The sequence below is a fragment of the Balaenoptera musculus genome, chromosome 20 (assembly GCF_009873245.2).
Source record: "Balaenoptera musculus isolate JJ_BM4_2016_0621 chromosome 20, mBalMus1.pri.v3, whole genome shotgun sequence".
In the NCBI taxonomy this organism is placed as follows: Eukaryota; Metazoa; Chordata; class Mammalia; order Artiodactyla; family Balaenopteridae; genus Balaenoptera; species Balaenoptera musculus.
The window spans coordinates 25,792,646-25,854,357 of NC_045804.1; the positions used below are offsets into that span (position 1 = coordinate 25,792,646).

Consider the following 61,712-nt stretch of genomic DNA (forward strand, 5'->3'; position numbering starts at 1 on the left):
GTGCTATGCGACTGCTTGCAGGCGGATTCTTAACCACTGCGCCACCAGGGAAGTCCCTATACACTTTAAAATGGTGAGTTTTATTATATATAAATTATACTTCCATAAAGCTGACAAAAAAAAAATACTGAAGGGCAAAAAAACCACATTCTGTGAATCTGAGTCTCCTATATCCAGACTAAATGACTTGTTATAAAAATAGTTTCAAAATTATACAAAATTAGTTTTTAATTAGCCCAATACACAACCTCAGGATCTTTGCACTAGCTGTCCTCTGCCAGGAACACTCTTGCCTTCCACGCTTCTCCTAGATAACTCTTCACCTGTCCTTCAGGTCTTAGTTTCAGTATCATGTCCTTATAGACAACTTCTCTGAACCACCCTTCCAAATTATGTTCCACCATTATTCTCTATCATAGCACCTGGTTCCTTCTTTCTTCAAGCACTTTATGTGACTCTGTAATTAAATGTTGGCTTCTGTGTTAATAAATTTATTTAACATCTATGTTCCCCCAGAATATAAGTTTCATGAGGTTAGGAACTGTGTCTATTTTTGTTCAATGAAACAAAAGGCCAGGGCTTCCCTGGTGGCTCAGTGGTTTAAGAATCCGCCTGCGAATGCAGGGGACATGGGTTCGAGCCCTGGTCCGGGAAGATCCCACATGCCGCAGAGTAACTAAGCCCGTGCGCCACGGCTGCTGAGCCTGCGCTCTAGAGTCTGCGAGCCACAGCTACTGAGCCCGCGTGCCACAACTACTGAAGCCCGCGTGCCTAGAGCCTGCGCTCCACAACAAGAGAAGCCACTGCAATGAGAAGCCCGTGCACTGCAACGAAGAGTAACCCCTGCTAGCTGCAACTAGAGAAAGCCTGCGTGCAGCAACCAAGACCCAATGAAGCCAAAAATAAATAAATAAATAAATAAAGTAAATGTTTAAAAAAAACCCAAAAGGCCATTGTCATCATGGTTGACAGATAAAAGGTTGAAGATTCATATTTACCCAAAACTAAGAGCTCTCTCTAAGTGACAATGAAAAGACCAGTGCTTAAAATGAGCTTAGGTTTGAAATAGGCAATTTACAGAACAGCCAATAATCATATGAAAAGATGATCAACAAACCTGTTAACAAACTTGTACTCTCACACCATATGTACAAATAAACCTCAGGTATATACATATGTATTTTTAAAAAATATTTATTTATTTGGCTGTGCCAGGTCTTAGTTGCGGCATGTGGGATCTTCGTTGTTGCATGTGGGATCTAGTTCCCTGACCAGGGATCGAACCTGGGCCCCCTGCATTGAGAGCGCAGAGTCTTAACCACTGGACCACCAGGGAAGTCCCAAATCTCAGGTATATTTAAAAAAATAAAGAAAAATAACATTTAGGTGTTGTGGTAGAAAGAATAGTGACCCCCCCCCCAACCCTGCACACAAAGATGTCCACACCCTAATTCCTGGAACCTGTAAATATGTTATCTCACACAGCAAAAGGACTTCATAGATATGATTAAGGACCTCGAGATAGGGAGATTATCCTGTATTATCCAGGGAGGACCAATCCAAACACAGATCTTTAAAACTGAAGAATCTTTCCTGGCTGAATCAGAGAAACAAACCAGAGAAGAAGGAAAAGAAATTTGAACATTAGAAGAACTTGACAGGCCACTGATGGCTTTGAAGATAGAGAAAGGAGAGAGGCAAGGAATGTGGGTGACCTCTAGAAGCTGGGAACAACCCTCTGTTGACAGCCAGCAAGGAAATAGGGTCCTGCGGTGCAAAAAACTAAATTCTGCTAACAACTCAAATGAGCAAGGAAACAGATTCTCCCCTAGAGCCTCCAGAAAGGAATGCAGCCCTCACAATGCCTTGTTTTCAGCCCAGTGAAACCTGTGTGTATGACTTCTGACCTACAAATTATAAGATGACAACTTTGTGATAGTTTTGTATGGTAGCAATAGAAAACTAATACAGGTGTCTATATGAACACCTCGTGGAGTGTGGAGAACTTTCTAAATAAAGCCAGACACCCCAATTTCTACTTCAAAAAGATAAGCATCTTTGATCTTATTTTTAAACACATGGAAAACATACCATAAACAAAATTGAAAATAAGTTGGGGAAGTATTTGCAATGCAGATAACTGACAAAAGGTTAGTAACTATAACACACAGGATATTTTGTAAATTTCTAAAACAGTAGAAAAAGGGGGAAAGTTTTCAGAAAGAAAATATTCAAAGAGCACATCTAAATCGTCAATAGATATAAGAAAAGATGGACAGCCTCTCCAATATCCGGTTTAGGCAAATGAAATAAAGAGGGATAACTTTTCTCTATCACACTGGCACATACGATAAAGGATAAAAACACTATTGGTGGAAATGAGAGTTATTGTAGTTATTAAAGAAAGTTGTCTGGTAACAGCTATTGAAATACCCATACCCTTTGACCAGCTCCTAAAAGCAAGCTGGCTGTAAAGTTATGTGCATATATATATATTTCTATCTCATTAAAAAGAGACAAATAAGCAACCAAAGAAAAATTCTGTGTGTATTGTGTGTTTATGTTTGTAAAAGCAAGAGAGAAAGGTATGGGAAAATACAACAATAATTTGTATTATTATAAATCCCAAAATTTATATAATTTTGGGGAAAAAGTGATGGATATTTAAAACACACATAAACTTAAAAAAGGCACAATGCTTGAGTCATAAAAATGTGTTGAAGAGTAAATATATTTTTTATTTTTTTAAAATTGAAGTATAGTTGATTTACAATGTTGTCTTAGTTTCATGTATACAGCAAAGTGATTCAATTCATTCTTTTCCAGATTCTTTTCCATTATAGGTTATTACAAGATATTGAATATAGTTCCATGTGCTATGCAGTAGGCCCTTGTTGTTTATCTATTTTATATTTAGTAGTGTGTATCTGTTAAGAGTAAATATATTTTAAATGAACAGAAGACTCCCCTCTCCTGCCCCCCACTCAGGTCAGGAGCCTCTGCAGGGTCCCTGGGCCTGTTTCCTGACAATTTGCAAGATGGCTTCTGGCCTCCTCTCTGTCTTCCCCTCTAGAATGTGTGCTCTCTGACTGCAGGACCTACCTAAGTCTTAGTCACCACTATCCCTCCCAATGCTTAGCAGTTAATGATTTCGGAATGAATTCTTTAATGAAAAAGACTCTCACAGAGGAGGATATCCAAACTGCCAATAAACATATGAAAAAGTGCTCAACCTCACTAATCTTCAAAGAAATGCACATTAAAATCACAATGAAATATCACCTCTTACCCATTAGGATGAAAGCTATTTAAAACAAAACAAAGCAAACCAGTAAATAACAAGTGTTGGTGAGGATGCGGAAAAATTAAAATCCCATGCACTGTTGGTGGGAATGTAAAATGGTGCAGCCACTATGGAAAACAGTATAGAGGGTCCTCAAAAAATTAAAAAGAACTATCCAGCAATCCCATTTCTGGGTATATACACAAAAGAATTGAAAAGCAGGATTTTAAAGAGATATTTGCACACCCATTTTCATTGCAGCATTAATCACAACAGTCAAGAGGTAAAAGAAACCCAAATGTCCATCAATAGATGAGTGAATAAAGAAAAGGTGGTATATACATACAATGGGATATTATTCAACTTTAAAACAATAAGGAAATCCTGTCACATTCTGCAACACGATGAACCTTGAGGATATTATCCTAAGTAAAATAAGGCAGTCACAAAAAGACAAATACTGTATGAGTCCATGTACATGAGATATTTAAAGTAGTTAAACTCATAGAAACAGAAAGTAGGATGGTGGAAGGGGGGGGAAGGGGGAGCTGTTGACCAGTGTATATTTTGTGTTATAAATTTTATGTTATAAATTTTTAGTTATTTGGTTTTACTACTTTTTAAAATGCATGCACACACATAGACACATTGCAACATCATTATAAACCCACCAGAATAACTAAAATGAACAAGAGAGATAATGCCAGGAATTGGAAGGGATATGGAGCAACTGGATCTCTCATACACTCCTGGTGGGAGTGTAAACTGGTCAACCACCTTGGAAAAGTGTCAGTATCTAGCAAAGATAAACATACCCCTACCCTATGACCCAGCATTTCTACTCATGAGTCTCTAAGTGCAGGTGTCCATCAAAAAACATGGGCACAAATGCTCATAGCAGTTTTTTTTTTATAGTACTGGAAACAACCAAAATGTCCACCAAGAGAAGAATGGATAAATATATTGGTATATATTCAACCAATGGAATATGACATTAAATGGAATAAGGCAATAAAAAATAATGAACTACTATAATACACAGCAACACGGATAAGTCCCACACACATAATATTGAGCAAATGAAGCCAAACACAAAAGAATACATATCATGACTTCGTATATATGAAGTTCAAGGACAGACAAACTTATTTATGGTGACAGAAGACAGAATTATGGTTATTTCTGGGGGCTATTGACTAGAAGGTTATAAGGGGAGGCTGGAAATATCTTGATTTAGGTACACATGTACATATGCAAAAATACATGGAGCCACACACTTAACACTAGCACCCTTTGCTGCATTATCAATAAAAAATGTAGAAAAATAGACTCATTCATGGGAGCAAATTTAAATTTTGTCATATTTCTATATTCATATTTCTACATTCTTATTTAAGTGGCTATAGAATAAAATCACCATTTGGATGCCTTTTTCTCTCAGCAGTGTAAGCTCACCAGAACCTGCGAACTAGTGGAGGATGCAGAGGCAAAACATAAATCATCCTGCCTGCTCCCCCATTTTACAGGGGAAACAAACTGAGTCCAGGGGTGGGTGGGTGGGGAGGGCTGAAGTTAGTGGCAGAACCAGGCCTAGAACTCACATCTGAGACACACCTTACACGCCTCCCCCCTCCCCAACCATTTGCAGGAAGGGGCTGGATTATGACTGGGTCCCCAACCCCATTCTGGCTGTGGAGGAAGGCTTCCAGCATGAGGCCAGGCAAGCAGGGCAGTTCCTGGGGACCAGCCAGCTGGGAGTCAGGAAGGCTAGAACTCAGACTGGGCAGTTTCACTGATAATAGGTTAAGCTGAAACCTCTATTTGGGTCTGAGAGAAAAATAACGAGAAGAGCCTGTGGTTTCAGGATGGTCCTCTAGTAACCTGAAGGAGCAAAACACAAAGAAGCCCTAAGGGCTGGGATGGAAAGTGAAACTTCCAGGCTCTTCCTTTGACCTTGGCCAAGGTCGTTCCCTCAGGGCTCACCTGTGCTGTTCATTCAATGGGGGAAGATCCCATTTACGGCCCAGGGAATAGAAGAAAGGTAGAAGCGCAGCTCTCAGCCTGGTGCCGAACCCCCAGGTGGCCCGAGTCCCAGGCAGGCGGAGCAGCAGGAGGGGTGCGCGGGAAGTCGCCCCAGGTGCTGCATCCAGCGGGAGAAGGGCTGCAACCTGGCAAGGGACTGGGTGGGGGTGAGGGGTCGGAGGAGAAGCCCTCTGCCTGGATCTGTGGCCTCCAGCCGAGAGTCAGGGCGCCCCCTCCTCTTCTCAGACTCCTCAGACCTCGCCCTTCTCTCTCACATTCCCAACTCCCAAAGACAACTTGTCGCTCACTTCAGAAGCCCGGGGCTTCATTCTGTCCCCCAGACTCTGCTTTCTCCCACTTCTTTTGTCTATTTCTCCATTTGACGGCTTCTCTGGGAAGCGTTCCTCGGATCCTCTTCCCTCTTGTCTGTTAACCGCCCCCCGCCAACCCCGCGCCTTTGCCTTTGCCTCCCCCCCCCTCCCTCTCTCTCTCTCTCACACACACACACACACACACACACACACACACACACACACACACACACACCCTCTCTTTTCTCTGCCGGCCATCTCGGCGTCTTTCCTCCGCGGCCCTGGCCTTCAAGAAGCGCGCAAGGCCCACTCTGGGAACCGCCGCGCGGCGATCCGACAGCGCCCCAGGGAGGGGCAGGTAAGACTGGCGGGATCCCCGCCCGGGCGAACGCGAAGGAAGGTGCCCGGGCCCTGTCCTCGCCCCCCAGCTCGCTGGCGCCAGGGGGACGAGGACGCCCGAGTCCCTTCGCGCCCCCCGCGCCGTCGGCGCCGCTGCCCCAGACCTAGACGCCTTGCCCAGGCCTCCCAGGGCGGGGGAGGGGGCGGCGGCCGGCAGCAGCCTAACCCCTGGCCCCAGCGCCGTCACCTCCGTCCCTAGGCTCTGTCGCGCCCAAAGCCCCGGGTTCCTGCAGCCTAGGAAGACGAGCGGAGGACGGCGCGGTCCGGAGAGGTAGGTAGACGCTCCCTGCCTCCCACCAGCCGCTGGGGGCAGCGACCACGCAGCTCAGGGCGGCGGCGCGGAAGACCCCTCTGGAGCTGGGCAGTCCCCCAGCCGCACTTTGAGCGCCGAGCGGCCACGGCGGGCGTGGGCCACCCGGGTCCACCAGCTCACCTTGAGCTCCTGACCGATCCAGCCTCCCGGGTGGGGCCTGGGGCGTACCCGCAACGCCTGCCCCCCAACCCCCACCGGCTCCCACCGGACTCTTGCTCTCCAAGCGAAGGTGTGTATAAGGGGGCAGAGGGGCGCCTCCCATCCTTCCCGCGCAACTCTGGCTCCTGGGAGCTGGGTGCTGAGGGCAGCCTTGGGTCCTCTCCGCCGGGTCTCCCGGCTCACAGCCCCGGATTCCAAGCGGATATAGCCAGAGAGCCAGGGGTCGGCGGCCCTCAGGGGCCTTGTGGGTGGGCGTCGCTTGGAAAGGGACAGTGGTTATTCTTTCTCCACAGAAATTAGAAATTGGCCTGGAACTCTGCGTACAGACGGGAACCCCCAGGCCCCCAAGGTGCAGAATCAGCTCTCTCTCTAGCGGCCTCCTGGAAGGAATGGAGGGAGAATGTTTGGGGAGAGTCTCTTGCTTTGGACGGCCTTTCCACGCAGTAAAAGGGACCTAGATTTCGTTGCCCTCCGGACTGCGCTGAGGCTTGTGTGGCCTTCTGCCTGGGAGAGCCTGTATCTGAATATGAAGGTGATGCCAGGCGCCGCCATCTTACTTGAAACTCACACTCACAAAATGATGCGTGTGCATTTTTGTAGAGGGGCTTGTTGTTTATGGGAGGGGGCAGAAGGCAGGGAAAGGATCTCTATCTGTATGGACTGGGCCAATACAAAATTACTCGCCTTTGAAAAGGCATGTAGAGAGAAGCAGGCATAAAGGGACTGCATGGTGGGTATTTCAAGGTCTCCTAGGAATTAGTAATCCTCAGGAGTCAGACAGCAATCCTGTATCAGGGCAGCTGTGCCTCTCAGAGTATTAAGCAATCGTGTAAAGGTTGAGGATTAAGAATTCGTGAAAACATGCAAAAGAGACAGGAAATTATGTTCTCCCAATTGTGCTCAGTAATAAATGTAGCAGATGGGAAATTAATATTATCACCTATTACTCTCCCCTTCCAAAGTAGAACAGCAGTACACAGTATATTTCACTTATTCCATGTATGGTAAATGTGGAAAACATACAGCACAGAATTGTACTTTCCAGTATCAGTAGAAGCACAAAGACCCATAATGGGGAGGAGGTGTTCCCTTAGAGAAAGTCCTGATCCTTGGAGGAAGAGAGTTTGGTGGAAGACAGACAGCTGGGGTCTTTTCCTGATATGATCTTCCCTCTAACTCCCCCTTTGGAGCTGCAGCTCCTCCCTTTCTCTAGACTCTGGAGCACTCGGCTCCAGGTCCAGAGAGGCCTCCTCACTCCCCCAGCCCAGAAAGGATGAAGCCTCCTTCTACTCCCAGTCACATTGCCCTGGGCTCCCCAGGAGGCAGTTGCCCACAGCCATCTGCCAGGGTTTAGAACCACCACCCGGACACACACATACACCACACACATGCACTCTGCCCCAGAGGAAATGCAAGGAAAAGCTTTACTAGTCCCAGGTTAGGCACTGTGGGAGACCTCAGAGGCCCTTAAGAAGAGCCCCTCACTCTTCCACACTGCAATTTGGGAGACCCAGACCCCCACCCTCACCCCCAGAGTATGGTTGGCAGTTCTGCCTTCTCACTGCCTCAGAAGCACTGACCCTGTGACTCAGGCAGCTGAGAACTTAGTCTCTCACCCACCCTGCCTCCAGCTTCTCTTCCGGGCCTGATTAAAACAATCGTCAGGCTTCAAATGCTGTTGGATTAGAAAGAGAGTCTGATTGTTTTAATCTGTTGGAATCCTCTCCCTCGTTTTCTCCTCTCTCATCACTCTCTTACTCTTGGGTTTTGTCTTCTCTTTCTCCCCAAACATAGAAAGACAGAAAATCCATGGCTCTTCTGGATTTGGAGGGAAGGGACAAAGAGAAAGGAGGGACTATCTGACCCATCTAGGCAGCACCCAGAACTGTGATCCGAAGCACCAAGTCATCATAGGAGACCCTGCCCTCCAGTGCTGAGAGGTTATTTGATTCCACAATCCCCCCTCACCCCAAGATCCAATGGCACCATTTTCTTTATGAGAAACTAAGGATTTGGGCCTTCTGCAGTTTTCAAAAAATAGGAAGAAGAAAAAAATGCTGTAGTTATTTGGGTGGCCAGATGTGGAGGAAGCAGGCCTGGGCTCACAGAGAAATGAGTCCTCAGAGCTGACAGGGTTGCAGGGCCAAGCCTGCCACGATTGAGACTTGGCGAGGGCAGGCTTGGCCCCTGACCCAGCCGGCAAGGGACCCTGGCCTTTTCACCAGGTGGAAGTGAGATCAGGGGGCTGAGGGTCCAGGTTCCTCTCCTGCCTGGCTGCCCTACGGGCTCCAGAGCCCCCAAATCAGGAATAACTGAAAGGAAAACATCCCTGAAAACATCCAGATTTGTAATCTACTTAGGCACCCAGACCCATCCTGAAAACAGTGGAGAAATCTGCCTCCTTGGCTGACTTTCAACTTTGCTCGCTCCATGTGGATGGGTCAGCTTGAGGTTTCAGATCTTGGGGTCCAGAGCTCACTGTCTAGGGAGCTAGACTGTGGGTTGGGGCCTCTCACCTCCTTTCCTCATGCCCCCCCTTGCTTCCTTCTCCTCCCAGAGCTTCTCAGAAGGTGACTTGGGCTTTCTTGTAGAGCCATGAAATCCCACAATTTCAGAGTCCTTGAATGTTGGGTTAAGAACTCCTATTTGGATTGATTAGAGGAGTTTGCGTGTGGAAAATGCTGAGACCAAATATGGTCTGTTAACATAGGTCTTCACTTTTTCCCACTCAGCTGATACCTTGGTGCTTACCAGGTCCACCTCCTGTGAAAGCACCCAGGCGGCTGTGTTCCTCTCTCACCACTGTCTGTAAAGAGAGGGGCAAAAGCCAGTGGGGCCTGAAAGCTGGGACAAATCCCAAGGAGTGGCTGTCCTCAGCCCACTTCCCATCCTTCCCCTGCCTTCTTCTGTCCCCTCCTCAGCTCCAGTTATAGGAATAACAGCCTTTACCTTGCGGGGGTAATTAAGGCCAAAGCACCCCCAGCCCATCCCATTTTGGGGCGGCTCTGAGTCGCCTCCTTCTCATCCCTCCGCTGTTGAAGTACTCGGGCTACTGTTCAAGGCTGAATCTCAGCTGGAGTGGAGGTGAGGGCTTAGTCCGAAGTTAACTGGATATTAAGTAACAATAATGAGAAACATAGCCATGACCTCCTGAACCTCCACCATCCAGAAAAGTTCCTCCTTAAACTATGGTCGAAGCCCCCGCCCCAGTCGGACTAGAAAGGACTGGTCAGAATGCCCGGAACTCTTACAGAGAGAGGAGTCAATATCCAGAGATCTTGTCCTTTAAAACAATAAAAAGGGAGAGGGTCCAAATTTCTACTCGTTAAACCTCTTACCTCTTCCTCAGTCCGTTAGCTCCTTGCCCCGGGTGAGCCGGGATCCTGGGCTCTGATGTGAACCGGAGGGAACAAGGCTCCTCTGGATGCTGAGCTGTCCCTGCCTGCCTTGTGCACTGCAGTGGGACCAAGACTCCTGGGGATTGGGTTGGTTGGAGAAGTCTTGGCGAGGAATTTGGAGCCGTTACGCCCCTCGGTCCCCGACTCCGGACGTGCTTGGGACTGCACGGAACACCGCAGGTCCTGCCTAGGGCTCCCTGGCGCTGGGCCAGCGCGGCAGCCCCCGACGGCGCGCACCCCGCGGTGCTCAGCTGGGGTCAGCACCTTCGCCTCCGGGCTGCGCGTGGAGTGAAGATCTCAGTGCAGGGCGCTGGCCTGGCCGTGGGCAGGAGGACTGGAAGGTCGCCAGGCAGGGAGGTGGCCGCCCCGGAGCCGCAGAGTCGGCGTCCGGAGGAGGCTCAGGGGCACCTCAGGACTCCGGGCACCTCAGGACTCCGAGCGCCTCCAGCCGCAGGTTGGCGCCGCAGGGGTGGGATCTGGAAGCCTGGGAGGGTCTAGCACCGAGCCCCGGCCCTCCGGAGGCTGGAGCCTGGCTGAGGGATTAGAAATGAGTCTTTCAAACCCGGCCGAGGTGTCGGGAAGCGGCATTTACGGAGCGAAGGGAGGTCGCAATTACAAGGTGACCCCCCTCCCCCCGGACGCCGCAACGCCAAGGGCCTGTAGACTCACAACCTCTGCGGTCTAAGGGGAGGAGATGGGGTGGGATGGGGGCTCCGTCCAGCCTCCAGCGCAGGGAGCACCTCGCCCCAAGCGGGATGTCGGTGAGCGGGGACCACCGGAGGCCAGGGCGGGGCGCCCTTTCCGAGGGAGAGTCTTCTTGCTCTCCTGCTCCGAGGGGGCGTGGGCCCTTATCTCTGGGTCTCGGCGCTCGGCAGCCCCTCAGGAACAGTCCATTTGCTCCCTCCAGGCCGCCCACGCCACTTGCCCCCATTTCCCCGCCCTGGATTTCCCCTCCCCGCGCCCTTCCTCCCCACAATTAACCAACTGGCGAAACCGGTCAGTTCCCGGCGGAGGGGCACCTCTCTCTTCCCGAACCAGCTGATTAATTAATCAGAGCCTTAAGGAGACCTAGGAGTTGTAAAAGGCAGTTTGGAACGAGGGGCCGCTGACTGGGTCAGTAACCTCCCGGTAAAGATGGGAGGGAGGCGCGCCTGGCCGCCTCCGCGCCTCCTCTAGGTCCTTCTCAGCACGCGGGTTTCGGCCGCTCCACCTGCCCGCCCCACTCCACCTCCCGCCTTCCTGTCCGGCTGTTTCACCTCGATCTTTGTCATTCTCCATCTTCTCTCTGGCCGCCTTAGAGGGCCCCTTTCTTTGTGTTTGCTTCTGTCTACCTGTCCAGCTGTCTCTCGCGCCCTTTTCCGCGCCCAACCTGGGCCAAGAGAACTTTAAGGTCATGGCGAGTGGCCCCGGCTGACGGTCTCGGCTCCCGGGTTTCAGACACTGCACTGTAGGCCTGGCTGGAGCTGAGGGAGCAGGAGATCCGGGGAAAACAGGTCCTCCCCCCACCCCATCCCCCCAAGAGCAGGGCATTCGTGAAGGGAAAACAGATCCTGAAACTTTCGGCTCGGACCAACTCAGGACAAGGCAGCAAATGGCTGAAGGCCCAGGCTCCAGTGGAGAAAAGCTCCATTTCATTTTCATTAGAGACACAGAGACCTTGCACATCCCTCTACGTGGGCAAGGGTGCATGAGGTGGGGATTGGGCGTTGTGGGCTGCTTGTCTCAGTCCTGGGGTCCTCAAAACCTGTGAGCAGGTGCCTCTTGTTCCGGAGAAGGCTAGGTGACAGTATCCATGTGACCTTGTGATACACACAATTGTTGTTCGGCTCCTTTAATTTATCTCGTCGGGTACCCAAGTCTGTTTCACTGCCTCCCTCAGCATCACATTTGTGGTATTTGTATGTGAATAGTGAATAAAAAGTTCTTAGCATTTTGGGGATCACTGGCTCATACTTTAAAATCTGACGAAACCTATTGAATTCCTCCTCCCCACGGGGAAAAATGCACTTATGTAGTACTCACCAAATCCCATAATTTCAGAGGATTTCAGACCCTTTGGAACCCAGGTTATGAACTCGTATTTGGATCAATTAAAGAAGTTGGTGTCTGGAAAATGCTGAGACCAATATGGTCAGTTAACTTAGGTCTTCACTTTTTTCCCTGTGGCTGGTATCTTGGTGTTTGCTAGGCCAGCTTTCACCTTTACGAATGCCCATGCAGCAGTGTTCCTCTCCCCACCACTACTGGTGGGGTCTGGGTTCCCAGTGAGAGTTGGTCTTTCCTCCCTCCCCGGGACCAGGAGGCTTGAGAAAATGGGAAGAGCTTTGTGTGGGGGGGAGGGGGGGAGCTGATCTTGGACCAGCCAAGAGTGGCACCAACTGCTAGAGGGAAATCAGGCTTGGGCAGCCTCCCAGGGAATAAAAAACATACCGGAACTCCTGGGAAGGGAAGGTTATTTGGCAACAACCTCCTAGATAATGCTGTCTGTGAGCCAAGCAAATGGGGATCAAGCAACAGAATGTTCTTTTGTGTCCCTTATTGATCTACCTATTTGGTTTCCTCAGATACCCCAACTCTTTGTGGGGCTGGAGACTTAGCCAAGGTTAGAAGCTGGGGGGATACTGAACTCTGGGCTAAAAGGGGAAGATGTTTGCTCCCAAACATTTTTGTAATCTTGTTAGTAGGAGCCAAACAGCAGGTGGCCCCTGACATGCCTGGGGGACCTCCTAGTTTCACCCAGACTCAATGCTGTGGCTTGTTTAGACTTAATTCTTTCTCCACAGCCTAGTAAAAGCTTCCTGGCCTTCTCTCCACTCCTTTAAGTTGACCAAGTTAGACCTCCCAGAATAAAAGTCAGGTTTCTTTGGGGTCTGAGAAGTGAAGAAACTTTCTTCTTCTTGGACTATGTTCAGACAAATTAGGGCAATTGGAACTTATCTGGCTTTATTGCACCCTCCTCCTACACACACACACTCCAAGCCCCCTCAATTGCCTACACATTTCAAGCAAATGTGACTGGGGGCAGGAAAGACCCCAACCCATTCCTGGTTGCCCCTCTCTGAGCCTGGCACAACCAACACCTACCAGTGCCAGCAGTTCTGGGCCGTAACAAGAAGCCAGTGGTTGGCTAGTAGTATTCAGACCCCTGCCTGAAAATAAAAAGAAAAAATAAACCATTTCCTGCTTGGGACAACTTAAACTGAATAATTCTGGCTGTGAACACCTGACCTAAATGCTTTTAATCAGAGCAGAAGAAATATATGCCCATTTGTTCCCTACTTTACTAATTAAAAAAGCTAGTTGGTGTTCTTAGGAATTTCCGACTGAGGGTCAAGGGCCTGTAGTCATCTCTCCTCCCTTCCTCACGCCCCTCTGCCCCACCCCTCCCCCCACAAGACTATCCCCACCGTGGAGTTGGCCTCCTTCTGACAGAGGATGGGAGGGGGATGCCCTCTGACCATCTTGCTCCTCCCCTGCACTGGGACTTTGGCCCTGAAAAGGCGATGCTGCCATTGGCCAGAAGTTCTTGCCCAGCAGGGTTGTCCCCCTTCCCGGGCCTCTGGACTAGTTTCTGGGAGCAGAGACTTCTCACTGGCTGCAAGTCAGCAAGACTAACTGGTGGGGTGCAGCTCCTGCTGGAGCCCCAGAGCTCAGCCCAGTGCTGGGCACACAGTAGGCACTCAGGAAATGTTTGTTGAATGTGGAATGAAAGTTCCCACCAGACAAAGGTCTGTGACTTGTCCGGGGACCCTCTGAGGCTGGTGCATGGAGAGCTCCAAGGCCTCCTGGCTGCCCAGGAAATGAGCAAGATCTGGTTTTTCTCAGGCATTTCTCAGATGTTCTGTTTTAATTCCAGCTTTCTGGGGTCCCTATTTCTTTTCTACCCATTCTCTAAGGCAGGCTCTTGCTCACTCCGGCAAAGGGAAAAGGCTCATTGAGAAGCTGGATAAGAATATACCACCACTCCCCAGACCTTTCCCCCAACCAGATCCAGGTACTTCAGGCTAAAGGGAGTTTGAACCTGAAATGAGCCAGATAATTGCCCCAATTCTCTGTTCCTTATTGAAGAGGTAGTTACAGGCCAAGAGGTTCAAGGGGCCTCACTTTTATAGACATGGCTCTAAGTCAAAAGAATACATTATACATATACAGGCTGAGACACACACCCTCCAACCTAGACTGATTCTCTGAGAACAAAGCAGGCTTCCTCCTCCTTCCCCTTGCCTCCCTCCTCCACCTCTTTTCTCCTCCCCCTCCTTGTTATTAATAGTTACTTTTTACTCCGTGTTCATCAGGCATTGTGCTAAGTTCTAGATACATTGTATGTTAATTAATCCTTACAACACACTAAGAGTTAAGACATCCAGATTTTGCTGATGCAGAAACTGAGTTACTTTTCCAGGCATGAAGCCTGCGTGTGTGTGTGTGTGTGTGTGTGTGTGTGTGTGTGTAAAATAATGTCGATGTGATACTGGTAGACCTGAATGCTCAAGTGGCATAATGAGGATGGAAATAAGGAAAACTGATAATGAGAAGATCTTAAAAGTTTTTGAAATATGGAATATTTTAAGAGAACGCAGTTCCTCCTGCCCTAAAATGAACAAAGAAGTGCTGCAATTAACTGGCTAATTCCGAGCCCCAAATGCTTTCCCTTGAAATGGGCTGATAATGAGGCCGACAGTATGTTCGCAGTTGAATTCGCCTGATGTTGCTCCATTTCCCCCCCCTTACTTTTGCGAATCGATTGGGCAATCACAGTGAGATGCACAGACGCCCCCGGACACGCACAGACACACACACAGGAATGCTGACACACACAGACCCAACTTTATCCTGCCTCCGGAGTCTTTTATGACTCAACCCTGGGAATGAAAATAGAGTTTGGAGCGGAATAATGTGCCCGAGACTGGGTAGGGCGCAGCTGCTCCAGATGTGCGCTTGGTATTTAGGCTTCCTCGAGAGCCCCTGCCTGACTGGGAGAGGAGCATCTCCCGGGGCCCAGACCTGGACAGGCGCTGCGTCCTCAGTAGCCCCATGGTAGGCACGTGCCCTTTGCTGCCGCGGCCCCAGTGGCCCCCTCGCCTCTCTTCTTCCCTTCCTTTCCTGCAGAGGATTCTCTGGGACCCCTGTCCTAAGAATAACTTTGGACAAACTTCTCTTAGAGGGCTCTGAAATATAAAATGATGTCTCTGCCTTGGGGGAAGGGGAAGAGCAACCCGTTTCTCCCAACCTCTTCTTCTCAGGTTCTGGATGTCTCTGAGCTCAGACTCAGAGGGACTGGGTCCTGAGCAAGGCTTCTTTTCCCTTAACCCACCCTATAACTTGACTGGCCCCGTTCAAGCCAAGGAGAGTGACCCAACAGCCTGCCCTAAGGCCCCTTTCTTTGGGGTTTATGGGACAGTCGTATATCAGGTACCTTCTCTTAGCCATGGGGTCTCTTTTACAAAGTATTCAAACCTTACAATATCCCCATCCAGTAGGTCGTTTTCATCTGGGCCTTTGAAGGCCTAAAGCACTTGCCCATGATCGCACACAGCTAGGGAGGTTATAAGCAGCTTGAGCTGGCCAATCCTGGAAGGGAAAGGGCCGGACCTGTCTTGGCTCCCGATCTTGGCCAGCCTCTCCTATATCTGGCTCCAATTCCATTATGTGCCCCCCCAAATCTTAAATCCAGAAAATACCAAATTTCCACCATAGACAACCTCCAAAGGCTATCATTCTGGAAATGAATTTTGCTTACAAGAAAGACATTTTTTGCTGGGGTCGTCAGAATTTGGAATAAGAACATTCCATTTGGAGTAGAGGACACGTCCTCCAGCCCTGCTTCACCACTTTTAATAACTACTCTGATCTTGGGCTAACCACTTAATTTCTTCGGGCCTCAGTGACTTCTTTTGCATGTTATGGGAGGGGGTTAAAGATTCTGGCGCTGCCCCTGAGCTGGCTTCTGGAGAGATCAAAGGCGATTTGGGCTGTGGAAGGCTCCCTAGAGTCGGGGATGGGGTAGGGGGTGGGGAGCGCATGGAGCCATGATTAGCTGTGGATTCCTTTCCCAGCCTTCACTCGTTTATCGTGTTTCTCTTGCTTGGCAGAGGGCGCCAAAGGCGACTGCGCGGGCGGCCAGCTCCAGGCCAAGCCCAGTGCGCCTGCAGGAGCCGGCCCCTTCAACCCGGCGCGGGACACAGAGCTGCGGGAGGAGGATCTTCTTCAGCGCGGACTCAACGCCAGGGCGCCGCCTAGAGGTCGGCAGCTGCCCCAGCCTCATCCGCCGGCGACCACAGCTGCTTCCGCAGCCACGGCCAGAAATTGGGGGGGAAAAAATCCAGCTCGGGTTTCAGGAACATGGCTTCTGGCACCTTTGACTTGTCTGAGACACTCCCCGCCCTTAATGAACCCTAGGAAGGGACGCTGGCCTGGAAGGTCCAGAAATATTTATTCTTGTGACTCTCACTAAATGGGAGGGGGTGGGGGTGGGTCTCAATTTTGGTTTCTTTGAGGATCCCGTGTTGTGCCTCTGTGTCTGCACTGCCTCCTCTCACCATCCAAATTGTCCGGCCTCCTCCAATTATGCTAGAACTCTGCTTTATCTTCAAGGAGGGAAGGGAGTAGGGAAAAGTTGCCCCTAAATCTAACGGCTTGGTCATCTACATTTTCAATTTTCAGAATAATTTGGAAATGGACGTGCTTTTGGAAAAGTATTCGGAAAACTTTTGAGGGTGAAAAGAAACATTGCCTAAATGGCCTTTACTCACTAAGTGACCATTAACTCGTGTATGAGTGACATTCAGGAGTGTGCTTGTTGGCACCAGCGCCCCTGTTGGTGGGTGTCTTGTGCTGCGCATTTGAAAGTTGACTGTGGGGCCAGGTGACCTCGGATGAAAAGGCTGCCGGCATCCATGGTTTCAGGTGCTGGAGGCCCCGTGCAGAGAATTTTATTTGTTAAACTGGAATCCATGGCCTGGGTTCTCAGGATGGGGTAAGGGGAAGCCACAAAACTCCTGAAAAGTGTGTGAAATGTGTGTGTGCTCAGGTGTGTCATTCTAAGGCTGTGGTCTCTTCCTTTTTTTCAGATTCCACAGAGACCCAGGTCAGCAATGGGCAGGGAGCCAGCACGCTGACCTGTGTCTGCCCCTCCCCCAACCTAGGAGGGCAGGGGTGGGTAACAACACTCTTGAATGGTATGGAAACTGCTGCCCCTCAGGTCTGCCCTCCTCCTGTCACTCACTCCCAGAGGCAAATCCTCTCTGATGGAAGGAGTGACTCTTTAGTTAAAAATATATAGAGCAAGATGAAGGGTGAAATGAGGGAACTGGGGCACATAATGGGGAGGGGAGCTGGAGGGGTGTCCCCATGCATATCCTGGAATATGAATGTTGGGATGGCAACAAGCCCCTTCCTGTCTTCCGGCTGTTAATGAGCTCCCTAATTCCTCCTTCTTGGTGAAGGGAAGGGACCAGAGGGCATCCCCCACCCCTTGCCAGCTGAGGCAGAGTGGGACTGCCTGCAACATAGTTAACCTTTCAGAAAATTTGGGAACTGTAAACCACAGCCTAGTATTTTCCCGGTCCATTCCACTTTTTATCCATTTTTTAAAAATTCCCAGTAGTGCTTTAGGGCCTTTTCTTGGAGGGGGAGGTGGTGGAGTTGGCTGGTCACGGCAGGGCCACACCTGTGTGTCTGTGTGAGGAAGGTGAGGGTCAGTGCACCAAATTCCCACCTGGGCCTGCAGCTAGGCCTCAGTCCTGTACCCAAGACTTGCCTGAGCCTCTTAGACCCGAATCCTTGGTTGTTTTGTGAAGAAATGGGAGGCATGGTGCAATTCCTTTGCTCTCCCACCCCAAAGCGCACCTAACCAGGCCCCTCCAGCAGACAAAGTGAGCAAGAAATCAATAGCTTTACTCTTAGTTATCTGGAGCCCAAGGCGAAAAGGGATTTTTCTTAGTTTTGGTTCACATGGTCGAATTGCGATTCCAAATCCAGATTCCACAAAGTTTTGTAAAAAAAACGAACGGCTCAGAGCAGAAAAGAACTATGGAGAGGATTAGTGGAGGTCCGGGTAGCGGTCATTTTTGTTTGATTTTGAGGCTTTTAAGGAGCCGGAGAGGAGAGTAGACGGTGGCAGAGCTCGGCAGAGGCCAGCTTGGACACTACTAGGCCCTGGCTGTCACTTCCACTTCGGCGAAGACCGGCCCCTCCGGTTCTCCTCTGGGCACCCTTGCCGGGCTCAGCCCCCTCAGACCTTCGGACTCCCCTCTCCTCCCTTCTAGCAAGTACCTGGCAATAAATGGGGCGGGGCAGGGCAAAGATCTGGTGGCTAGAGACGAAAAAGGAAAAAAACCCGCTTTCGGCGGAAAGATGCAAAGAACGGAGGTCAGGGCGTGGCTGGCAGAGCCCGAGCTTTAGCAAGCAAGGACCGGGGCGCCTAGCTCTGCCTCGCGAAGAGCTGGGAGCCGAGCCGAGGACGTGCGCGGGCTCGGTGCGTTTTCGGTGCGGGCGGTGGCCTCCAGTCCTCGCGAGCGCCGAGCAGGCCGACCGGGCGGCGGGGAGCGCGGGCCAAGTCCGAGGCCAGGCCGCTTCTCTCCACGCGGACACGGTCCGTCCGGCGAAAGAAAGGGGCCGAGCGGGGCTTCCACGGCTCGTAAACTGGTTTCCCCTTCCTTTAACCCGCCCCCGGCCGTCTTTCTTTTCAGGACAGGAGGGGATGTAAACCGTTTGAAGTTCATCAACACGGTGAAGTTTTATTGTATTTCCTGTCCCCAAGATTTATACCCGGGTGGGGGAGAGGGCGGCCCCGCAGACTCCTCCGCTCCCTCGGACTTCCCCGTCGGACACGTGGCCGCTGGGACCCTCGCCTCCGGGGCGAGGCCGAGAGGGAGCCGGGCCGGGCGGGATGGGACCGCTCGCTCCACGCCTCCAGCCCCTTCCGACGGTCGCTCCCGCCCAGCGCTGCCGCCGCTGCCCAGGTAAGTCCGCCGGGTGCGGAGTGTGCGCCGGAGCACCTGTGAGGGTGCGGGGTCTGGAGGGGCATAGGTGGCAGTAGGGGACATCAGTGGGGGCGGGGAGCGAAGGGCCCAGGCCGAAGGTCCGGAAGGAAGGAGCAAATTTTCCGGTTTCATCTGTGAATTCAGAATAGACTGTCTTACCTGGGACAGCTCAGCCTCTGTGGAGCCAGGGCAGGGTGACTTCCTGGCGACCGCTCAGGTCAACCCGCTTTCCCTTCCAGTCCTGGGTTTCTGTTTGCTCCCTAGTGTTCCTGATACTTTCTCCCGCTCTGCTTTTTGGCTCCCTCTCCGACTGTCAGTTTTTCTCCGCTCTCTTGTCTATCCCCGGTTCAAAGTTGGGGTCTGATGTAGGGCTTGAAGATTTGGCCTCTCAGAGCTACCCTGGGTGACTCTGGAATAGAAGCAGTAGCCAGATGGTGACCGTAGACATACCTTGATAACAGTTTGAAGTTGAGAGAGAAATCTTTTTGGCTGTGGAGACCTCCAGCTGCAGAGACAGAGGCTGAGAGGCAGTGACCAAGCAGGTATATCCCCAGGGCCCTGCCCAGGCCTGAGGCTGGGCCTAGGGTCCCCTCTGACCAGGGCTCCTGGGAGAGAGCGAAAGTTCCTGGAATCTGAGCTGCCAGGACCAGCTCCAGCATGTTTTTGCCTGGAGTCCTGCCTCCAGTTCTTTGGACATGTTGTTTACTAGCAACTGTGTTCTGTTTGGGAAGAGGTGGAGGAAAATGGAGTTAGCTGGCCACCCCTTTGGGCCCACAAAAATGGCTGCAGGGGCCTGCCCCCAGTGAGCCCTTGACCCAGAGCATGAACTGGAACTGCTGAGTGAATTAGGTAGTTTCATGTTGTTGGGCCTGGATTTCTGAACACAACGACATTAAACAACCCGACTCACGGCAGTTACTGCTCCTCGCTTAGCTGGAGGAGTTGGGGGGGGGTGGGTAGTGAAGAAGAGTCAGGACTACTGTATCACCCTTGCAACATGGTGAAGAGGTTTGATGTCCCTAACCCAGGAGCAGCAAGAATGTTCCCTGGAGAAGAGAGCTGGGATGTTCTAGGGTGTCTTCCACTTCTGTATTTGTTTACATGTGTGTTGGGAGGGAAAGGGGGAATGAGGAGCATTGCACTCTCCAAAGGCACATTTCTGGGCTGTTCTACAGAGTCAGAAGGATTTGAGTTGGGGCTTCAAGCTTCCGGCTTGGGCTCCTGTGTACATCCAGACTTTCCAAAGAAAGTCTCCCCAACTTGGCAAATGCTTGATTTCAACAGAGAAACAGGGGGTCCTTGAGGTCTTTGTAACTTTTTGCGGGGTAGACAGGGCTCCACCTCAACAGGAAGCTTCAGGTCCTTGAAGAGGGCTCAGTCTGTCCCATTCTGAAAGGGAAACATCAGAATCCCTTGCAGACTCAGCCTACAGGCCCCCAGGGTCCTTTCTAGGGCCCCCTAGTGGGACAGAGGTGGGTCCAAAAAAGTCCTCCCTTTTCCCATCCCTCAGCTGGCCCCTTCCCCACTGAGTGGCTAAGCCTCCCCTGTAGACCCTTGGGCTGGGCTACGGGTATACGCAGGTCTGGAGGGCCACCTCCCCCACACAGAGGGGCCCGTCTTGCAGGCTAGTGGGGACCCTAGACTGTTGGACAGTTCAGCGAGACTGATGGAGTGGCAGGAGATGGCACAGGGGCGGGTGGGACGGGGCAAAGCTGTGATACCCTCTTTGACCCCAGCCCTCTCCAGGCTGCTAGCTCTCTGCCCAGGAAAGGAGTAACTAGAAGTGCTGGCAGAAGGAGGGGTACAGTACAAAGCATAAGCTAACTTTTGTTCCCAAACTTGTTCCCCTGCTTCAGCCAGAGGAAAGGCGGAAAGGGGCCTGGGGAAGAGGCTCGACCGGGTGGGGCTCTGGCTCTGGGCTGACTTGGAGGGCGAAGGGTGTCTCTGAATAAGTGGACCCTGCTAGGGTAGAGGAGGCCCTTGGGAGACCCACCCTCAGCCTGGGAGGAAATGCAGCCCTCAACCCACTGTCCTGGTGAGCAAAGGCCAACAATGCTGTCCCTTGGCATTTTCTAATCCTCTGGTCTGGGTGAAGATGGTCTGGAGTGTCCTGCTGCCTACCATCCTTCTCCTCCGGCCTCTCACAAAGCTGCCCAGCCACTCAGAGCCTGACTGTCTTCCATCACTGGCGTCCCTTTGCCACCCCCTCCCACGAACAGTGCTGTAAAAAGAAAAAAGGGGGATGTTAGAGAGAAAGGAGGAAATAAAGTCTTTGGAAAGCAGAGTTTTACAACAGCCTCAGGTTTTATGGAAGCAATTCCGTAATAACCTTCTACCTGCTCAGCTCCTTTCCGCCCCGCCTGCCGCCCACCCCGTTTGGCCTCCTGGATGCCCCCTCCCGAAAAGTCAGCCACCCCCACCCCAGCATTCCATATTCCTGGTGGCTGATAGTAGGTAAGAAGATTCCCGAGTTCTGCTTGGGCCGCTGAACTCTCCGTCCTTCCTTTCACCTCTGACATCCTGGGAGGAAGGTTTGGGAGAAGATTTCGTTACTTTACAATTAAAATCCCCACTTGGAGGGTGTGGAAGCACTAAGGATTGAACCCATGTGTGCAGATTTGATGTGATCCCTTTTGGAGTCTGTTGTGTGTAATGGGTGAAGGTTCTGGGGGCCTTGATTTCTTCCCCCCAGGAGCAAGTGTCCCCACACCTCTTTCTTTCCCACAGTGGGTCTGGACTCTGATTCTGGGTCAGAAGAAATAACTCCAGGTGCTTGGGGACATAGACGTGGGGACTTTTCTAATTTCGTTGTACACAGCAGTGCTTTTGTTATGACCTCCACAGTTACCTGAGAGCTTTCACATTCAACTCATTTCTGTCCACTGGTCAGATTCACACTTGTGTGGGACACGCTTGTGCACAAGTAACGGTGCCTTCATCCCCGTGTCCATTGCTACCATGAAATAAGCATCACACGATGTACTCTGTCCCTGCGGTTTTGGGTAAGAGACACAGTAAAGAATTTCGTGGTCAGACAAAAAAGTCACAAAATTTCATGACCTGCCCTGGGCCAGGAATTTCTTTCACCTTCCAGAGAAATATTTTAGAAGGAAGTTGTAAAAGGATCCAGATTTAAGTCACATGTGTTTGCGGATACGGTATATATTTTGCTTGAATATCAAGTCAACAGGCAGATTTTCAAGTGAAGCTTCTGAATCAGTTGATGTTTTATAGCCACAATTCAAGTACGCAAATACTCAAGTTTTTTGCCCTTTCTGTAAGTGTGTGATGGTTATAAAAATGTACACACAGGCTTTTGGGTCATAGATCTTATATGAGCGGAATTGTAAGCCCATATCATTCAGAGGGGTTATACACGCATCACGTATGCACCATTAGATCTTACATACAAATGCCCAAGCACAGTTAGTATTATAGTTGCGTGGATTTATTTATTACATATTCTATACACAACATAGAGCACAGCACATGTGCACACTGGGTTCCCCATAAAGAAATATTGATTTGAAATATAGGTACAGGAAACACACATCTATTCAAGTACGCATGCATAAATTTCAGCTTAGCTTATCGATTAAAAAAACGTTCCCCCTTCTCCACTTATTGTTTTTCTTTTTCTTTTTTCTCCTTGCTTTTATTTCCTTCCCCCTGCTTAGATTTTCTCTCTCTTCTTATAGTGAAGGGCCTTTCCAAAAGCAGACCTTAAACCACAGGCACTCACCGGCCGGTCCTGGCCAGGGCTGGTCTCTGCTTTCCTCATCTCGGCATCCTTCTTGGTTCTTGGCTGCTCTGGGACCTACTGTGGCCAGAAGCTGTAGCTTTTCCCTGCCTGCCCTTCCTGGAACTATCAGCTACTGGCCCCAGCTGTGTTCAGGCGCAGTGCTGGTGCAGGGAATGGCAAAAGGCTTCGAGAGGGTTTTCCTTCTTTCTCTTTAGGACTGGGGGGAGGTGGGGAGCAGTTTGGTCTCTCAGGGCAAAGTGACTCCCACTCAAGCAACCCCTCTATTAAGCAGCTCTAGAAGCTGGGCTCCAGGGGCCGCAACTGTTTGCTTCTCTCTGTCATGGTGGGCACCATTGTCTGGGAGAGAAAAGTATGTTTTGGGGGGTGGTCCTCAGAGCACCCAAACAAGGGGCTTCCTCTCAGCTGACCCTTTAATCATTTGCCTGAGCTGGAATTGAGCTTCAATTTGAGGCAGCAGTGCTTTCTAGAAAGCCTGGCTGAAGTGGGACTCCTTGCTTGCTGTATCTGGATCCCCAGCTGGAGGAGATGAGAGCTGGGGCACAGACTCCAGGGCTTGGGTGCTATTTCATTCTCTTCCCTCCAGAGCCACCTCTCCTGAGAAGACGACGAGACCTCCAAAACCTGTCACTTTGGAATTATTTCCACCCTCCAGCTCGTTTGTGAGGAAAGACTAAGTTCTGGTCTCAGAAAAGAGGCCTGGGTCCCCTCCTTACCCAGCGCACCCAGGAGCCACCAGGGGTTAGGGACAACTCACCAGACAACCAGCAACCCACAAACCTGAACCCTGTCTGCTGGGACACTCCACCCTTGTAGAGCACAAGTCATGAGCCTGAATGTTCTTCTTCCTCTAACTTCTTCCCTAAACTAAGTGGCTCTCTCAACTTCTCTCTTGTTGCAAAGAGAGACAGCGGCAAAGCCAGGGCCAGAGTGGGAACCAGAAGGGCTGCAGCCAGAGCCCAGCGTCTGCATAGCCTGGTCTTAAGAACAGCCCAGTGCTATGACTTTGCCATAAATAAAAAAGCCCCTGCCCACAGCCCACATGTCCTTTTGGGCCCTAATTTATATACTACACAAAGTCATATACTCAAGCCCGCCATGCTTCATAACACCATTATTTACAGCAGGAGAGGAGTTTTTGGTTTTTTTTTTCTGAAGAAGAATATATTTATTACAGGTAAAGCCAACAGCAGACTCTCCATAGGTCTGGCAAGTCGAGAACAGGTGCTTTGCCTTAACTGTGATTCATTCACTAGGCACCCAGCTTTTTCCGCTGGCGAGTCCGGGGAGCTCCCTAGACTTTCCCAAGCATCCAACCGCTACTTAGAAGAATTTGCATCGGATTTCCCACTTGGGTCCTATGGAAAAAGCAGATCTTCACGATGTTTGGTTCCGGATCTGCTGGGCTGTCGCCCTCGGAGAGCTGGAGTGGAAAAGGAGGGGGCCGGCTGGGCGCCGGCATTGATCTTTAAAAAATCATTTTGAAATCGCCATAATGTGAAGAAATATGGCGCTTTGCCCTCGTATTTCACACGTAATGACACGAGATGGCTTCATTTGGAAAGAAAAGCGGGCGGGAGTGTGTGTGTGTGCGGAGGTGATCTGCAGCTTTCTGCACGGCAGACGGGTACATGGCCAAAAAGATAAAACCTCAAATTAGAATGCTTCCGCTTTTGTTAAAACGACAGGACTGGGGTAGCCTATCTTATAAGGACCCAGGGTCGGAGAATGCTGAGAAAATCGGCCCCATCCTGCCCAAAACCCAACCGGAGAGGATAGGGTCTGTCCAGGGGCCGCACCTCCCTGAGAGCCCACACCACGAGAAGCCACGGCACCCAGGGCAGAAGCCGGAGGAAAGATGGCTGGAGATGGGCCAGGAAGCCCGCCAGTGGCCCCGAGGGAGCCCCAGCGCAGGGCCGCAGAGGAGATACTAATAAAGCCGGCTATTTGGAAGCTCCTGCGAGAGAGTCTGCAGGAGGGAAAGTGGCGCGAGGGCGGGAGACTGACCCTACAGGCTCCCTGTCTATTCTGGTGTCCAATACAGCGTGTTTGGAAATACTTCCGAGCAGGAGAGGCGAAAACTCCGACTCACCTCCTTCCCCACTGGGTGGAAGGGGAGATAACTCTGGACCCCTTCCCACACCTCTGCTCTGCTGACACTTTACGGAAGTTCCCTTAACCCTTTCTCCTGTTCAGCTCCCCAATCTGGGCAATTTTAAGGGTCTGTTATTCAGCGGAGGAAAGGAGAAATGGCTATGCACCCCCCTTTCCTCTGACCAGGGCCAGAGAGGGGCCCAAAAAATGTAAAGGAGCTTTGACTATCTGTATTAAACTCGTTCAGAGGCTCAACTTTCCAGGGGCTGATGAATCCCTTTAACCTCATGCGGGTTCTAATTTCAGGACAGCTAAATGTTAGGACAGGATCTTTGGACACGCAGGCCCTTTTATTCCCTTCTCTCCTCCCTCAGCCACTGAAGGGTCAGGAGAAACTCCCAGGCCTACAAACCTCCCAAACTAGTTACAGAGTCCCCTCCAAAGCAGACAACATCCTATAAAATCCCAACTTCTCCCCCACCTCTTTTACTTCATCTCCAGTGGCTTGCTGCTGCGCTGTTGTTTAATAAATATCTGGTGTCAGGGGACAGAGAAGAGGAAAGGAGAGCCGGCGGGGTGGAGTGGAGGTGTGTTTGTGGGGGGGGACGGTACCACCTCCTCTTTCTTTAATTATGCCCTGGGCCTCTCCGGCTGCTCCCCAGGCTGGGGCTCGCTCCCTCCCTCTGTCCCGCGCTCCCTCTCTCCCTCCCGGGCCCGTCTGGGGACAGGGCTCCACAGCCAGCGTCCCTCCCGAGGCAGCCCGCTGCTTTCCCTCCGCCTCTCCTCCGCCCCCGCCGCCCCATGTCGAGAAGGGCCCCCCTTCCTGCAAAAGGGGGGGGGGCCGGCCGGCAGCTCGGGCTGAGGTTACGTGGCCGCCAGAGCCCTGACGTGATAGCACATTGCATCAGCATAAAACAATCCATCCTCGATATGGAATGCTGTGCGGACGGATGACAGCGAGAGCGCAGCCCCCTCGCCCGATTGATTTATGTCGGAGCTGACGCTTTATCAGGCAGTCGGAAAAACTTTGACCAATCATTTTGCAAGGAGCGCTGAGCCAGGCTGCTCCACTGTACTTTGTTGGCTGAGAAGTTGAGCAGGGGTGGGGGTGGGAGGGTGGGGGGCTGGGGGGGTCGCGTCCGAAAGCCCTCACACCGGTCCGGGTGCCACCTCTCCCTGCTTGGGCGCCGCGCGCGAGCGCTTCCCTTCCCCCTGCGAGCGCCCGGATAATGTCTGAGAATGTCCATTTCTGGGACGCTTAGCAGCTATTATGTCGACTCGATCATAAGTCACGAGAGTGAGGACGCGCCTCCAGCCAAGTTTCCTTCCGGCCAGTACGCGAGCCCCCGGCAGCCGGGCCACGCGGAGCACCTGGAGTTCCCCTCGTGCAGCTTCCAGCCCAAAGCGCCGGTGTTCGGCGCCTCCTGGGCGCCGCTGAGCCCGCACGCGTCCGGAAGCCTGCCGTCCGTCTACCACCCCTACATCCAGCCCCAGGGCGTCCCGCCGGCCGAGAGCAGGTACCTCCGCACCTGGCTGGAGCCGGCGCCGCGCGGCGAAGCTGCTCCTGCGCAGGGCCAGGCGGCGGTGAAGGCGGAGCCGCTGCTGGGCGCGCCTGGGGAGCTGCTCAAGCAGGGCACGCCCGAGTACAGTTTGGAAACTTCGGCGGGCAGGGAGGCCGTCCTGTCTAATCAAAGACCCGGCTACGGGGACAATAAAATTTGCGAAGGAAGCGAGGACAAAGAGAGGCCGGATCAAAGTAAGTTATAAAAAGTGAGGAAATACCCAGGCCGAAGGCCAGGCGAGGGGGAGGGGAGGGGAGGGGAGAGGCAATAAACTGCGGACAATGTGAAGGGAAACCGCGGCGACGGCCGGAGAGCGAGCGGGGGCGGAGGGAAGATGGAGGGAGGCAGCTGAGTGCCCCAGAAAGGGAGACTGAGGCCGCTGGAGGAGCGCCGCCCCCACTCCTCCAAGTCCACGGGGGACCCGGGGCGCAAGGACCAGCTCGCCGCTCTCTCGGCCTCCCTTCCCCCACGCCCCCGAGGCCCGGGCTGAAAGCCCGGGAAGAAGCCGACCACCGCCGGCTGGGAGAGGAGCTGGCGGGGCCGGGGAGGCAGCCAGCGAGGCCGAGAGCCCGCGCGGGCCAGGGCGGGAGCGCACCGGGCTGCCGGGCACCGCACGGCTGGCAGAGCTCCCCGCGCCACGCGCACACCGTAAAAGCCGGCCAAGGGGTAGAGGGAGGGGGCTCATTAGGATTTTATTTGCGATGCAACAGCTTGACGGAGGATTGTTTTTAGCAGATCTCGCTCAGTAGCCGCTCAGGGTCCGCAGCCGGCGCCGGGAGGGGTGCGGGAAGCCCAGGACCCGGAGACTGAGCCCCCTCCCCGGATGCGCCGGCCCCTCCCCGGGAGCCTTCCCTCCGGTCGCCCCCTCCCCTCCGTGGCATCCTCGCCTGGTTTGCAGCTTCCTTTTCTGCGCCTCCCGCTGCTCTCCGCGGGGCTCCCTAGCCCCAGCCAGAGCTGTCCGCTTCGCAGGGAGTTGGGGAATCGCTTCCGAACTTCGCGGCCGACCGGCTGCGTGAAGGAGGGATCCCGAAAGGACCCTGGGGAGTAGAAGGGTGGGGGGAAGAGAGGCTTGCCGGAGAGGCTAACTTTATCCTCGGAACGTAGTTTCTCACCATCTCCCACCCCTCCAAACGCACCCGCGCCAGGAACCGAAGTCTGGCTAATTTTCAGGATGTGCTGCTCGCTAAGGGCGGCAGGAGGGGAGTCGCGGATTTTTCGTTTTTTAAGGTTGAGAAGGGCAAATTGGTCGGGGCTCTTAGCCCCCAAACAATAACCTTCAGGATGGTGGGCACAAGTCCTCACCCCTTACTCTCTTTGGAGAGTGAGGGTCAGATCTTTTAGTCTCTGCTTGCCCTGCCGGATTTCCCATCAGCAGAGTGGCCCACAGGCCCTTTGGGGGTGCCCTTGCCTGCTGGAGGGTAGAGAACTGCCCAACTGCCCTGAGGTCTCTGTGAGGTCCCACCACCTCCAACCTGCCAGGTTGAATCACAGGAGTTGGCATTTGGGTAACACACGGCTCTTCCCAAACCCTCCCTGCTCACACCCAAACAGACCCCACCCCCACCCCAAGCCCACAAACTCTACCTGGAAAGTCCATTAGTGCAAGGCAGCAGTTTGGCTAGGATCAATTATTAACAGTTTTTTTCCTCTTTCATATTTAATGCGGCTGTGGGTGCCATCCCAGGCAATCACATTAAGGAAATAGCGCTGCAAATTGGTAAGACATGGTACTTAGCGCAGGATGAACCAGATTTTTTTTTTTTTAATATTCAGTGCTTTTCATTTGGGATGAAGGAATCTAGTAGAGGGTGGCTGTTATTTTTAATTGGCTCTGCTTTATTTGGCAACTTTTCTGAGTTCAGGGGTAAGGAGAAGAGAAGCCTGTATATATGTTTGTTTCCTCTTTTTTCCCCTCTTCTGCTCAGTCACCCCTTCCCTTTCTCTTTTCCCTCTCACCACATGGAGCCAGTTGGAGTTAGCTATGCTCTGAAGGACTTCTGTTACCCCCACATGATCCATGGCTCCCCCTCTTAGGACTGGACCAATCTTGCATCCCAATTTCCCTGAACTTACTTTAACCAAACTGCGAGCTGAGCAGGAGTGGAAAAGGAGACTATTGCAACCATAAGTTATCTGTGAGCCTCCAGCACTCCCTTGTCCACAGGCTGGAGTTGATAAATGGTTGCAATTGGGTTGCATGTGAATTGGAGTGTGCTGGATGTTTGCGTCTCTAAATGTGAATCCCTATTTGTGGTGTGGGGGGGGGCAGTGAGATATCTGCACAGACACACATGGCTGCTGCCATGTGGCCAAGAGATGCAAGCTTGTGATCAAGGCAGGAGGGTGCACTCAAACTGGACTGGAGGGCCAGGAGGTCTCTTGGCTGTGGCTGAGCAGAAGCCACTCTCCTCTCCCCCAGCCCAGTCCTTCTCTCACCTCTCAGACCTAGAGCCAGGACCCTTCAGTCAGCCACCACTACTTAGTCTGGTAGAGCTGGTGGGGGAGAGGGCTTTAGCCAGGCTGGGCTCTGACCTAAGTCCTAACCAGTTCCGACCCAAGTGGAGAAAGAGACTGAGTGAGGACCTGGGGCAAGCAAAGCTTTGGAAGTGGTGAGAAGCCTGGCACACGTTTGGCTCCATCCTGTCCAAATAATGCACCTGGAGGTACCTATAGCAACTCTTGGCCCATCTCTGGAAGCCCTTCCGGGAACCTGAAGGCCCAGGTGCCCCTTTCTCCAATGTAAGATGGGGAGTGGAGACCAGGGGTGCACCCTCTTGGAAGGAGAACACAGGGGCCCTTCACCCCCTTTCCTTTCTTTGATTCTATTGCTGCTTCTCTTTCAGCCAACCTCTCCGCCAACTGGCTGCACGCTCGCTCTTCCCGGAAAAAGCGCTGTCCCTACACCAAATACCAGACGCTGGAGCTAGAGAAGGAGTTTCTGTTCAATATGTACCTCACCAGGGACCGTAGGCACGAAGTGGCCAGACTCCTCAATCTGAGTGAGAGACAAGTCAAAATCTGGTTTCAGAACCGGCGGATGAAAATGAAGAAAATGAATAAGGAACAGGGCAAAGAGTAAAGATTCCCCCCAGCCCTCCCCACCCCTTCCCCATCTCATGCTTATTTATAAGGGATGGCTGTGGAGCCTGTGCTGTCTGGGATGTGTTCAAGTGAATGGGGAAGGGGGTCTTTTTCTTCAAAGTCCTTTTCTGCATCTAGAGCCTCTCTCCTTTCCTTTGCCCTCACCTGTCCTTCTCTTCTCCCTGGGCCTCAGGAGGGAGTTTTATTGATTTAGAAGGTAGATATAGTTGGTTCCTAAGAAGGTGATGGGCCCCAAGGAAAGAGTGCCCCTAGTAGAGCCCCTAGCAACCCTCTTAATTTTCCTGGGAAACCCCAGCCCCTCACTTCCAGCCTGCTTGTTTCCCCCCTGCACCTATCCCAAAGTCACCCAGGGACACTCCAACTGCACACAGCCCAACAGACGTCCACCTGCAAAAAGCCTGGAGCCCACAGTAACAATGGGAAGCACTCACAGTCAACACTCAAATGAAGTGGCACCCTAAATGCAGACCATCACACCCCAAATCTGGTGGAATAGCCCACAGACCATCAGGCAAGTCCAGGGTCTGCCCCTGATGCAATACACACCAAGAAGAAGTCTATTGACACACTCCTGAATGAGGCGCTGCAGCTCAAAAGGCCCAGCATCACAACACCATCCCCACGGAATCCTTAACTATACCCGGGCATGGACTCAAGGGCGAGTGGGGTAAATTCAGCTCCCAAGCTGGTGGGTTAGAAAGGGCAAGGAAAGACAGCGGTGGTCTTATGAGAGTCTCTTAGGTTTTATGAAGGTAGTCCACATACACACATTTTGCTGCAGGAAATGTTTAATTCTGCATGTTGTTTTCCTCTCCTTCCAACAAAAGGAGGTCAGATCGTGGGTCGTAAGCCTTGACAATGTCGTCCTCATGTTCATCTGTGCCCCGCTTGACAGAGACTGTAGCTTCTCTTGCTCAACACCAGCCCTGCATTCTTCCGCATCCTCCCCAGCTCTGAAATCAACTCTATTCGGCCACTCCACCTTGCACCAGCGAGTCAAGTCGCCCCTGTAGAAATCCCCCTCCACCCTCCATCTTCTGCTAGCTCTACCCCTCCACAGGCGGAAAAGCCAAGTCAGGAGAACCCGATGGAGAATTTATTGTGAATCGATTCCCGGGCTCCTCTCCAGAGCAAGTTGTGGAGGATAGGGAGGAGCAAAGTCTCCCCAGGCGCACGGAGCTTGACTTCTTCCTCCCGTCCTGCCCAGCCTGACCCCTACGGAGGAGCCCCGGGCTTGTCAGCTGCCGCCCCAGCGCAGAAGCGCAGAGACCAGCCCCAGTGCCTGGCTTTGCCTCCCGAGACTCGTGCCTGGATGGCGATCTGCGCGCGCATGCTTCTGGGGAGCAGTCCCGCTTGCTAAGGAAAGAGGCGAAATCGCACCTAAGCATTAGGCCGGAGCTTACTCTCAGCTTTCTTTCCTCCCCCTGCTACCCCACCTCTCCAATCCCCTTCAATTCATGGACTCTCGCTCCTGCTTCTCCCAACCCTGCAAGGGGACATTCCAGTAGAACTTATTTTGCTTTGTCGGTGGCAGTGAAATTGTGCTGTGTTTTGTGATTTCTTTGGGGGTGATTGTCTCGCCTGTTTTCAGTTGTTGCTTATATGGGAGGGTTGTGGGTGGGAGTGGGGAGGGCGAGGGGCTTAGAGCTGATTGTTCGTTTTGGAAGGAAAAAAACAAAGAAAAAGAACAAAAAATATATATCACTCTAGAAAATAAATCTCTCCTGTGTGTCATTCTGTGTTGGCTCGCCTCACCTGACCAGAGGTAGAGATGCTAGCTCCAAGAGGGTGGCTTGGAATAAAGAGAGAGTCCTGTGCCCAAGAGGTTGCAGGGTGGGCTTCCTAGTGGAGCTGAGAGCTGGTCCAGACCAAGGTTCCCAAGACCACTGCTTAAACTGAGCAAGAGCCTTCCAACAGGAGAGCTGGGAGACTGGAGGGGGAGAAAAGGAAAGATTAGTGGTTTGGAGAGGGGTCTGGGTCTGCAGGGGGCAATGAGAATCGTCCTCTTAAGTTGCACTAGAGACTTCCCCACCACCTCCAGAGCCAGAGGAAGGCAAGACCTGCCCTGCCATCCCTGGAAGCAGGTCCTCTCTCAGCTGGCTGAGAAATCCACCTTGCTTTGGCTACTTTAAAATATCATGCAAGTGAAGAAGGCAGTAACTTCGTTCTGCTATTCCCTGCAGCAGAGGGATGGGATGCAGATAGAGGCCTCCGGAAGGCCAGGCTGTCCTTTTTTCCACTCAGAAAGAGTGAGCGCCTTAGGGTTTTCAATCCCCACCTGGAGTATGAGGCTCCAATTTGAGCCACAGGGTAGCAGCCTCGGTGTAAGGCGGGTGGAGTTTGGTAGGGGTGGAGGCAGCTCTGACAGGCTGGGAGAGATGGTTGAGTGTGAAACAGAAATGGTTCAGGAGAAAAACAAACAAACAAAACCCTTCCCAGTCGGACCCCAGAATTAAATTCGGTTTCAAGGCACCTTTCTGTCCCCCTCAGACTGTGGCGTCCCACCAAAGCCTCAAATGGGGAGCGCTGTTCTCGGCAGCCCGGCCGTTCTCATCCAGCCGCTGGGATTCTGCTTCTGCCGTGCTGGCGCTTGGGAGCCGGCCTCCTGCCAGAGCCTCCCACCGGGCCCACCCAGCAGCGCTGCAGTCCGCGGAGAACCTGAGGTTGGGGTAGAGCTGGGGACAAAGCCTGACCCTCGAGAAAGCAGCCTGGAAGCGAAAAGGCCCTGCCTACCCCTCTCCGGCGAACGGAAGGATGAGCTAATCGGAGAGACAGCAGGAGGCAGGAGAACGCGAAGCTCCTGATACTGCTGGGCCCCAACCCGCCTCCTCCTCCGAGGGTTCCAGTCGATATATAAAGTGAATCTGCCTTTAAAGCTTGTGTAGAATGGGCTCCCTCCCCATCCTGGGCTCCCAGGAGCCAGCCCGTGCTGAGAGTGAGCCGAAAAGGCCGGATTCCGCCCAGAGGAAACGCAAGAAAGTGAGGCAGGAACTGAACGGAGTGCTGCGGGGTAGGGGGCGAGGGCGCCCCGGGAAGCCTCCGGCGGCGTCTGGGTCCCCAGCCCGGGGTGGCTTCTTTAAAAACAAACAAAGGCGAAGATGCGGAGGCTCGGAAGCCGGAGATGGGGAAATCTGCTGTCATAAAAGAGAGATTCAGAGAGGGGGACCGGGAGAGTGCGAGACAGAGGGAAGCCGGGAGAGGAATTCAATGCCGTGTGCGCAGCAATAAAAGAATATGACCGCTATAAAAGTTTATAGCGTATAAATTTCTGAAGGTTAAGAAACTAAACAGCAGCAAAGCAAACAGTGAGGGGAAACTTTCCGGAGCTGAGAGAGCCACAGCTGGGCCTGGGCTCCGGGCCTGGCGGGCGAATGGGTGGGCCTGACTGGGCCGCCCCCATCCTCACCCTCCCGAAGTGCGGGGCGCGGGGTTTCCGGGGGCCCCAGGGGGCAAAGAGGGGCGAGGAGGGAGAGGGGAGGGAAGAACACTTTTGTTGTCACAAATGCTTCACGGAATGCAACTGGGACTCGTCTTTGTTCTTCGAAACCGCACCCCCTTCCAGAATCGGGCGTCATAAAGAGAAGCCCCCTGCACGCGCGCGCGCGCGCGCACACACACACACACACACACACACGCACGCAGGTCCGGCGGGGCCAGACGTCTGGGCCCTGGCAGCCTCTTGATCCTTTTACAGTCTCGTCCCACCCTCTCAGGCCTCCTCTTCCCCCACAAAAAGCCCAATTGTTTCCCCTCAGAATTTGAAACAATCGTGTTGGGTTTGAAATGTGCTCGGCTCCCCCTTTTACGGGCCATAAACGGCGCACTGCTCGGCGGTATCTGCCCGAAATTAGGGGCTTGAGGTGGGGGGTGGGGACGAGAGAGAAAAGCCTCTGGTTTCTTTTTCGCTCCTTATCCCCTCTCCTTGTTTGTTTGTTTTTGTTTGTTTTGTTTTGTTTTTAAAAAAATTTTTTTAGCTTATCTGCACAATTTTATGAACCACTACCTGATTTCCGACGCCTTTTCTCTCGCCCGCTCTCGTTTCCCTCGTCCTTTTCTGCAAATACTGAAAGTTTCTCCGCATTGTCGCCGCACTGGCTGGCTCGCTGAGAAGCTGGAGGAGCCGGTGGCGGCGGCGCCTTTTCTCAGCATGGCCGCTAGATGGCACCCTTGCTCCACGTGAAAATCCCCCCGTGCTGCGGCTGCCGGCGCCCGCGGCTGCACCTCGCACTTCGGTCGGCCCTGAATCTACGAATTGAGCGCTACCAAAAGTCATGAATAATTTGCCCAGAATAAAAATACAGGGTTCATTGTGGCCATTTCCCCCATTTTGTAGATTTCAGATATAGTGGTGTTGACCCCCTCTCCTCAAATGGTCAATTTTCTGAATTTCCCCCAGGAGCAGGGCTCAGGGCTTCTCACCCAGTTTCTACGTTCGGTGGGACAACAAATGCAAGAAAACGGGGAATAATAGTAATAATAGGATTAGTGGATCCAAATAAAAGAGGAGGATTGGTTCGGAAAAATGAGATTATCAGGGGAGGGGGGCGAGAGGAATGTCTGCGGATACGGGTGAGCAGGTCAGGTGAGAGGGGCGAGCCAGCAGAAGGTCGGATACAGAGGAAGCCGCCCCAACCTGCTGCGGGATCGGCGGGAGAGGGAACCGGGTGAGCCAGTCCGGGGTAGGGGTGGGAGCACTTTGGGGGAAACGGATCCGTGGCTTTGGCGGGGATTCGGAGGTGCCCAGAGCCGGCGGGGCGGCTCCGCACGGACCGAGGCTCTAGAGCCTTTGTATGTGGCCGGGGCTGGGCGGGGCGGCGCCGGGCGACCCGGGCTCAGGGCAGGGGCTCCCAGAACGGCGAGGTGCGAAAGGCTTGGATATTTCCTCGGTTGATCTGGGCGCTCCAATTTGGGCCGCCAAAAAAGAGTGCGTTTTCCGGATGGATGTGGGAACAGGCGCAGTGCAGGAAGTAGGGGATTGGTTCTCCCCGCGTCCCGTGGCTTCCAGGTGAGAGCTCGGGCTCCGTGCCCCGAGGCCCCGGCCCCAGACAGACCTGGGGAACACCGGTCCCTTCGCATCTTAGCAGCTGGAGGCCTGGACTTCAGGCATTTCTCGCTCTGAGACCTGAGCGCTATCAGCCTGCCCATAGCCCCTTAGATTCCACATCTCCCATTTCGACCCGGCCCGGCCGATCCTTGCCCTCCATCCGGACAAACGCGTGCGAGAAATAGATGCCCCCCCCCTTAAGATTAGCCCCGCTGCAGCCTCGCCTCTCCTCCCCCAGGACCGGGTGCGAAGAGGCTAGCGGAGTTTCTCAACTTGAGTTTCTCTAATAAATCTGCGCTCCGTTGGGTGTTTATAAATTATCTCCTCGCTCTTTCTTGTTTTTTCTTATAATAGAAACATTTTCCTTCCATCAGGAATTTCTGGCACGGTGTAGGGATGATTTAGAACAAGCCATTGAATTTCTACCTCACCGGTGAGTCCTCAAATCATGACCATAAAATCCCCGGCACTTGATTAAAATGTTCGCTTTGGCAACAACTTAACTTTGCCTTCCGCTGCCTCACCGCCCCCTCAGCCTGGCGCTGAAAATTCAAGACCCTGGTCCTCTCCCCTCCTTTTCTCCTTTCTCTCTCTCCCTTTCAGCCCCTCTCCCATTCTCCAGATTCACTTTTGAAGGACCAAGTGGCCCCACCGGTACCTTCCCTTTGGAAAAGGTGATAATTTCCTTTTTACAAAGGTTGGGGTGAGTGGGATCCCCAAAAAGCACCCCTCCAAAAGGAAGCCACTCTCTCGTGAATAAACAGTGAATCAGCTGTGGATCCAATGTATTTGTAAAGGCTCCACCTTTGTTGCTAGAAGATTTCTTTATCTCTCTCTCCCTTCCTTCCTTCTTTCCTTTCTTTTCCTTTCCTTTCCTCTCCTTTCTTTGCCTTTCCTTTCCTTGCTCAGTGAGCCACTTCAGGAAGCCATTGGTTTGGACCCTCAGATTGGGGCCTTCTAAAGCCTGGCCACCATTGTCACTAGGCCCAGTAGGCCGGGAAAGGCAACTGGCAAGAGAGTGTGGCATCCAGTCAGCTGGGTCCTGCAGTCTGTTTCAGGACCTAGGTCCTCAGGTCTGGAGGGAGAGCAGGGTTTAACTAGAGGCTCCCAAGGGGAGAGGAGAGAAAATGGGGGACTCAGTGACCTTGCTGCATCCAAATCCCTTCTACCCCAAAGTCAGTTAGGTAGTGACAGTGGCTCAAAGGACGGTGAAGGCTAAATGGTGCCCCTCCCATTCATACACTCTGCAGTCAGTGTCCAGGGCAGAGGAGGGCACAAGACAGTGGGCACCAAGGCCAGGCACCAGGGCAGCAGCCTCCACTGCTCTTCCCTCCCTCTGATGTGCTGATGAGCCTGGAACTGCCCTCTCAACCGAGGGTGATGCGGAAGGTGTGGAGGACTGGCCTGGGAAGGTTGGGAGCCAGTTGGGCTTGGTTACTGGGTCCCGAGGCCTGGGTGCAGGACTGGGGCGGCCCAACCGAATGTTATCCTGCTGGTGGCATCAGGCCCCTCTCCCATCACACAGAGTTGGTCTACCAAAGGCTTGCTGACTGGGCTCCAGTACCTTCTAGAGACTCCCTCCCCATTCCAGCAACCCCCTCTCAGGCCACCCCAGGTTGTGTAAAACTGCAGAATCGCAGTTGCAGGGTGAGCTTTGGTCAGGACTTCACCACTGCCCATTAACCAGAAAGTTTCAGCTCTTCCTCCTGGTGCCTCCTCAAGCTCTCCTGGATCCCTTCTCCAAAGAAAAGCCTTGTTTGTTTGTTGGAAAGTTGGTGAGTGGCCTGGGTGGGGCAGAGAGTGTGGTTGGGGGCTCCGGAGAGGGAGTGGGGGCAGGTGCTTCAACAGCTGAAGGAGGCGCAAAATCTCTGAAAAGTCACAGTTTGCGCCGAAAAAACTCATAATCATTCTCATTTCGGCTTTGTCACCCCCACCATGCTGCAGTCCGGCAGCGGGGGCGATCGAAGCTGCAGTTTTATAGCTGTAGAGGAAAGAACTCGTAAAATGCTAACAGCTTTTATGCGCTGCGGCATAAACAACAACAGACTCGGCTTTATTGCGTTTTATAGTTTGTTAAAGAGTTTACAGCCGTTTTTGGGGGCCAGTTACCGAGCCAATTCCCTCCACACGATAGTTAAACCTTTATCAATAATAAGGAAATTGATCATTAAAGCTTTAAATATGACTACCTCGTTTGTTTGAAAATATGTTTAGGAGAGGAAGCTGTATGATTTGATAACTTGTATTAAAATACCAATTACATTTATAGGACCTTTTAAAACTCGGTGCAATTAAACCGTGTTCTTTTACATTTTTCCGAAGCGACCCTGACATTTAAAAAGACTCAAACTGCCTCGTTAAAATCGCGAAATTAACAGCGTGCCTACGCCTGGCTCGTTGTGTATGTGTGTGCGTGGGTTTTTCCGTGCGCCCCACATCAGTCTTTGGGGGTGGTCTGCGAAGGTATTTGATTTGTTGTGAGGCGAGAGATATCTCATTAATGTAGGTAGTTAAACAGATTTAATCCGTATTCATTCTCTCTCCCCCCTCTCCTCCCCGCTCTCTCCCCCTCTCTCCCTCTCTCTCCCTGGGTGTTTTTTTTTTTTTCCTTCCCCTTCTTTTTTTTTTTTTTTCCCTCTCTCCTCACTCCCTGGCGCTCTCTCGCTCTAGCTCTCTCTCTTGCTCGCTCTCTCTCGCTCTCACCCTAGCTCTGCGTTCTGTCCGGGAGGAGTACGGAGAAGCCAATAGGATGCGGGGTCTCTAATGGATGCAAATGATCATGAAAAGACAGTGCAAAATATGAAACAACTCATTTGCAGGGAAGTAAATCACCGAAAACTGTTTATGAACTGGCATCCCTTCTTCGAAATGTAAAGCGAGGACCTCTTTAAGTGGCGGTATATTTTTTTGGGGGGGTGGGGGGTGGGGGAGGGCGAGCGAGCCGCGGCTGCCATGCAAGCTTAGACTTTTGGAGGCTTCGCTGTCCTTTTCTATTCCTGGAAATCACAAAAAGTGTGGTGGCTTCGAGATCTTCTTCTCCTTTTCCTTCTTTTCTTTTTCCCCCCTCCTCCTTTTCCTCTCCTTTCCTGGCGAGGGTGACCAGGAGCCGGCGAATCCGCGTTTTTTTCTCTCTCTCTCCCTCCCTTTCCCCCTCCCCACCCCCTCCCCAACAGCCCCCAACTACAGCCGCCGCCGCCGCCGCCGCCTCAAAATTCAATAAAATGAGCTCTTATTTCGTCAACTCACTGTTCTCCAAATACAAAACCGGGGAGTCCCTGCGCCCCAATTATTATGACTGCGGCTTCGCCCAGGACCTGGGCGGCCGACCCACCGTGGTGTACGGTCCCAGCAGCGGCGGCAGCTTCCAGCACCCGTCGCAAATCCAGGAGTTCTACCACGGGCCGTCGTCGCTGTCCACGGCTCCCTATCAGCAGAACCCGTGCGCCGTGGCGTGCCACGGGGACCCGGGCAACTTCTACGGCTACGACCCGCTGCAGCGGCAGAGCCTGTTCGGTGCGCAGGATCCAGACCTGGTGCAGTACGCAGACTGCAAGCTCGCCGCCGCCAGCGGCCTGGGGGAGGAGGCCGAGGGGTCCGAGCAGAGCCCGTCGCCCACACAGCTCTTCCCCTGGATGCGCCCGCAAGGTGAGCTCGCGTCGGGGCCGGCGGGGGGAAGGGAGACCCGGGGCCCAGGCCGGCACGGGGGGCCGGGCAGGCCAGGCGCGGTTCCGCCAGCCCCTGGAAGACTTGCTTGCTCCGTTCAGATAGGCTCCCCCTTCTTTCCTTCCTTGCTTCCTCTCTCCCTCCCTCCCTTCCTTCCTTCCCTTTCCTTCTTTCTTTTTTTGTTTCCCTTGAAGGAGGTCGCTAAGCGACATTTCCTGAATCCATAAACCCCTCACCCTGCCTGACTTTTTTTCTTCTTCCCCTTCTTTTTTCCCCTTTTACTGTTTTATGGGGGGTAGTGGAGAAAGGGTGGTGGGAATGGGGCGCTCAACTTTTGCACTTCTCAATTGCTTTATAGTTTAATTACCCTGAAGAAACTTTTCTTCTGGGGCAGAGGCTCTGGGGGCTTTTCAAGGTGGGTCCATTCGTCCCCATCCCGGCTTTTTTATTCTTACGTTTCCCCCTCCTTCACATCCTTCCTTCTAAAGTTTATGGCACTTTTAATAGATTCAACCACCCCCGCCCAACTCTCTGGTGCTGGTTACCAGGGGAGGGGGCTCCCCTTTCTGGCTCCCTTAGATTCAGTGGTGTCTGATCCCCCTCACCCGCCCCCCCTCGGCTGACCGCGGCCTCCCAGCGCTCCCGCCCCTGCACGGGGTAGAAGGTCCCCTGCCCTTATTATACTGGTCTCCTAGGCTGGTTCACGAATCTTCCAACCTTCTCTGTCTCTGCCCCCTCCCCCACCCTCCCCTCCCCTCTGTCTCGCCCTTTCCCCCATTCCCAGCAGCCGCCGGACGCAGGCGAGGCCGACAGACCTACAGCCGCTACCAGACCCTGGAGCTGGAGAAGGAGTTCCTATTTAATCCCTATCTGACTCGCAAGCGGCGGATCGAGGTATCGCATGCGCTGGGACTGACAGAGAGACAGGTCAAAATCTGGTTCCAGAACCGAAGGATGAAGTGGAAAAAAGAGAACAACAAAGACAAGTTCCCTAGCAGCAAATGCGAACAGGAGGAGCTGGAGAAACAGAAGCTGGAGCGGGCCCCGGAGGCGGCGGACGAGGGCGACGCGCAGAAGGGCGACAAGAAGTAGGCTCCAGCTGGGACTGACAGGGCCGCGGCCGCCCTGCCTCCGCGGGTCACCCGACCGCGCTGCCGTCGCCCGCCCCCGCCCGAGAGAGCTCTGGCCCCGTGAGCGGGGCCCGGAGCCTGGCCTCCCACCGCAGCGTCCCCGCCGCGCCAGTCCCCGCTAGTGGTAGTTTCTCGTAATAGCTTCTGTGTGTGAGCTACCGTGGATCTCCTTCCCATCTCTTGGGGGCCGGGGGGGAAAGAAAAGGATTTTAAGCAAGGACTTCCTCTCCCTGCTAGGGTGAGCGGCTGCGGCCTGGCTGAGCCCCACCCCCACGCCCCTGCCCCGTGTAAAAAGCCTCCTTGTGCAATGGTCTTTTTTCCTTTGAACGTGCTTCTTTGTAATGACCGAGGTACCGATTTCTGCTAAGTTCTCCCAACAACATGAAACTGCCTATTCACGCCGTAATTCTTTCTGTCTCCCTCCCTCTCTCTCTCTCTCCCTCTCTCTCTCTCTCTCTCTCTCTCTCTCTCTCTCTCTCGCCTCGTCCTCATTTCCCCTCCCACCCGCCTCCCCGCTGCCCTCCCTAGCTCGCTGGCTTTTTCTCTGGCTTCTCTCTTTTCCTCCCCCCCCCCTCCACCGCTTTGGTTTGACAATTTTGTCTTAAGTGTTTCTCAAAAGAGGTTACTTTAGTTAGCATGCGCGCTGTGGGCAATTGTTTAAAGTGTTCTTAGGTTTACTGTGAAGAGAATGTATCCTGTATCCGTGAATTGCTTTATTGGGGGGCGGGAGGGCTAATTATATATTTTGTTGTTCCTCTATACTTTGTTCTGTTGTCTGCGCCTGAAAAGGGCGGAAGAGTTACAATAAAGTTTACAAGCGAGAACCCGAGACTTGCCCGGCCCGCACTCCTCATTTGCTCCCGGCGCCTTGCAGAGCTGCGGAGGGGGGGAGCCGGTCACCGGGCTCCTGCGTCCGCCTGGCCGCGCAGCGGAGGGGCGGGGGCTGGAGGCAGGTGGTGCGAGTCCCTTGGCCCAGGGGCGCAGGGGGTGAGGGAGGCGGCTGCGCGTGATTGGAGGAGAGACGAACGAGGGAGGGGAGCCGAGAGAAACCCGCTCCCCTTCCCTTCGCGTTCCGAGGCTGCCGGCCCCGGAGACCCCCGCGCCCAGGCCATGCGGGAGAGATGCGCCTGGGCTGGTGGCTTTATCTCCCCAACCTCCCCCTTTGTTTTTGTGTGCCCTCTCCTGTGTGTGTGTGTGCGGGGGTAGAGGTGGAGTGCGGAGCTGCTGAACAAGCTGAAAAATAAAAAAAATTTTTTTAATTTTTTTCGTACTCTCGTTGGGGGGGGGGGAGCAGGAGGAGAATGGAGATGCTCTTCCCTGCCTCTCCCTTTCTGGGACTTGGCCACCTTCGCCCAGCTCCGAGGTGATGGCTCGCCGCCTTCCTTCCTTCGTTCCCTCTGCTTCTCCAGCAGCCACGCTCGACTGAGGCATCCGCCTCCGGGAACCAGGAGAGCAGCATACCGGGCCACCCTCCTCCCTTCCTTTCTCTTCCCACCCACTCCACCCCCTTCCTTTTTTAATTTTAAAACCTTTTTTTTAATTTTTTATTTTTTAGCCACCAGAAACCGCAGCATCCAACGCCCATGGGCTGGATTCCGCGCCTCTGGGAGCACCCAGGAAACCTCACTCCATCCCTGCCCGTCTGGGGCAGAGAGAGAGCGAGCGAGCCTTGAGGCCAGGCTCACCTCGCTCCTCACCTCGGGAGAAACGGACCAATTCCGGACCAAGTTCCCCCAAAGGCCCAGCCAGGCTGAAGCGGTCCGGATTAATAAAGACCTGGCCTGCCCCCACCCACCCACTCACCCGGTTGTATGCAATCCCTGCGTTTGTTTCTGGCTGGGTAACGGGCTGGGGAGGAGGGGGTGACAACAAGGATCGCTCTCGGAGGTTATTTATTTTCCGTTCCACTCAATCCCTTCTTCCCCAAATCTCGCCTGCAAGCTGCCTCCAGCCCACGGGGGTCGACAGCGGCCCTTGAGCCCCCAGCCCCAATCCACAGGGCCTGGTTTTCTCATTCATTATTGATCATATTTTATAAATCCAACGCCACACAATTTTTTTCCACATTACCGGGAGCCGTGGGGAGGCTGCCCGGCTATTGGCAGAGGGGACGTCACGTGGGCGGGGTCACGTGGTCCAGAGAGGAAAAAGGGGGTCCTTTTTGGTGTAAATCTGGACTCTAATTCTGTAATATATCAAGGAATCTCGTAAAACCGACACTAAAACGTCCCTGCCTACAAATCATCCGGCCAAATTATGAGTTCATTGTATTATGCGAATGCTTTATTTTCTAAATATCCAGCCGCAAGTTCGGTTTTCGCTACCGGAGCCTTCCCCGAACAAACTTCTTGTGCGTTTGCTTCTAACCCCCAGCGCCCGGGCTATGGAGCGGGTTCGGGCGCTTCCTTCGCCGCCTCGATGCAGGGCTTGTACCCCGGCGGGGGGGGCATGGCGGGCCAGAGTGCAGCCGGCGTCTACGCGGCCGGCTACGGGCTCGAGCCGAGTTCCTTCAACATGCACTGCGCACCCTTTGAGCAGAACCTCTCCAGGGTGTGTCCCGGCGACTCTGCCAAGGCGGCGGGCGCCAAGGAGCAGAGGGACTCGGACTTGGCGGCCGAGAGTAACTTCCGGATCTACCCTTGGATGCGAAGCTCAGGTAACGCAGCGCACCGAGCAGTCCCGAGCGGTCCCGAGCCGCAGTGGCCCGGGCACATTCCCCGGAAGGCGCCCCCTTCCCGGCCAAGTGCCCCTCTCCGTGTCCAGAGTGCTCTTGGTAGGAGGTCGGCCCTGGGGACGCGGCCCCCCACCCCGAGCCGCGATCCGGCGCGCCGCCCCCATTCCCGTTTTTGCTTGGTGCTCTCAGGCTCGCTCTGCTTCCCTAGCGGATCCCTCTCCGCCGACGCCGCGGCGCTCTGAGCCCCCAGCCCACCCGCCCCCCCCCCACCCTTCCTCCCGTCCTTTTAGCTTTAAATATTTATCAGCCGCGCCGGCACGGGCTGGAGAGGAGGCCGTTTGTCTTGCGGAGGAAGGCTGGGGTTTTCAGAGAATGGCCATTAGGGTCTCCCCCCCCCCCTCCCTTCTCCCTTCCCCAGCCGGGAATCTCAGCTCTGGGTGTGTCCCCCAGCCCCAGCTTGGATAAGGTCTAGGGGAGGGGGCTGCAGCGCTGAGCAGTTCTCCCCTTCCCCTTTCTTCCCAGCCAACCCCGCTCCCCCATTATTCCCTTCTGGACAATTAGGGGTGGGCTCTAGAGGCCTGGTGGGAGGAGGGGGTGTGAGAGGTGATGAGGATTCAGCCAGGGACACAGAGCCAGAGAGGCAGGTGGAGAGAGGGGGGCTGAGGCCAAGAGAGAGCAGGCTCCTGACCTCCAGTAAACTTGGGAAGAGGGAGGCAGGCGAACTAGAGAAAGGAGCAGAGGCCTCAGGGGAGTACAGCTGGCTTCCTCAGGTGCCCTTCCTAGCTCCCCTGGAGAACTGGCCAACTAGTTTGCAAGTGTCGTTCCAGAAGGGTGGATGTCCTCTTGGGGGAGACACTAGGACTCCAAGGAGCCAAATCAAGAGTTAGAGAGTGCAGGCCACCGAGGAAGCTGCTGCAGGAACCCCAAGAGACCAGAGGCTCCGTGGGGTCTCCTGACAAGCCTGTCCCAGACATCCTTCATAATGTTGTCCTGGACTCAGAGGCCAATCTCAAGGTCCAGAAGACCCAAGACTTGTGGTCAGACGCTCCCAATCCAGCCAGGGTTGAGGGCCAGGAGGAGCCCAGCTCTTACACTTTCAGTATTAGTGGTCACGGTCCCCATTACCTGCTTCATAATTCAACTGTCTTTCCAGCTGATTTATTAAAGCCCCAATTTTTCTGCTCATAAACATTTCAGCTTGGCTTTTATCTGACTTGAAATTAGGGCCCCTAGCCCCTCCTCCCACTGTCTCCTTCCTAGGAAGGCTGGCACCAGCACCTCCCCCAAGCCTCCTCAGGGTTTGGGGCCTAACCTGGGAAGCTCTTCCCTGCCCTTCAGCCCCCACCAGCCAGATACTGAATGTTCTACCCCAACCCAGGCTGCTGTCTCTCTTCTCCCTCTGTGCCTTCCTGGAGGCCCAAAGATTGCTTTGGAGGGCTGGGTTGTCTGGACAGGTGGGCAGGCAGGACAGCCTGGCCCTGTCTGAACCTCAGCCACTCACTGGAAAATAGTCATCAGAAGGCAGCTGCTCTCCAACTGACTCCACGCTCCAAGGAAATCTGCAAATTCTCACCTCCTCCTCATTCCACAACAGGCTGGGGGAGGGGGGAGACTGGACCTATGAGGCTGTTTGTCTCCTTTTCTTTTTGGGAAAAGCCTTCAGGCCAGGCCTAGAGTCCCACTCCAGGGTCACTTGCATGGTTTCTGTTGTCCTGTACCCCCAAAGACCATCAGAGTCAGCATGCAAAAGGGGAGACTTGGGGTTCCTGGTCCCGGAGGATTAACTGCCTTTCATCCCACATACACCCCTTTAGGCACAGGGCCTTCAAGAGCCAGCAGGTTAGACCTTGTGTTCAGAAGCCCTAGGCTAGAAGACTTCCTGGGTGGAAGATGGGAGTGTTTGCCTTGGGAGGTCTGTAGAAAGGTCTGCACGTTGAGGAAAGATGGCAGGCATAGGCTGGGGTATGGATAGTGACAATTTTATGTAATGGGAAATAGGCTCTTCCAACCACCGATGCCAAACCGCATACAGGGTCCAAGAGGGAGGTGAGCACTCTCATGGCTCGTTCCTCACTCACTGATTTTTCTCCTGCAAATAACCTGCGCAGGGACCGACCGAAAGCGAGGTCGCCAGACCTATACCCGCTATCAGACCCTGGAGCTGGAGAAGGAGTTTCACTACAATCGCTACCTGACGCGGCGGCGGCGCATCGAGATCGCGCACGCGCTCTGCCTCACCGAAAGACAGATCAAGATCTGGTTCCAGAACCGCCGCATGAAGTGGAAAAAAGAGAACAAGACAGCAGGCCCCGGGGCCACCAGGCAGGACAAGGCCGAGGCGGAGGAGGACGAGGAAGAGTGAGGGACAGAGGAAGGGCAGAGGAAGAGAGACGACGAAAAAGGGAAAGAGAGAGAAACCCAGCTCTGGGAACTGAACCAGGAAACTCAAGTCAAATAGGGAGGGAAAAAAAACCTATTTAAATGGAAAGCAGTTAATTTTTTTTAAGGAGAGAAGGTGAAATTTTGGTTTCTTAACACTGAAAAAAAAAATACTACCTATAGGAAAGTCCATCAGGTTTGTTTTGTACAGTATGGGAAGGACATCATCTACCTGTTCTGTAGCTTTCTGGAATTTGCCTCCCCTTTTCTATGTCGCTAATTGTTAAGGTCTTTGGTAAAATCTTGCTGTTTTGTAAGCCCCATCTTTGATGCTGTCTGTGTGGTCTGTGGGTCTGGAATAACATGTGTGGTTCCCCAGCTTCCTGAGCAACACCCCCTTCCCAGTAGCGGCGCTGAAGTGGCCTTAGGGAGCCCCAAGGACCCACCAACTAGCTCAAGTGTCCCCTGTGTGCACCTGGCCTGCCCGCTGCTCCTTGCTCCCACCAGCCCCTGTGATCCTCTTTGCATTCTATGTGTATCTGAAGGATGAAGAAATAAAAGCAATTAAAAATAAACAGATCCCCTATTTTCTGTGTCTCCCTAAGGCTGGGAGGGGTGAGGGATAGTCATGCATCCCAGCGCTCCTTTGCTCCAACTTCTGCTGCTGGCCCATTTCTTTCTGTGCTGGGGCTTGCTCTTTTTTCTTGTGCCCCTTGCTCTGGGGGCTGCCAACTAGTGAACCTCGGATACCACACACACACATTCCCTTTACATTTTTTTACACATATTGACACACAGATGCACCCAACCACACCTATTTACAGGCTGACACTGCACATAAATAAATATATACATTGTCACACACAGTCACAAACACGCATATTCTTATGTTCACAAATAAACATACAGGCATTCACACATCCCCAACCCTGCCCAGGACACATAGTATTCACATTCACTCACACAAGTAACCCCACATTCATACTCACAGACATTTATACATACCAGGGTACACTCACACATTGGCTCATAAAACACACAGATTCACATTTGCCCCCAAGTAACCACGTCCTTGAGTCCACATGCCCAGTCGCACACATTCACAAAACAAAACAAAAAACAAACCCCCCACAGTTCCACAAACTCTTTCTCATTCAGGCCTTCACACCAGGCTCTGGCTCGGCACGGCCGCCGAGGCACAAATATAGAGCTGAAATCTTAAGTGCTAGGCCTCAAGCGAAGAAGGAGCGGAAGGAAAAGGAAGGTGACCACCCAAATCCACTCCCCCTTCTCGCGCCGACGGGCGGGCGGCATTGGGCAGAGGCCAGGCCGGCGAGCAAAACCTCCCGGCCGCCCAATCAGGCCTCCAACGTCAAGATGCTCCTGGCTTTCCGCTCGGTCGGCAAACATTTTCCGCAAGAGCTATTCGGTTATTTTATTGCAATTTATTTTACTTTCATTTATTTTAATTTATCTCATTCTAAATTGACCCAGCGACCCAAGTAAAACTTGAAATTGGGGGAAGAAAATGAGCGCCGATAGCGAGAAGCTGAGCGGTGCGAACTACCCGGCTGCTGTGGCCGCATCCCTGCTGCTCTGAGCCCGGCCGCCCGCCTTCCGCGGGCTGCCTCTGAGCCTTTCTGCCTGCTGTCCGCGCTGCCGGCAACCTGGAATCTTCTCCGGAGTACAGAGAAAGAGAAAAAAGAAAAACATTTGTGTGGGGGGGAGGTTATTTCCTTTCCTGCATTTGGGCGCTGGTAGCTCAATTCAAAATTCGGGCATATTTCAGGGGACCTGGGAAACCTGGGGTGAATCTGGGTTGTTGTTTGTCTCCAAAACACCCCCTTGATTGAGGGATAAATACCCAGAGGACGGTGCCTACGTAGCTAGACCTGCGGAGTTGATTTTTAGTATCTATTCGATTATAAACCCTGGATTATTTAAATTTAAAGATCGGGCGTTGGAACAGAGAAGGGGAAGAGGGTTGGAAGGAAGCGTGTTTTAGGAGAATCTGTTTAATCTGAATTTGTAAGTAAAAGGCTCCTAAACCTTCAGTTCCCTCATTAATGACCGCAACCCCCCCCCCCCCGCCCCGCAGAGAACAGGGAATTGTCCCTGGGAACCTGGGCGTGTGGACATGTGGGTGGGAGAGTCAAGGGTCCGGCTTTACCCTCCTCCAATTTCTGGGGTGCAGAGGCAAGCATCCAGTGGCTAGAGTGTCTGCCTTGGCCCCCATTAGCCTCTTTGGGGCAAAAAGTAGGCCCTAGGAGATCTAGGGCCCCACACCGGCAGTGCTACAAGCTTCACAGGTGGGGTTCCCGCCATCTATAGTGCTGGGAGTGAGGGGGGCATTCAGAGGTGGGAAAGGGGGCACTGAAGCTTTCATTTTGCCCTGATGCAAGTGGTAGCTCTGGACACTGGCTGCTGCTCCTAACTCACCCCCAGATTGCCTTAGAACGGTCCCTGTGTGGAGGTTTTGGGGTGAATTTTTACTAGAAGAGGGGGACAGAGCTCCTGTGAGAATAGGGAGGTTCCAAAAAGAACCCCCCTCCCAGCTGGATGCTTGTGCCTCCTCCGCCTGATTCCCCACACCCCAAATCGAACCCCTTCTCAGATTGGGGTTTCCCCAAAAATCGAGAAGGAGAAGAAAAGAAGATGGCGACTGAGAAAAGCGTTGCTGGTGGAGCAGCCATGAAGAAATGCAATAAATTCCTTGTTGTTTTATGAAAATTTACAACTTTGTGATAGAAGTTTATGAGTGGTTGAATCCAGCGATTGGCCAGCGCCGGTCATGTGGCCGGGCGATCGTGAACATGAACTTTTTATCATTTCCCTGGTGGTTATAATGCAGCATTCTTTTGGACACCACACCTAGGTCGGAGCACTGTCGTCCTTCAGGGCTCCAGCCTCTTGATATTTTTATACTTCAGTATCAGCTCGATAAAGCAAAAGAGAGAGAGGAAAAGCGAGGGGGAGAGGAAAGAAGAGAGAGAGAGAGAGAGAGAGAGAGAAGGAGGGGTGGGAATTACACAAAAGAGAAAACCAAAAATAATTTTAATTTCTAAGTTAATTTGCTTGCTGATCTGGGATTTTAGTCATAATGGAGGGTAAATGGACAATCTGCCCAGGACTGCAACCTGATACCATTTTTCAAAGCCAGAACTTACTCCATTTTCTATGCAAATATCAGAAAAGCGAACACCCTCTCTTCCCAAGTCAGAGAAGGGGAAGCAACGGCTCTCAGGTTGGGACAATATTATCTGGAAGATGAAGAAGAAGCCGAACGCTCTCTCTCTCTCTCTCTCTTTTTTTTTCCCTTTCTCTCCACCCCCTTCAATCGGAGGAAAGAAATCCCAAGCTCTGCAAAGGTAAGGGAGATTCTACAATTTCTTCTTATTCTTTTGCATCGATTTTATAGGGGGTGGGGCTTGGGTTTGTCTCTCTCTTTCCCCCCCAAGACGGGGCTGAACCCCACCTCTGGGCGCTGCAGGGAGAAGCTTCCCAGGACATTCGGTGGCCGAGAGAGGGGTGGCTGCTTCCTGGAGGGGGAGCAAGGCAGGGAGACGGGAAGAGGAACCGAAAGGGGCCACGGAGGCGAGCTCTAAGTAGCCTTTTTAAGCTGGGAGGAGAGGTTTAAGCGAGGGGGCTGCAAAAGAGAGGATGGGATGTCTGGGCTTCGGACGCCGGGAGAAGCCGGTTGCGACGGCCTCTGTGGGTTTGCGCCCCCTCCCCCTCCCACCATCCTTCCCTTGTTCCGGCCTCCCCCAATTGCCCCCGCGCAGTTCTCTTGCCCGGTGCGGGTATCGGGTATCGGTGGTTTCCCGGCAGCACTGGCACAAGGGGCGGTGGCGCTGAGGGACGTCCTGGTCTCTGGAGGGCCTGGAATCTCCGCAGAGCCAGCGAGGGCGAGGAGGCGTCTAGAGGGACACAGAAAGAACAATTCACAGAGAAATACTCATTATCTCCCTTCGGAGATATTTCTGAAATTAAAGGGCTGTGGGTGGAGGCACCCAAATCGAGGGAGACCTCCCAGGAAGCATGCCTGAAAATGCCCAGGTCGTTCGCCACTCCCGCGGGAGGGAGCCTCGCTCTGCAGGGAGACAATTTTGTGGTTTTTAACGCGGTAGGTTTCAGCGTGTTGATTTCTGTGCAATATTGGTTCTATTACTTGTGTTTTATTGGTATGGATTTTGGTGGAGGAGAAAATTGCCGTGTGTGTCTTGATGTGGAAACATTTCAAACTTTCCTAGATCCAAATGTGGTGATTGTGAAGAAGCTGTTTAACACGTTGTTTTAGGCGTGTAAACAAAAGAGAAAAAAACAAAAAAGAGAAAAATAAAATTAAAAGAAAATCCCATTAGGGGACCTGATGGTGTCCGGGCCAGAAAACTGCCTGGCACTGAGCTCAGACAGCTAATCCTGTCCCTCCGGCGCCTGATTTCATTCCCCAGCCAGGCCTCGGGGGCGGGGGTAGGGGGGAGAAGAACCGTAGGGCGGGAGGCCGAGATTCCTAAAGTAGCTGCTGGGGTTGAAAAAGGCACAAGTCGCTAGGTGAGGACTTAAAAATACAGAGGGCTTCTGGGGAAGCTGCCAGACGACCGATAAGGGACTTAGGGCGCGGAGGGCAGGAGAGACTGTGATTTAGTTTGGTTTGCAGGAATAGGTGATTGCTTTCCTCTTTTTAAAGACCAGATGCAGAGCATTCAGCCTCGGGCCTCTGGTTGCCCAGGGATTGTGGGGTCTGGGTGTGTGTAGGGGGATATTGGCCCTCTCAATCCTGAGCTGAGAAGAGAGAAGCAGCCACTTGTGGCGCTGGAGGGGGGCCCCTGGAGGCACAGGTAGATGCCCTCGAAGCAGGCCCGGAATGGGTGCCTGAAGGGACTCCTAGGCTGCGTAGCCAGAGAAGTTCTCGGCCAGCACCCACGGCACTAAGAGCCTATTCTCAAAGGAAAAATTCCCCAAACTCACCCAGACTAAAGGTCTTTTTCTCCTGTAGTCTTGGCGGGGTATAAATCATCCCTTAGACAGTTTGCTCTGACCCAAATTATGCGGTTTGCTGCCACCTACCGTCCGTTTGGAGACATGCGGCTTCGGCGCCGAATGCCCCGCGACACTGCCTGAACCATGCCCGACGACTGGAGCCCCCGCCGCTCTGGTTCGGCGGGATTCTGGGGACGTCGGCCCAGATTGACGCTTTCCGCTGGATCTTGGTTCCCGCCTGCCCGCGTGTGCATTGGAGAACAAGCGTCCCCTCCCCCTTGTCAGCCTCAGCCCAGCTCCAAACCTGGCGGCTGGCTGAGGGAAGCGGCTTTTTCTAGGGCATATTTAAAAAGGACTAATACTTCATCCCGCGGGCAGGGGGCCCTGAATCAAAGGATTGGGGGATCAGAGTCGAGAGCCCTCTCCCCGCTATCCCCCTCCAAGATCAAGAGGGGATCACCAGGGCCGCTAGGGAGATCCGAGGCCAAGGCTGTTCAAGGTTTATTTGGTTTTCTTTTCGGCTAAGGGGGGGGGGGGTCCCGGGTCCCGCAGGGGAGGCGCTGGCCCGGGCAGTTCCACTCCGTTGTCAAAAGACAAACCGAGTCTGTGTTCTCCGGGTTGGGTGGTGGGTCTCGCCAGTTTCTTGGCCATTTGAGTCTGTGGTGAAGGAATTGAGCCGAGTTTTCTGGAAACTGTTGGTGTCTTGCAAGTGAGTGTGGGTCCCCTTCCCCATTCCCGATCATTTCAAGCGAAATCGACACAAATATGCTTTGGGAAAAAACGGGGAGTGGGAGTGGGGATCAATCAGTAAGGAACCCAACCATTGTAATTTCCGTTCCTGCCGGACCCCTCACACCCGCTTAAGGCGACTGCTTTCCCAGAAGCGGGTGGCGAGGGCGGGGGTACGCGCCGCTGCCGCCGAGTTTGAATATTGGCCCCTGTTTCACGGGTTACTGATTAGCTCGGGCTTTCAAGCCGCAGGAGGAAGCTCTGGCCGCCCCTTTCAAGGTGCTGTGGCCCCAGTTCCTGGGCGGGGGCTCCAGGAAATTGCCTGCGGTGCCAGGCAGGCCGAGGTGTTAGTAGGGTCTGGCCCGGAGCTGGAGGAGCTGCCGAGGTCGAGGGGCCCAGCGGTACTGGGGGCAAACGCGGGGGCTGCGGCCCGGAGCCTTTGGCGCCTCGCGAGTCTGGGCCGCAGGAGCAGCCTTTTCAGCTCTTAAGCAGAGAGTGACTTTCTGGCGGCTAGAAGGCCCGGCCCAGTGCCGGAGGCCCCGAGGGAGCGCTCTCCGAAGGTCTTGGGCCCCTCGGAGGTTTTTTCTTGTGGACAATCCGAAGGACAGATGGGGAGGGGAAGGCGGCTGGTATAGAGGATTGAAACCCTTAAGGGCTCTTAGGGTGCCCAAGGACCTGGGGAGAGGGAGCTGAACTGTCACTGCTCCCCCCTCCATCAGAGAAGATGCCGTTCATTTGCATAATGGAAATGTCTTTGTACTGTGCTTTGGACTGGCCAGTTTTAAGGCAATGTTCTCTCTAAACAGCTCTCAAAGAGTGGGAGAGGCCACACTGCTCCCTCTGGGAACATTTGTGTTCCCCAAAACCAGAGAATCACAGAGTCTAGGGGAAGAACTGGGTTGAGATGTTTGAATTCACCCCACCCCAATCACAGTTGGGAGTGGGGTGGGGGAAGGTGCCCACAGTCCTAAGAGCTGGGGGTGGGGGGAGCTTTGCAGCTGAGAGGAAGTGGGAAGCCTGGACAATGTCTCAATTCTCTCCCCTCCACACACCTACTGGCAAATATCCTCCCTGATATTACCGGTGCAGGAGAATTTTACTCCAGAGCTGAACACAACTTACACTTTTCTCTGGGAGCTGGAATGTGTGTACGTCCACAGGACCACAGAGTCACAGCTCAGAAAATTACAATTATAAATCCTGCCTGTGAGATTTCTATGCAATCCTTCTGTTGTGTACTCGAGACTTAGGACACATTTATATCCACCTCTCCATACACACACTTCCTCGTTGAGCAGGGGGAGACACCCCAGACCTGCCGATGGCTGTGCCCACTGTGTATTTACATATTCCCCCTTGGAGACAGACAGACGGCAGTGGACGGAACCACAGACAGATTCATAGAGATCTGGCTCCAGAAGCCAGGCGGCCTCTGGCCCGGCCCTGCCTGCCTGCTCTTTCTCCCAAACAAACGGATCAGACGAATAAACGCTCATAAATACCTCTGGGCTTAGATAAGAGCGATGAGGCGCTATTTCCTTTCATGCCGGACTCCAGGCGCCCAGGCTCTGCCTTTGCGGCTCCATCTCACGACAGGCAACCTGCAGAGGTGAGGTTAATTTGGGGCTATGACTCTAAAGATAAGGCGATTATTCTCGTGCTTCTGTCACAGGGGAAGACTTCCTCCCTCACCAAATCTTATGTTATCCAGGCTTCATGGAAAAGCCCACACCATCCAGTCCTAGTATGAGGACATTGTGGCCAGAGAGGAGGCACAGAGGACTGAGGCCCAAGGCCCCACCTCAGTAGCAAGGAGGAGGGAGGTACACAAGGCACTCTCCCCACCTTGCTCCTCCAGCCCAAATGTTCCCCATTCCTCTCCAGGAGTGGGCCTAACCACAGCTGGATTAGAGCACTTATGACTCTCCGTCATTAGGAGGCTTGAGTTTATTTTCTTAAATCTTGACAAAACCTCCCAAAGAGTTGGGCTAGGAAGTGGTTGATGGGACAACTGGGAATAGCCACTTAGCCATGAAGTTGCAGCCCAGAAGTTGTCCTGAGTTCAGGGAGCCTTGGAGGCCACTGTGCAAGCAACCAAGTTCCCACCCTTGGTCACCAACTTCAGCCCTCTACCTCTTTTCCTAATGTCTTGTGCCATCTTCAGTGGGCAGAATTGTCCCATAAAAAGGAGCCCAAAGAACAAGTCAGAGAAGGGTCAGCCCAGCCCCTTCATCATCAGGTTTTGTCTCCCACCCTGGCCCATTCCTGGCCCCAGGTCCGAAGGTTGTCACCCTTTATGCCTGGCCTCCACGTGCACATTAGAATGTTGAAAATACACCATGGCTGAGTCTTCCAGCCTGCCTCCAATGCTCATTTTCCTTAGATGAGAGAGAGAGAGAGTCAGAGATGTACACACTCTCTCACACCAAAGCTTGTAGGCAGCAAGCTGGTGACACAAACATGAGATGTGGTAGGGATTGTAGAGATGCTGAGAGACAAACAGAAGGGTAGTGAGCATCTGGAGAGGGGATATGGAATGATAGTTGTAAGCTGCCTACTGCAACCCCAGGAGGACCCAACCCCCCTCCCTCCTTATAAAAACTAAACAAAAACCAAGTCTTGAGAAAGAATTAATTTTAAAAAGAACTGTCAGCTTCTGGAGAGACCTGGAAAAGGAGCAAGGGCTCCTCTCTTCCCGTTGGTCTCTGATTGTCTCCAATATCAGGAGGGTTTGAGGACCCAGAACTGGAGGAGGGAACAATTTCTTCCCTGAACCCAGACTTACTGAAACACCTTTGATTCCTAAGAATCTATAGCCCAGTATATTCTAATGTCTTTTGGGGTAGGAGGTGGGGTGGAGGGAGGGTTGCAGGCAGGATAGGGATCAGACAACCTAGGTTGGAGGATGCCTTTCACCCCTCCTCTCCCTATCCCCCTCTTCCCGGTGCCCCTTCCTGTGCCAAGAGCAAGCAGTACATACTAGAACCAGGCAAGATGTCTTGGGCAGCGGCAGCGGTAGCCTTCCCAGAAGCTCCTAGCCTAGCTGCACAACCAGAGGGAGAAGCTTAGCCTCAGACCCTGCTCCCATTTCCCAGCCTTCTGGGTCCTCTGGGCAGCAGGCTCTGGCCTGTCTCTCAGACCATAAGAGCTGCAGAGAAGCAGGAATAATAAATCCAGGCTTGGAGGAGATGGAGTAGATCTGAGAAACAGGAAAAACGTTTTTCAAAACCTGAGGAGGAGAGGGTTTCTTCTTTGCTTCTCGCTTTCTGAAAACAATGCTGATCAGTGGAGAACTCTTCTCCCCTTCTACCAGTACAAAACCCGAGAAACCAGCCTTCTCCTTTAGTTCTCTTCTAAGGAGATTGAGGTTCAAGATTCGGAGACATTTACCCACCTTCCCTGGAGGGAATAACCCCTGCCTTGCCTAACCCCAAGCAAGGCAGGGGTTAACTTTTCTGAAAACGCAATTAACTTTTTCCTATTCTGCGTGGGGAGGGGAGGGATATATTTATTTGATCACTGGGGGATGGGGTGGTATCAGTCCAAGTGCTCCCTCCTCCCTCAAAGGCACAGACTCCTCTTTCGCAGATCCTACGTAGGTGGAACAGGACGCGTTGTGCTGTTGGGGAGAGAGAGAGAAAGCAGAAGGAGAAGAAGGAGGGGAAAAAAAGGTTGATAGGTTTGTGCGCGGGTCCCTAGCGCGGGCTGCGCTCCTCCTGGGTGCTATTTGACAATTCCTGCCTCTGCCATTGGTCAGTGTTGGATCAGATGGTTGTATTTCCTTCTGGCCCTCACTGGCACCTCGCCATCCCCCCTCAGCTAAAACCCAATCTCAGATATACTACTAATAGGCGCGGCGCTCGGACTATAAAACACAACAAATCATAAACCCGGCGGAGCAGCAGCGGCCGCGCGCGCCTCCCCTCCCAATGAGTTCCTATTTCGTGAACTCCACCTTCCCCGTCACTCTGGCCAGCGGGCAGGAGTCCTTCCTGGGCCAGCTCCCGCTCTACTCGTCGGGCTATGCGGACCCGCTGAGGCACTACCCCGCGCCCTACGGGCCCGGGCCCGGCCAGGACAAGGGCTTTGCAGCTTCCTCCTATTACCCGCCGGCCGGCAGCGGCTACGGCCGGGCGGCGCCCTGCGACTACGGGCCGGCGCCGGCCTTCTACCGCGAGAAGGAGTCGGCCTGCGCGCTTTCGGGTGCCGACGAGCCGCCCCCGTTCCACCCGGAGCCGCGGAAGTCCGACTGCGCGCAGGACAAGAGCGTGTTCGGTGAGGCGGAGGAGCAGAAGTGCTCCACCCCGGTCTACCCCTGGATGCAGCGGATGAATTCATGCAACAGTGAGTGAGACTTGCTGCGGCCGCCGCGACCCCCACGGGCCCCCCTCCCGGAGCCAGAGCTAGAGAGCACCCCCTTCTCCTCCAGAGAGAGCGTCTCGGGTCGGAGCTTAGGGAAGATTGGGCGCCTGCACCGGTCTCCCGCGCTGCCCTCTCGCCCTCAGGAGTTGCAAAGTTTGCAAAGTCCCAGATGCACTCCGAGTCAGGGGGAACGAGTGGGTTCTCCCGGAGCGCCAGGCCGCAGCCGGGATTCTGGGTCAGGGAGGCGGGCAGGGGCCGCAGTCACTGGCTGGGCTCTCCCTGTCGCCCCCAGCTCTGGTCCGATCCCCCACTCCAAGACTGTTCATTAAAAACGGAGTGCGTCATGGGAAGAGGGGCGGCGTGACGCTGGCGAGGGAGGGTTGAGTCTGTCCCGGACTGGTTTTCCCTGGGGGTCGGGGGCTGGGGAAAGATGAGGCACCAGGAAAGGGGTGGTAGTCAGAGGAGGGAGGGAGAAGAAGAAGAAGAAAGAGAGGGAGCGGGCGGAGGGGAACAGAAGGAGAAGCAGGCGCCGGGATCTCAGGTTGGATTATTTGTCGGCCTTAAGTCCCAAATTGATGTCCATTAACGGGACACGAAAGTGAGGCGCCCTTAATGCCGACTACGGATCGATCTACGTCATTACGGATTAAGGGCCGGAATCTATCACAGGATGGTGGGGGAGCCAGATGGATGGAAAGAAAAGATGCGGCTAGGAAGAGACACACCTAGCCAGTGCTTTCCCAGCCCCTCCCCCTAGGCTCAGGTGGGATTTAAAACTGCTCCTCCCATCCCCCTACCAAGAATCTAGACAGAAGGCATAAGCCTAGGAGACCTGGAGGGAATCTGGAGGGGGCGCTGGAGGAGTGAGGAAGGGTGGGGGGCAGGGAAACAGGGAGAGTGGAGGGCATCCCGGGACAGGCTAGAGTCCCCGTTCGAGGGTCGAGTGGGGGAGGGGGGCTCTGGCCCTGGTGACCCCAGGCCTCAGCATCTCCTCTCTGCGTAACAGGTTCCTCCTTTGGGCCCAGTGGCCGGCGAGGCCGCCAGACCTACACGCGCTACCAGACACTGGAGCTGGAGAAGGAGTTTCACTACAATCGCTACCTGACGCGGCGGCGGCGCATCGAGATCGCGCACGCCCTGTGCCTGACGGAAAGGCAGATCAAGATCTGGTTCCAGAACCGGCGCATGAAGTGGAAAAAGGAGAGCAAACTGCTCAGCGCGTCTCAGCTCAGTGCCGAGGAGGAAGAAGAAAAACCAGCTGAATGAAGGCGCTGGAAGGGGGCGGGGGGACGCGAAGGGAGAGGCCTTTGGGGAGCCAAGGGCATCGGAGAGCCCCGAGAAGGCTCTGCGGGCGGGGGAGCCTGGGGACCTGCTCTCCAGCGCGCGACAGGCGGGGCCACTGCTCTCCTGGACGCCCCCGCCCGCAGAGCTCTCGCTGGGCGCTGGGAGGCCGCGCTGCCTGAGCCCAGCCAGCACCCCAGCGCCCCCTCCATCCCCGTGGAACCTCCTGAGCCCAAAGAGGCTCCCCCGTGAGAACTGAGGACCGGACTCACTTGATGTTTCCTGGAAGCAGAGCAAAATGCTCTCGTCCGTGTCGCGTCTCATTTCGTCCATGTCCCCCGTGCACGGTTCAATGGTAGATTCGCAGTCCCCTCAGCGGGGGCCTCGAAGACTCCCTGACCCCAGACCTCTCTCCCAGCCCCTCCCCAAAGCCACTGGAAAGAGCACATACTACCTAGAAGTAAGAAGAGGAGCCTCAGAAGAAAACAAAGTTCTATTTTATTAATTTTCTATGTGTTGTGTTTGTAGTCTTGTCTTAGCTCTGGACGTGAAATACTTCGGTAATAATATTAATATTATTAATAATGATAATAATAATAATAAAGACGTAAAACCTCGCTGCCGGGTCACCTCTGCTCCTCCCCTGCCACTCCCCCACCCCCACCGCCACCCCTGTGTCCCCGTGCCGGAAACTCCGCAGCAAAGGCAGGAGCCCTGGTCGGCCCCAGAGGGCCAGATGCGGCTCGGAAGTTACAGTTGAGATAAAGGCTACAGCGGTTCGGCCCAGGCTCCAGCGCCTCGCCAGTGCTGAGGCTCACAACGGCCTCTCCTGGTGCGGAATTGGGGGACTGAGAAGGGCCGTTTCCCTCTCAGTCTCTAGCATTTCCTCGTTTGTCCGTGGCACGAGGGACGCCACCGAGGCCCTCTAGCCGGGAGCTCTTGCAGAGACTGAGCCAGGCAGGTCTCAGTGCCTCAGCAGCGCTGTTCTGTCCGCAGGATCGCCAAGGCCCGTGGTCTTTGGCCTGCCTACATGGCCTGGTCTCCGCCGGCCTTGGCCCTCGGCTCCTGGCCTAAATTGGGGCCACCGGGTATCTATCTCTCTGCCCTCAGCTGAAGGCTCCCGGCACCCCTTCCTGCCTCAAGTAGTAGCTCAGCGACAAGTAGGGGAATGTGAAGCCGCTGGCAGGCGCTGGGCGAAGGGCAAGACTTTCCCCCGCTCTTTGGAGACCTGAGGGCAGGAGGCCAGGTGATGGGGCAGTTCGGTCTCATCCCATCAACCAAAACCGACCCATTCTGTCCCCACCCCCACCCTCACCCTCACCCAGGCGGCAAGCTGCGGAGACTGTTTTCCTTTCTTCCTCCTCCCTCTCTCTCCCTTTTTTATTTTTAAAGAAAATAGCCGCCTGGCAGAAGGGGCCCAGCTGTGGCGGTCTTTGGCCGCCCAGCGCGCTCAGCAAGGGGCCGCGGGTCCTCGGAACCCTTTTCCTGGGAAGGAGTGGGCCGCTGGGCAAATTCTGAAACTACCCAGATGCCAGCAAGGGGTCTCAAGTGGGGCATCCCAAGGCAATAGCGGGCAGCTGGTGAGAAGGCGAAAGGATTCTGCCTTGGTCCCAAACTCTCAGGACCATGTTTACACCCAAACCCCAGCCCCCGACGCGGTCGCCTCCACCGTTTTTCTCGCAATTAGGCCACCTAGCCCCAGCCGGCCTCTTCCTTTGGGGTCCCTGTCTTGCTCTGCCCTTCTTATGTCCTGGGCTAAGGATGACGAAGAGGTCAGGAAGAGGATTTCAAACTTCTAAGGGAACAAGGAGAAGCGAAGGCTTCTCCTTCGAACCCTCAGCTTAGCCTTACCGGCTTGGCCTGGATGCTGTGGATGGGCCACTGCATCCCGGTCAGGAAGCAGGCCAGGCTGAGCTCACAGGGGAAACCCTTTGCAATCATTGTTTTTCACAGACATCTTCCAACCTCTCCCCCATTTCCGTCCCCAACTCGGAGACTTGCAAAGCCCGAGTAAGGGAAGAGCAACTCAATTTTTGGTCATCTTATCCAGAGTTGTTATAATAATAATAATAATAATAACGACAGGGAGAAGGACCGATGCACAGACGAACTCCACTCCCGAGAAGGTGGGTAAAGGCTCAATCGGGTTTCTCCTCTAAAAGATTCAACCCTGTGGGTGAGCCTAGGCCGGGTTTCTTTCGAGCCCCGCGGTTGCACGGAGCCAGCAGGGAGGCAGCTGTCGCCGCCATGGCGGTCTGCGGCCCGCGCTCCCGCCGTTCGCCGGGAGGTGGCGCGCTCTGCTCAGAGGCCGCCGCCAACCTTCTCCCTGTTTCTCCCCCTTCTCCTTTTTCCCCCTCTCTCGGAGGCTCGCATTGAATCGGCCCTAACGATTCTCGGATCGTCATTATTTGTAACCATAGAGCATGAATTACCTCTTGAGGTCATCAGCGAGAATTTACGACTGGTCAACAAAAGCACGTGATTCCCTAACGCCCCCCCATCCCCCTTCCACCCCCCCCATATTTGGCCGCATACATAGCAAAACGAAGTACAGTGCATCGCTATAATTCATTAATACATCATAAATCGTGAAGCACAGGGTTATAACGACCACGATCCACAAATCAAGCCCTCCAAAATCACCCAAATGAGCTCGTACTTTGTAAACTCCTTCTCGGGGCGTTATCCAAATGGCCCGGACTATCAGTTGCTAAATTATGGCAGTGGCAGCTCTCTGAGCGGCTCTTACAGGGATCCCGCTGCCATGCACACCGGCTCTTACGGCTACAATTACAATGGGATGGACCTCAGCGTCAACCGCTCCTCGGCCTCCTCCAGCCACTTTGGGGCGGTGGGCGAGAGCTCGCGCGCCTTCCCTGCGCCCTCCCAGGAGCCCCGCTTCAGGCAAGCGGCGTCGAGCTGCTCCCTGTCCTCGCCCGAGTCCCTGCCCTGCACCAACGGCGACAGCCACGGCGCCAAGCCCTCTGCTTCGTCCCCCTCCGACCAGGCGACCCCGGCCAGCTCCAGCGCCAATTTCACCGAAATAGACGAGGCCAGCGTGTCCTCGGAGCCCGAGGAAGCGGCGAGCCAGCTAAGCAGCCCAAGCCTAGCTCGGGCGCAGCCAGAGCCCATGGCCACCTCCACAGCCGCGCCCGAGGGACAGACTCCGCAGATATTCCCCTGGATGAGGAAGCTTCACATCAGCCATGGTAATTCTCGCTCTCGCTCCCCTTTTTGTCTTCTCGGCTTTCCTTCTCCGCGTTTGGGGGGGGGGCGGCGAGGAGAACTTGGCTTTTCCTCAAATATAGATTTCTTTTCTCCAGAGGGGGAGAAGTCTCTAAGAGGGTCCTCACAGCTCGGGGGACAGAACCAAAGAAGGTCTTTAGCTGGGGGTTTGGGGAGGAGTATTTTTAATAATTTGTTCCCAGATTCGCCTTAGGTTTTATTTGCCCAGCTTGAACTAGCTTTAGGATGAAGGATGAGGTTTATGTAACGTGGGGAAGGGTCCTGCTTTGCCCCCGAAAATTTGAGACTGTTTCTAGCAGAGGAGGGGCGAGCAGTAAAACGAGCCTTCCAGGGCAAAAGTGCAACCGTTCTCCTCCCTCCCGGGGTGAGCGACCGCCTGAGCCCAGCGAAGGGTGAGGCACAGGGAGGGAGCAACAGACAAAGCCGGGCGCATTCGCTGCCGGCAGAAGTGGGGGCTGCAGGAGAAAGGGGTGCAGAAAGCGAGCTCGGATGCGGGCATCTGGAGTGGGGAGAATTGGAGCTGCGGTGAGCTGGGTGCCGGGGACGCCTGGGTCCTGCTCCACGCCCCCCTCCCACCCAGGGCCCCCTCCCTTAACCGGAATAACGTTGCCTCGCTGCTCTGTCTGCTCCAGATATGACCGGGCCGGACGGGAAAAGGGCCCGGACCGCTTATACCCGCTACCAGACCCTAGAGCTGGAGAAGGAGTTCCACTTCAACCGCTACCTGACGCGGCGGCGGCGCATCGAGATCGCCCACGCGCTCTGCCTGTCCGAGCGCCAGATCAAGATCTGGTTCCAGAACCGGCGCATGAAGTGGAAGAAAGACAACAAACTGAAAAGTATGAGCCTGGCTACAGCCGGCAGCGCCTTCCAGCCCTGAGCCCGCCGGGAGGAGCCCCGGGCGGCCCAAGAGCCCGTGCTGCTCCCAGCCCTGGCCCCTCCAAGCCTCCCCGCGCTGCCGCCGCCCGCAGGGGACCGGTTCCCACGAGCCTGCCTCGCCCGGGCCTTGTGCTACGATTTTTCGTTTGGTCTTAAGTCTTCCTGTGGCTCCCTCTCTCCTGGACTGGTTAATCTTGTTATTATTGTAATAATAATAATTATTATTTTCCCACCATGCTCCCCACTCCCCTCTGCTCACCCCAAATCCGCCAGTGTTTCTGAACGTTCGTGTCTGTGGTTGCACTTCTTCCCCCAGGAAAAAAAGAAACTCGCATGTTTAATGTGAACTTTCCCCTCCCCATCTGTGTTCTTCTAACTTATTTATAAAAGGATGGTCTCTGTATTTTGAGTTTCAGCTAGAAACTTCTCTAAAAGGGGCAGCAGTTGAGGTCGGATAGTGCCGCAGCACCGGGCCCAGCTGAGCTGGCCTCAGAGACCGGAGTCCATGACTGTGTCTCATTCCACCTTCCTCTTCCTCCTCCCTCCCCACTCCCAGGCCCAAGTCTCCCAAGACTTGGTCCTGGGGTGGGAGGGGACCGGGGAGGACCAAAGGGGTGATGTTGAGAAGAGGGCCGGTAAATAATGAGATTTAAGTTCCTGCCGCCTGGGTAGGCCACACAAGGCCTGGTCTTGGAGCATCCGGAAACAAAAATAATCCTCAGTGTAAAATGTCTTGTGTATTTCTCTGTGAATCTATGGGTCTGGCATAGAGGGCCCAAAGCTTGTAAATATGGGGATAGTCTGGGTCAGATCTATCCTCTCCTCCCTACCCATTTCACTTCCAAGACCATTTGTAGTGAGCGAGTGGATGCTGTGCTACATGTGAAATCTGTCTTTGCCGGGCGGGCCTGTCTCAGTGATTCGCTTTTGGTATTTGTTTGTAGCTTTCCTTGAAGTCAAATAAATGTTTCCCCTCCTCCACTGCCCTTCCACTTGTCTTTTCTCTGGGGCCTGCCTCTCCCATCACCGGGCACACCCTAGGCCATTCTTGATAGACCCGGGGTGTAGGGAAGGGAAAGCAGGATGCTCACCAGCAGCCCCTCTCAAACCACCTATGTCTCTGCTTGGTCAGCGGTACTTGGGCCAGGGGACGGGCTTTCATGCCTGGGGGGCTGAGAGACCCAGAAACCCCACATGAGCCTGGGGCAAGGGGCAAGGCTGGGGCAAAAAGCAAGCCTTTGCTGAGCTGGACTCCACCCTGGCCTTCCACCAGCTGGCCAAAAAGTCTCTGGAAACCGCTTAGCGGAAGGTAATTTGGGCCTAAGTCCTGAGCAGGAGGCTCCTGGCCTTTTGGGAGTGATACAGGCCTGCCCAGCGCCACTGTCCCCTGGTCCAAATCCCAGTTCAGCTCTGCCACCCACTAAGGCCAAAAAAAAAAAAAAAAAAAAAAATCAGCTCAATTTCAAAGGTTTCCTCTCACCCTCAGTCTTCTCTACACTTATCAAGGGCTTCCTCTCTCCAGGGGCCCAACTGACCTGCCCTCTTGATTAGGAGCTGGGGTCCCTCCTGGAAGACCCTTGGTTCCCCCATCAACTGGACTGGCTCAGGGCCAGGGGCCAGTCCTCCTCCATCCAAGTCAGCCTCCACCCTGAGCACAAGAGTCAAGTCTGGACACTTACCCGGTCAATCCCTTCCAGCTTGGCCCAACTTCTTACAGGACTTGTGGGGGGAGGGGGAGCTGGTGAGGAGGCAGCTGAGGGTCTTGGTGGCTCTACTGGGCCTTCCTTCCCCCTTCCCCCTTGACTTTGTCCCCCTTTGTCCATAGCAAACTATCCCAAAAGTCGCTATGACATTTAGATGTCAAATGGATAGGGGTTTTATCTTGAAGTTAGATCGTAAAAATCGCGGAGAAGTCAGACAGATACCCCTCACTGGCTCGAGAAAGTCACGTGAGGTCC

General features: G+C 53.7%; 5 protein-coding genes and 1 non-coding gene across 8 annotated transcripts; 5 read left to right on the forward strand and 1 right to left on the reverse strand.

Annotated features, from left to right (window-relative positions):
• Positions 1 to 1,263: 1,263 nt before the first annotated feature.
• TRNAE-CUC lies at positions 1,264 to 1,336 on the reverse strand. Its single transcript has one exon. It is a non-coding gene; the product is annotated as a tRNA-Glu (tRNA).
• Positions 1,337 to 25,901: 24,565 nt separating this feature from the next.
• HOXB9 (homeobox B9) lies at positions 25,902 to 29,875 on the forward strand. The gene is made up of 2 exons (XM_036837204.1): positions 25,902 to 26,479; positions 29,129 to 29,875. Exons 1-2 carry the CDS (start codon positions 25,963 to 25,965, stop codon positions 29,362 to 29,364), a joined length of 753 nt encoding a protein of 250 aa, XP_036693099.1. The 5' UTR covers positions 25,902 to 25,962; the 3' UTR covers positions 29,365 to 29,875.
• Positions 29,876 to 37,652: 7,777 nt separating this feature from the next.
• Positions 37,653 to 39,405, forward strand: HOXB8 (homeobox B8). Of its 2 annotated transcripts, none has more exons than XM_036837173.1 (2): positions 37,653 to 38,076; positions 38,879 to 39,405. In XM_036837173.1, exons 1-2 carry the CDS (start codon positions 37,653 to 37,655, stop codon positions 39,184 to 39,186), a joined length of 732 nt encoding a protein of 243 aa, XP_036693068.1. In that variant the 3' UTR covers positions 39,187 to 39,405. The 2 variants fall into 2 exon arrangements, with proteins under 2 accessions (XP_036693068.1, XP_036693069.1); XM_036837174.1 differs by having other exon boundaries at positions 38,882 to 39,405.
• Positions 39,406 to 41,381: 1,976 nt separating this feature from the next.
• On the forward strand, positions 41,382 to 44,852 carry HOXB7 (homeobox B7). The gene is made up of 2 exons (XM_036835333.1): positions 41,382 to 41,880; positions 44,007 to 44,852. The coding sequence occupies exons 1-2, from the start codon at positions 41,481 to 41,483 to the stop codon at positions 44,258 to 44,260; spliced, it is 654 nt and encodes a 217-aa protein (XP_036691228.1). The 5' UTR covers positions 41,382 to 41,480; the 3' UTR covers positions 44,261 to 44,852.
• Positions 44,853 to 47,098: 2,246 nt separating this feature from the next.
• On the forward strand, positions 47,099 to 56,188 carry HOXB6 (homeobox B6). 2 transcript variants are annotated; one of them, XM_036838287.1, is made up of 3 exons: positions 47,099 to 47,645; positions 53,560 to 54,330; positions 55,355 to 56,188. In XM_036838287.1, the coding sequence occupies exons 2-3, from the start codon at positions 53,916 to 53,918 to the stop codon at positions 55,612 to 55,614; spliced, it is 675 nt and encodes a 224-aa protein (XP_036694182.1). In that variant the 5' UTR covers positions 47,099 to 47,645; positions 53,560 to 53,915; the 3' UTR covers positions 55,615 to 56,188. The 2 variants fall into 2 exon arrangements, with proteins under 2 accessions (XP_036694182.1, XP_036694181.1); XM_036838286.1 differs by lacking the exon at positions 47,099 to 47,645 and having other exon boundaries at positions 48,829 to 54,330.
• A 2,088-nt stretch (positions 56,189 to 58,276) lies between these two features.
• HOXB5 (homeobox B5) lies at positions 58,277 to 60,654 on the forward strand. Its single transcript, XM_036837026.1, has 2 exons — positions 58,277 to 58,838; positions 59,508 to 60,654. Exons 1-2 carry the CDS (start codon positions 58,277 to 58,279, stop codon positions 59,753 to 59,755), a joined length of 810 nt encoding a protein of 269 aa, XP_036692921.1. The 3' UTR covers positions 59,756 to 60,654.
• Positions 60,655 to 61,712: the final 1,058 nt, after the last annotated feature.

Coding starts and splice junctions, on each gene's coding strand:
- HOXB9 (XM_036837204.1), top strand. CDS start 25,963: ATGTCCATTTCTGGGACGCTTAGCAGCTATTATGTCGACTCGATCATA. Junction 26,480..29,128: donor CAAAGAGAGGCCGGATCAAA/GTAAGTTATAAA, acceptor CTTCTCTTTCAG/CCAACCTCTCCGCCAACTGG.
- HOXB8 (XM_036837173.1), top strand. CDS start 37,653: ATGAGCTCTTATTTCGTCAACTCACTGTTCTCCAAATACAAAACCGGG. Junction 38,077..38,878: donor CCCCTGGATGCGCCCGCAAG/GTGAGCTCGCGT, acceptor CCCCATTCCCAG/CAGCCGCCGGACGCAGGCGA.
- HOXB7 (XM_036835333.1), top strand. CDS start 41,481: ATGAGTTCATTGTATTATGCGAATGCTTTATTTTCTAAATATCCAGCC. Junction 41,881..44,006: donor CCCTTGGATGCGAAGCTCAG/GTAACGCAGCGC, acceptor TAACCTGCGCAG/GGACCGACCGAAAGCGAGGT.
- HOXB6 (XM_036838287.1), top strand. CDS start 53,916: ATGAGTTCCTATTTCGTGAACTCCACCTTCCCCGTCACTCTGGCCAGC. Junction 54,331..55,354: donor GCGGATGAATTCATGCAACA/GTGAGTGAGACT, acceptor TCTGCGTAACAG/GTTCCTCCTTTGGGCCCAGT.
- HOXB5 (XM_036837026.1), top strand. CDS start 58,277: ATGAGCTCGTACTTTGTAAACTCCTTCTCGGGGCGTTATCCAAATGGC. Junction 58,839..59,507: donor GAAGCTTCACATCAGCCATG/GTAATTCTCGCT, acceptor TGTCTGCTCCAG/ATATGACCGGGCCGGACGGG.